At 42.3% G+C, this 72089-nt stretch overlaps 1 protein-coding gene across 1 annotated transcript; it reads right to left on the bottom strand.

Annotated features, from left to right (window-relative positions):
- Positions 1–46620: 46620 nt before the first annotated feature.
- Positions 46621–68469, bottom strand: LOC137347734 (stanniocalcin-like). The gene is made up of 4 exons (XM_068012666.1): positions 68322–68469; positions 67107–67249; positions 59770–59981; positions 46621–46959 (listed from the first exon to the last, which is right to left on the bottom strand). Exons 1-4 carry the CDS (start codon positions 68467–68469, stop codon positions 46662–46664), a joined length of 801 nt encoding a protein of 266 aa, XP_067868767.1. The 3' UTR covers positions 46621–46661.
- Between the last annotated feature and the right edge of the window lie 3620 nt (positions 68470–72089).

Raw genomic sequence — 72089 nt, 5'->3', positions numbered from 1 at the left:
TCATCAATGACCTTCCTTCAATCATAAGGCCAGATGTGGGGATGTTCATTGATGATTGCACAATGTTCATAACCATTAGCAACTCCTCAGATACTGAAGCAGCCTGTGTTCATATGCAGCAAGACCTGGACAATATCCAGGCTTGGGCTGATAAGTGGCAAGTAACATTCGCACCACTCAAGTGCCAGGCAATGATTATCTCAAACAAGAGAGAATCTAACCATCTCCCCTTGACATTCAATGGCATTATGATCGCTGAATCCCCCACTATCAACATCCTGGAGGTTACCATTGACCCGAAACTGAACTGGAGTAGCCATATAAATAACATGGCTACAACAGCAGGTCAGAGGCTAGGAATCCTGTGGCGATAACTCACCTCCTGACTCCCTAAAGCCTGTCCACCATCTACAAGGCACAAGTCAGGAGTGTGATGGAATACTCTCTGCTTGCCTGGATGGGTGCAGCTCCAACAACACTCAAGAAGCTCGACACCATCCAGTATAAAGCAGCCCACTTGATTAGCACCCCATCCACAAACATTCAATCCCTCCATCCCCGATGTACAGTGGCAGCAGTGTGTACCATTGACAAGATGCAGTTCAGAAACTCATCAAGGCTCTTTGGACAGCACCTTCCAAACCCACGACCTCTACCACCTAGAAGGACAAGAGCAGCAGATACATGGGAACACCGCCACCTGCAAGCTCCCCTCCAAGCCACACACCATCCTGACTTGGAACTATATCGCTGTTCCTTCACTGTTGCTGGGTTAAAATCCTGGAACTCCCTTCCTAACAGCCCTGTTGGTGTACCTACCCCACATGAACTGCATCGGTTCAAGAAGGCAGCCCACTACCACCTTCTCTAGGACAATTAGGGATGGGCAATAAGTGCTGTGCTAGCCAGTGATGCCCATATCCCATGAACAAATGAAAAAAAGCAACTTTTTGTCTGTTTCAGATGGGTAGGCTGCTCAACCATTCACAGTCCTGGCTGAATATTGCATCAGGTGGGCCTTGGGTATCAAAGGGGTCAAGGATGTACCTCTCCCCCAACTTTCAATTACTGGCCATCCATTTTTCAGGTACAAAATGGGGACCCATGAATTGAATTTCTCCCCCCTAGTGTTGTATGGTATTTTCAAAATTTGCCAATCTCCAAGGTATAATCTATATAATCCATTTAACTAAGTACAGTGTGAGATACTACTCAACTATGAACATTCATGTCAAAAAGAAAATTTTGGAATTGCTGATGGGGTACCAAAAATAGTACAAAATCATAACTTTTAATATTATAGTGAGCATAAAGCACCTTGGTTGAAATCTCGCTGCCTCTACCTCTCTCCTCCTTTAAGGTGCTGCTTAAAATCTACCTTTTGTCAAAAGTTTTGGTCATCTGCTTCAATATCTAATTTATTTATTTATTTAGAGATACAGCACTGAAACAGGCCCTTCGGCCCACTGGGTCTGCGCCGACCAAGAACCACCCATTTATACTAACCCTACAGTAATCCCATATTCCCTACCACCTACCTACACTAGGGGCAATTTACAATGGCCAATTTACCTATCATCTGCAAGTCTTTGGCGGTGGGAGGAAACCGACGCAGACACAGGGAGAACTTGCAAACTCCGCACAGGCAGTACCCAGAATCGAACCCGGGTCCCTGGAGCTGTGAGGCTGCGGTTCTAACCATTGTGCCACTGTACCGCCCATACATTATGTGGATCGATGTCAAATTTTGCACTTTGAAAAACATTAAACATTCTGCAACATCGGAAATTATAAAATTGCAGAGACCACAATGTTTTTACAAGCATAATACTTCCATTTTTATGTAAATGACTAAGTGCAGCCTGACTAAAAGAAGGAGACATTCAACAACGTAGACCAACAATTCAAATTTAACTTATTTTCTATTCCTGCCTGTCCACTGCATGAACAAATTTGTACAACCACAAGATGGCGCACTAAAAATAATAATATTTTTAGTAATGTCTCATCAATTGACTACAACCTGAACAACAACAAGCCTTGAACATAAGTAAAATGTCCCAAGGTGATTGGCAGGCACGCCATCAAACAAAATTTGACATCGATCCACATAATTAGATATTGAGGCCGATGACCAAAACTTTTGACAAAAGGTAGGTTTTAAACAGCACCTTAAAGGAGGAGAGAGGTAGAGGCAGAGAGATTTAGGGACAGAATTCCAGAATCTAAGATCCAGGCAGCTGAAAGCACAGTCATCAATGGTGCAGTGATTAAAATCATGGATGCGCAAGAGGTCAGAATGGAGGAGCGCAGATTCTCGAAGGCTTGTAGAGCTGGTGGAAGCTAAAGAGACAGGGAAGTGTGAGGCCATGGAGGAATTTGAAAACAAGGATGAGAATTTTAATATTGTGGTGATGCCAGTCTGTGAGTCAATGACAGCGAGCAACAGGGTTGATGTGTGAATGGGAGTTAGTGTGAGTTAGGATACAGGCAGCAGAGTTTTGGATAAGATCAAGTTTATGGACTCGATGGGTCAATGGCCTCCTTCTGTGCCATAAATGATTCTACGGAGGGTGGAAGACGGGAGATGGCCAGGAGTGCATTGGAATAGTCAAGTCTAGAGGTAACAAAGGCGTCAATGAGGATTCCAGCAGCAGATGAGTTGAGGCAGGGGCAGAGTCAGGCAATGTTACGGAGGTGGAAATCGGCAGTCTTGGTGATGGAGCTCACCTCTGTGCCGACCATCAACCACCCATTTATACTAATCCTACATTAATCCCATATTCCCTACCACATCCCCACCATTCTCCTACTACTACCTACACTAGGGGCAACTTACAATGGCCAATTTACCTACCAACCCAGAAGTCTTTGGCTGTGGGAGGAAACCGGAGCACCTGGCGGAAACCCATCCGGTCACAGGGAGAACTTGCAAACTCCACACAGGCAGTACCCAGAACCGAACCCGGGTGGCTGGAGCTGTGAGGCTGCGGCGCTAACCACTGCGCCACTTGCTGCCTTTGTTCTTCTTGGTAATAGAGGTGGTGGGTTTGGAACATGCTGTCAAAGGAGCCTTGTCGGGTTTGTGCAGTGCATCTTGTAGATAGTACATACCGCAGCCGATGGTGCAGGGAGTGAATTTTGAAGGTGGTGGATGGGCTGCTTTGGGTAGGATGGTATCGAGTTTCTTGAGTGTTGTTGGAGCTGCACTCTTCCAGGCAAGTGGAGAGTATTCAATCACACTCCTGACTTGTGCCTTGTAGATGATGGACAGGCATTGGAGAGACTAGAGGTGAGTTACTCACTGAAGAATTCCCAGCCTCTGACCTGTTCTTGTAGCCACAGCATTTATATGGTTGGTCCAGTTAAGTTTATGGTCAGTGGTAACCCCAGGATGTTGATAGTGGGGGATTCAGTGATGGTAATGCCATTAAATGTCAAGGGGAGATGGTTAGATTCTCTCTTGTTGGAGATGATCATGTCACGACTTCTGTCGTGAATGCAAGTTGCCACTTAACAGCCCAAGCCTGAATGTTGTCCAGGCCTTGCTGCATGCGGCCACAAACTGCTTCATTATCTGAAGAGTTGCAGATAGAACTGAGCACTGTGCAATCATCAGAGATCATCCCCACTTCTGACCTTGATGATGCAGCTGAGATGGTTAGACCAAGGACACTACCCTGTGGAACTCCTACAGCGACGTTGAGAAAAACATAACTATGGCTCAGAAATAACTGCAACATTACCTTTTGAACGCTTAAAGAATTTATATGGCATTCATGTATTTGTTGTTTTAACATCAACATTAACTGTTTAAGGCAAGATACTTTGCTATGCTTCCGCCCAATTTCTGGTGGATCATGTCAGGCCATGAGAAATCAGCCAGGGAGCCTGTGGCATATTCAACTTACATGGTAATGATGGAGTGAGATCAGATGTCATATTTTCCATTGTTACTGTCATAGCAATGCTGAATGCAAGACAGTGGCAGCAGGTTTCGGGGGCCCAGCTATGGTATGCAGGAGGGTATTTTTGGTCAATGGTGACCCCCAGGATGTTGATGGTGGGGGATTCAGTGATAGTTTTGCTGTTGCATGTCAAGCCTGGCGCTTGTGTCGTGTTTATGTTACTTGCCATTTATCAGTCATAAGCGTAAATGTTATTCAGGTCTTGCTGCAGGCAGGCACAGACTGCTTCATTATCTGAGGAGATGTGACCGGAACTATACTCTGTGCAATCATAAGTGAACATCCCCACTTCTGATGGTTATTAATGAAGCAACTGAAGATGGTTGGGCCTAAGTGTCTTGAGGAACTCCTGCAACAATGTCCTGGGGCTGAGATGATTGGCCTCCAACTACCAAACCATCTTCCTTTTTGCTAGGTATGACTCCTGAAAGGGAAGAGAATGGGGCGGCACAGTGGCGCAGTGGTTAGCACCGCAGCCTCACAGCTTCAGGGACCCGGGTTCGATTCTGGGTACTGCCTGTGCGGAGTTTGCAAGTTCTCCCTGTGTCTGCGTGGGTTTCCTCCGGGTGCTCCGGTTTCCTCCCACATGCCAAAGACTTGCAGGTTGATAGGTTAATTGGCCATTATAAATTGCCCCTAGTATAGGTAGGTGGTAGGGAAATATATAGGGACAGGTGGGGATATGATAGGAATATGGGATTGGTGTAGGATTAGTATAAATGGGTGGTTGATGGTCGGCACAGACTCGGTGGGCCAAAGGGCCTGTTTCAGTGCTGTATCTCTAAACTAAACTAAACTAAAAGTTTTCCCCCGATTCCCATTAACTTAACTTTTACTAGGGTTCCTTGATGCCACACTCGGTCACACGCTGCCTGGATGTCAAGGGCAGTCACTCTCACCTCACCTCTTGAATTAAGGTATTTTTTCCATATTTGAACCAAGGCTGTAGTGAGGTCTGGAGCCGAGTGGACCTGTTATAGCCAAACTGAGCATTAGTGAGTAGGTTATTGGTGAGTAAATAGTGATAGCACTGTCAACGACACCTTCCATCACTTTTCTGATGATTGAGAATAGACTGATGGGTTGGTATTGGCCAGATTGAATTTCTTCTGCGTTTTGTGGATAGGACATACCTGGGCAATTTTCCAATTTTCTGAGTAGATTTTTGTGGACAGGACATACTTCGACAATTTTCCACATTGTCGGGTAGATGCCAGTGTTGTAGCTTCACTGGAACAGCTTGTCTAAAAAGAGTGGCTAGTTCTGGAGCTTTATCACTATAACCAGGATGTTATCAGAACCCCAGAGCCTTTGCTGTATCGAGTGTAGTCAGCCGTTTTTTGAGTGGAGTGAATCGAATTAGCTGAAGATTGACATCTATGATGGTGGGAACCTTAGGAGGAGGCTGAAATGGATCATCCACTCAGCACTTCTGGCTGAAGATTGTTGCAAATGCTTTAGCCCTGTCTTTCACACTGACTTGCTGGACTCTGCTATCATTGAGGATGGGGATGTTTGTGGAGCCACCTCCTCCTCCAGTTAGTTGCTTAATTGTCCACCACTATTCATAACTGAATGTGGCAGGACTGCAGAGCATTAATCTGATCCATTGGTTATGGGATCGCTTAGCTCTTTCTATAGCATGCTGCTTCCATTATTCAACATGCACGTAGTACCTTCACCAGGTGCTGCTCCTGGCATGCTCTTCTAAACTCGTTATTGAACCAGAGTTGATCCTCAGGCTTAATAGCATGAGGGATATGCTGGATCATGAGGTTATAGATTGTGGTTGAATATAATTCTGCTGTTGATGGCCCACAGCACCTCATGGTTGCTCATTTTCGAGCTGCTGGATCTGTTCTGAATCTATCCTATTTAGCATGGTGGTCGTGCCACACAACACTAGATCAATTAATTAGTATAAAAACTAAAGCAAATGTGTTTATTCATCATATAATTGCGATCAGTGTTCAATTAGTTAATCAGTTCTAGTGGGATAAATTTTAAATTAAATAACAAGGGATAGTACGAAAAGAATCTGAATTTTTCAGTAAATTGAAATCTAAGATATATAGATAATGAGAGATAAGTAAAATAATTTAAGTGCCCAATAAAATAAAGTGATGTCAGCACAAGGGAAGCAACTGATTGGTGAATAACTGGTGAGTCTTTATTTATTTAAGTGTTAAGTTATTTTCCTTTAAGTCAGTTAATAGTCTAATAAATAAAGGTATGGCAGGGCAACTTGGCCCTGTGGAGTGCACATCCTGTTCCATGTGGGAACTCCAAGACACGTCTTATGCCCTGGACAACCACATGTGAAGTAAGTATCATCAGCTAGAGCAGCTCGAGCTCCGGGTTTTGGAGTTTGAGCAGCAGCTGGTGTCACTGTGGTGCATCTCCAAGGTTGAGAATTTGTGGATAGCAGATTTCTGGATGTGGTCACCCCACAGCTTAGGAGAGTGCAGGCAGAGGGGGAATAGGTGACTGTCAGACTGTGAAAAAGGACCAGGCAGGTAGTGCAGGAATCCTCTGTGTGCATCTTGCTCTTCAACCAGTATTCAATGCTGAATACTGGTGAGTGTGATGGTTCCTCTGGGGAGTGCAGCCAGAGCTAAGTTCACCCCACCACAGCTGACGTTGCTGACCAAGCGGGCAGAAGGAAGATTGGGAAAGCATAGTGATAGGGGATTCTATAGTTACAGGAATAGACATGTGTTTCTGTGACTGCAGTCGTAAATCCTGGATGGTATGTCTCCCTGGTGCCAGGGTCACTAAGTGGCTGCAGAGCACTTTGAGGGGGAGGGTGAATAGCCAGCAGTTGTGGCCCATATTGGTACCAACAAAGTAGGTAGAAAGAGGGATGAGGTCCTGCAGAAAGAATTTAGGGATCTAAGAAGGAGACTAGCAAGCAGGACCTCAAAAGTGGTAATCTCCAGATTACCCCCGATGTCACACGCCAGTGAGAACAGAAACAAGAGAATCGAACAAATGAATGCGAGGCTGCAGGAGGGGTGGCTATAGATTCTCGGGACATTAGGAGCGGTTTTTGAAGAAGTAAGAACTGTACAGGCCAGATAGGTTGCACCTCAACAGGGCCGGGACCAATGTCCTTCCAGGAGGATTTACACTAACTTGGCAGGGGAGTGGGAACCAGGATGTAATATTCGAAAGGAAAAAATATGCACAAATGACTGGGAGAGACAGATAGTACTAAAGTAAGAATAATAAAGCATTAGGTGGGGTCAGAGTCAGAGGGAATGCAACAAAGTGTAAATTAGGTTTACGGTGCATGTATGTGAATGCACGGAGAGTGGTAAATAAGATCGGTTAGCTGCAGGCACGGATAGATACTGGGGGACATGATGTTGTGGCAATAACGGAGACCTTGCTCAAAAAGGAGCAGGACTGGGTCTGAAATATTCCTGGATACAAGGTGTTCAGGAAGGATAGGGAAGGAAAGAAAGGAAGAGGGGTGACAGTATTGATTAAGGAAAATATTACAATGTTCTGGAGGAGTCAAAGACAGAATCTATTTGTTTGGAGTTTAGAAACAATTACACTCCTGGTAATATTCTGTAAGCCACCAACTAGTGGGAAAAATATTGAGGAACAAATTTACAAGGAAATCACAGAATGCTGCCAAAACTGTAGAGTAGCTATAATGGGGGACTTTAATTATCCTAATATAGACTGGGATAGTAATACTGTAAAGAACAGAGAAGGGGCAGAGTTTCTGAAGTGTGTTCAGCAGAATTTTCTTGATCAGTATGTTTCCAGCCAAACAAGAAAGGAGGCATTGCTGCATCGGGTTCTGAGGAATGAGGTGGGACAAGTGCATCAAGTGGCAGTAGGGAACATTTGGGGAACAGTGATCATAGTATCATAAGTTTTTTTTTATTCATTCAGGGATGTGGGAATCCCTGACTAGGCCAACATTTATTGCCCATCCCTAATTGCCCTTGAGAAGGTTGGTGGTGAGATGCCTTCTTGATCCGCTGCAGTCCATTTGGGGTAGATATACCCACAGTGCTGTTAGGAAGGGAGTTCCAGGATTTTGACCCAGCGACAGTGAAGGAACGGCGATATAGTTCCAAGTCAGGATGGTGTGTGGCTTGGAGGGGAACTTGCAGGTGGTGATGTTCCCATGCATTTGCTGCCCTTGTCCTTCTAGTTGGTAGAGGTCGCGGGTTTGGAAGGTGCTGTCTAAGGAGCCTTGGTGCATTGCTGCAGTGCATCTTGTAGATGGTACACACTGCTGCCACTGTGCGTCGGTGGTGGAGGGAGTGAATGTTTGTGGATGGGGTGCCAATCAAGCGGGCTGCTTTGTCCTGGATGGTGTCGAGCGTCTTGAGTGTTGCTGGAGCTGCACCAATCCAGGCAAGTGGAGAGTATTCCATCACACTCCTGACTTATGTCTTGTAGATGGTGGACAGGCTTTGGGGAGTCAGGAGGTGAGTTACTCGCCTCAGGATTCCTAGCCTCTGAGTAGGTCTCTACGTTTTAGGTTAGCTATGGAAAAGGACAAGGAGCAATGCAGAGGAAACATAATTAATTGGGGGAGAGCCAGTTTCAGTGGGGTGAGAATGGATCTGGCCCAGGTAAATTGGAATTAGAAATTGGCAGGCAATACTGTGATGGAACAATGGGCTGCCATTAAAGAGGAGACAGTTCGGGTACAGTCGAGTTACATTCTTACGTGGGGTAAGTTAGGACAAACAAAGTCAGAGCTCCCTGGATGATGAAAGAGATAGAGAGTAAGATGAAGCAGAAAAAGGGTGCACATGACATGCCAGTTTGATAATATAAGTGAGGACCAAGTTGAATATAGAAAGTTCAGGCGGAAAGTGAAAAAAAGTAATGAGAAGCAAAGAGAGAGTATGAGAAGAGACGAGCAGCTAATATAAAAGGAAATTCAAAAGTCTTCACTAGGCATATAAATAATAAAAGGGTAGTATGAGGAGGGGTGGGCGCAATTAGGGACCAAAAAGAGGTTAAATACATGGAGGCAGAGGACATGGCTGAGGTACTAAATGTGTACTTTGCATCTGTCTTTACCAAAGAAGAAGATACTGCCAAAGTCATAGTGAAAGAGGAGGTAGCTAAGACACTGGATGGGCTAAAATTTGATAAAGAGAAGGCTGGCTATTGATAAGTCACGAGAACCGGATGAGATGCATCTAAGGATACTGAGGAAAGTAAGGGTGGAAATTGCGGAAATACTGGCCATAATCTTCCAATCCTCCTTAAATACAGGGGTGATGCCAGAGGACGAGATAATTGCATATGATACACCCTTTTTCGAAAAAGGGTGTAAGGATAAGCCCAGCAATAACAGGCCAGTCAGTTTAAGCTCGGTGGTGGGAAAGCTTTTAGAGACGAAAATTTGCGACAAAATTAACAGTCATGTGAACAAATATTGATTACTTAAGGAAAGCCAGCATTGGTTTGTTAAAGGCAAATTGTGTTTAACTAATTTGATTGAGTTTTTTGATGAGGTAACAGAAAGGGTTGATGAGGGTAATGTGGTTGATGTGGTGTACATGGACTCCCAAAAGACATTTGATGAAGTGCCACTTAACAGTCTTGTCAGCAAATTCAAAGCCCATGGAATAAAAGGGACAATGGCAGCATGGATATAAAGTTGGCTGAGTGACAGGAAACAGAGTAGTGATGAACAGTTGTTTTCCGGACTGGAGGAAGATATACAGTGGGGTTCCCCATGGGTCAGTGCTGAGACCACTACTTTTCTTGATCTATATTAATGATTTAAATTTGGGTGTGTAGGGAACAATTTCAAAATTTGCAGATGGCACAAAGCTTGGAAGTATTGTGAACTGTGGGGAGAAAAGTGATAGACTTCAAAAGGACATAGACAGACTGATGGAATAGGCAGACATGTGGCAGGGAAACTTTAATGCAGAGAAGTATGAAGTGACATATTTTGGTAGGAAGAATGTGGAGAGTCAATATAAAGTAAAGGATACAGTTCTAAAGTGGGTGCAGGAGCAGAGGGACCCGGGGTGTACATGCATACATCATTGAAGGTGGAAGGGCAGGTTCGGAAAGTCGTTAATAAGGTATATGGGATCCTAGGCTTCATAAGTAGAGGCATAGAGTACAAAAGCAGGGAAGCTATGTGAACCTTTATAAAACGTTGGTTCGGCTTCAACTGGAACATTGTATTCAATTCTGGGCACCACACTTTAGGAAGGAGGTGAAGGCATTGGAGAGGCTACAGAAAAGATTTACCAGAATGGTTCCAGGGATGAGGGAATTCAGTTACATGGATAGATTGGGGAAGCTAGGACTGTTTTACTTAGTGAAGAGAAAGTTGAGAGGAGATTTGATGGAGAGGTTCAAAATCATGAGGGGTCTGGACAGAGTAGGTTGGGAGAAACAACAACTTTTATTTATATAGCACCTTTAAGATAATAAAACATTTCAGAGTGCTTCACAGGAGCATTATAAAACAAAATATGACACCGAGCCACATGAGGAGATATTATGACAGATGACAGAAAGCTTGGTCAAAGAGGTAGGTTTTAAGGAGTGTCTTAAAGGAGGAAAGTGAGGTAGCAAGGCAGAGAGGCGTAGGGAGGGTATTCCAGAGCTTGGGGCCTAGGTACTGAAGGTGCAGCCACCAATGGTGGAGTGATTAAAATTGGGGATGCACAAGAAGCCAGAATTAGAGGAGCACATATATCTCAGATGGTTGTGGAGCTGGGGGAGATTACAGAGATAGGGAGGGGAGAGACCATGGAGGGATTTGAAAACATGGATGAGAATTTTTAAATCAAGACTTTGCTTGACTGGGGGTCAATATAGACCAGTGAGCCCAGGGGTGATAAGAGAATAGATGCGGGTGACCAACCAGGAGTGCATTGGAATACTCAAGTCTAGAGGTAACAAAGGCATGAATGAGGTATCAGCAGCAGATGAGCTGAGACGAGGCGAAGTCAGGCAATGTTACAGAGGTGGAAATAGGCGGTCTTAGTGATGGCATGAGTTTGAGGTTGGAAGCTCATCTCCGGGTCAAATTTGACACAAAGATTGCAAACAGACTGGCTTAATCTTAGAATGTTGCCAGGGAGAGTGATGGAGTCAGTAGCTCGGGAACTCGGTATGTAGCGGGGACAGAAAACAATGGATTCAGTCTTCCCATTATTTAATTGGAGGAAATTTCTGCTCATTCAGTACTGGATGTCAGATAAGCAGTCTGATAAGTTAGCAAAAGTGGAGGAGTTTGTTCCCCTTGGTGGAAAGGTTGAGAACCAGAGGACACCGATATAAGATGAATGGCAAAAGAAGTAAAGACGACATGAGGAACAACATTTTACACAACAAGTGTTTTGGATTTGGAATGCACTGTCTGAGAGTGTGGTGGTGGCAGATTAAATTGTGGCTTTCAAAAAAGAATTGGATAATTATCTGAAGAGAAAAAATTGGCAAGGCTATGGGGAAAGTGTAGGGGATTGGGACTAACAGAGCTGCACTTGCAGATAGCTGGCATGGACACAAAGGGCTGAAGGGCCTCCTTCTGTGCTGTAACGATTCTATAATTCTATGAACACAGAAAAGGGTGTCCTCAGTGTGAATACAGGACATTGTGTTCACAAAGACTGTATGGTGGTCACTCCAATACTGCCATGGATGAATGCGTCTGCAACAGGTATATTGGTGAGAATGAAGTCATATAGGTTTTTTCCTCATGTCATTTCACGACCTGCTGCAGGCCCAGTCTGGCAGATCTGTCCTTCACAACTCAACCAGCAGTGGTGTTACTGAGCCACTCTTGGTGATGGACATTGAAGACCCTTAACCAGAATGCATTCTGTGTGCTTGCTATCATCAGTGCTTCTTCCAAGTGGCATTCAACATGAAGCAGTACTGATCAGTTAGGAGGATGGTATGTGGTAATCAGTTGGAGGTTTCCTTAATGAAGTTTCTCCTGATGTCAAGAGAATTCATGCGGTCCAAAGTCAATGTTGAGGACTTCCATCTGTCTGTATACCACTGTGCCGCCACCTCTGATGATGGAGGAGTCTGAGACATTGGCTGTAAAGTATGATGCTCTGTGGGACAGCTTTCCAAATTTTGGCACAAGACCTCAGATGTTAGTGAGGAGGACTTTGCAGGGTCAAATGGGCAGGGTGTGCCTTTGTCTTATCTGGTACCTAGGTTCGTGTGGGTGGTCCATTTGGTTTTATTCTTATTTGACTTTTTTGAAGCAGTTGGATAGAACTGAGTGGCTTGCTAGGCCATTTCAGATGGCAGTTCAGAGTCAACTACATTGCTGTGGATCTAGAGCAGGATTATCCAACATACGGCCCGTGGGCCAGGCACTGGCCCGCCAAAGGTTTCCATCCGGCCTGCAGATGAAAACTGTAGCTGGGTTGTTCCTTAACCTTGCAGGGCACCGTGACTGGAAATGGGAAATTTCCCATTGTCTTGTTCCAGATAGTTGGTTAATTTTTAAAAAAAAAATCTGAAGTCAGTTTCACAGCTGACAGCAGGAACAGCCGTTTCCCAACTTTGGACAGATTCAGGGTGTTCTAAAAGCCCACTGGAAAGCCCTAATTCTGTCCAAAGTTCAGAAACTGCTGTTTCTGCTCTGAGCGCCTGTCAGCTATGAAACTGACTTCAGATTTTTTCATAAAAACTGACCAATTATCTGCTGAGTGTTCCCACTCTCTGCAACTGTCAGAGAGAGAGAGAAAGGGGGACAGAGAGAGAGAGAAAGGGGCCTGAGAGAGAGATGGCGGGGGGGGGGGGGGGTAGGGGGGTGGGGGAAGAGAAAAGGGGAAGAGAGAGAAAGGGGGCCGGGGAGGGCAGAGAGAGAGAGAGAGAAAGGGGGACAGAAAGAGAGAGATGGACATCTATCCGGAATATTCCGCATCACTACAAGTGTGCAGGCAAACATTGACTACTTGTGCAAGCAAAAAACTGCCAGGTATCTCACTAAATCAGCGTCCAATATAGTGAAGAGAAAGTAAGTCAATAAATTAGTCTTCTCATTTAAAGCTTCTTCACAAAAATGTACATTTGTTGTTGTGATTAATAGTAAGATAAATTTTAATACCTTTATCTTTCTGAAATTATCTCACCGGCCCCCCATGTAAGACAAAATTTGTAATGTGAAAAGGTTGGACAATCCTGGTCTAGAGTCACATGTAGGCCAGCCCAGGTAAGGACAGCAGATTTTCTTCCCTAAAGGATATTAATGATTCTGATGGATTTTTAATGCCAATCCCATAGTTTAATGGTCACCTTTACTGAGATTGGATTTTATTCTCGATTTATTTAATTAATTGAATTTAAATTCCCCAGCTGCTGTGGCAGGATTTAGACTCATGTCTCCAGAGCATTAGTCTAGGCCTCCGGATTACTAGTCCACTAACATAATCACCATGCTACTGTTCTCAAAAGTGTCCAAGTGTGACAAAAATTGAGACACGAAGTGTGTGCCACAATCAAGAGTTTTATATATATAATAGAAGATTCCCAATGATGTTCCTTACAGTGAGCTAGACGACACACTCAGAATAAGTCTGTGTTTATGCCTTAATAACAGTGCCACTCTTTTATAATGACTGAATAACTCAAATTCCATTTTTGAAATATGTTATTGTGAAATATGTAATACTTTGAACTCTTTGTTTAAATCCTTATTTTGAACAATTGCACTTTGAATTACTGAGGAAAAATTGACAGCATTTGCACACCTTCTCCTCCAGAGTGTTGCTCATGTTGAGTTTGATGTACTGTTTTAGAACAATGTTATGCCATTTAATGGGACTGAATAAATCAAATACTATTTTTAATCACATTGTATTCTAGAGTTTTAATCAATGTTTTGACAATTGTTTTATGTGATTACTCTTTTTTTCAGTGAAAACTAAATTATTGTTCTTTATTTTACACATATTTTTTCATCTCTGTGTTTAATTTTTACCTCCCAGTATTTTAAAATATATATACAGCCAAGAAGGTATACAAGATTTACCAGGTGAGGATTAGGTACCTGTTATTTAGCCATAAAACGAAGGGGAGGTGTGTCAAGGGATTTAGTAGTATTGGAGCTGTGCCTGGGCTCTGGTAGCATGGATGGTGGAAGAGTCATCCTGAGATTTGGCAGCATTCGGGTAGGAATCTTGCAATTTAGCAGCATCGACTGGCTTGATAGCCCAGTTTGCAAGTTTCTAGACGATCTCTGTAATCAATGAATGTATTGTTCTGTGACTGGGAAAAAAAGGTTTTCCTTAGATAAATAAATATCTCTGCAGCATAAGTAAATATGCAGAATCCATTCCCCGTCTTTGCTCCTCTGAATGGTAAATATTTATGGATGCTAAATTCAGCTAAGAATTTTTATGTCGCTTGGAAAGTGGTTGGGATTTGACAGGGCGTGGAATCAACTAAATGGCCCGTCTTCCTGTCAATTCTAAACACGGCACGGCACGGCCAGGGTGGGCCAAAGGGCCTGTTTCTGTGCTGTACAACTTTATGACACTATGACTTCCAGAAATTTCAAACAATTACATGAGGTAAGAGTCCCAAAAATAAGTTCTTACTAGGTTGAAGTCCATCCAGATGCAGGTATATGGCATGAAGAGAGGAAAGGCACATACTAGGTTCTCCGCCTCTAATATCATCATGAGTAGGCTTCCTTCTATTACTCCAGGGTGTAATGCCATCTTTTGCCTGTTGATTGTCAAGGCAAGAAGCAGGGAACAAAATAAACACATTTCCTGGGCCCTACCTCCAGGGTTAGGGATCTGACAGACAGTTACCCTGCTCTATTTCCCTTCATTTGCCACTCACATATTGCCTGATGAAAATCCAGCCCAGTTACCAAAAGTGAATGACGCTTGATAATACATTATGCAATGCAACACAGATTTAACATACAACACCCTACGGCAGTCCAAATAGCACATTCATATTGGCAGGGTAACTTCATGCAGGGTAACTTCAGCTGGGTAAGTTATCCTGCAGCTTCAAACAACCACTGCACAATTTGTAGACTCAGCCACAGGAGCCAGAAATAGACCTTTAAATCCAGACTTATAACATCCCTGCTGTTATAAACCAATGCATCTGTCAACTGACCATGAGCAATACCATAGGATATTCACTGGTGAGTTATATCTAGTGTATCACACTTTGTTACAGATACAAAAGCGGAGAAATTCAACTCATTCCTCTGGCCTAAAATTAGAACAAAACCTCAGAATTTCACTTCATGAACTGCCTAGCCAAACTGCTGAAATTCTGCCAAACGCCATATTGACTTGAACGACTTTTAGTCATTCACTACGCCTGCCTGAAAGCAGGTGAAGCCCAATAAATCTGCTGCAAATTAGGCTCCTATGGCTGCCAAATTGAACTTTGGGAGCGCTGTACTAGTTCATTCCACCTACAAATCCTTGGTGGGAACAGTTGGGCAGGAGGCTGCCCGATATGTAAAGGAATCCTCAGTTGCATTCAGGCACATCTTTGGTTAGTTATTTTGGAATGCTTGTGGCCTTTTAGGCCTACAGCAACAACAACTTTTATATATATAGCATCTTTAAGGAAATAAAACATCCCAAGACACTTCACAGAGTCACTATAAAACAAAATATGGCACTGAGCTACAGAAGAAGACATTAGCACAGATGGCCAAAAGCTTTGTCAAAGAGGTAGGTTTTAAGGAGCATCTTAAAAGAGGAAAGGCTGTGGTAGCCACTCTAGCTTAGAAAATTTGCAGTTTTTTTGGAGCTCTAGGACAATCTCTGCCTGGATGCGCAAAGTTAAACTGCCAACGTGGATGTGCTCCTCAGTCTGCCATTGGGGCTGGACGATAAGAAGGAGTAAGAGCAAAAGTCAGAGTGCTGAGACCTACAGCTGCTGGAAAAAGCAAGTGCAGGGGGAATTGGCTAAAACCACACAAGTGCACAGGAACAGTACATCTTACCTCCAGCTAACTGAGCAGTAATGTGTCTGACTGCTCCACTTCACCAGGGGAGCTGGAACAGACTGATGTCACCAGTTGAAACAACAATTGCGGCACTGCACCGGATCACACACATTAATGCAGATGGCTCGAAAGGTGACCGTGACCCTGAATTTCTACACGCCTGGGCCATTCCAGGCTCCAACAAGTGATGTTAGTAAGACAAATTGCAGTGAATTGTTGCATGAAGCCCTTCATAGATGCATTCTTTGCTAGGCAAAATACGTACATCATTTTTCTGATGGGAGTAGCAAAGCAAGAAGATAGGGCTCTATGCTTTGCCAGGCCAACCTGTTTGCCCGAATTGCTGGGTATAATTGACTACAACTACATTGCCTTGCATGTTCCACGTCAAGAACTTGGAGCGTCCATCAAAAAGTAAGGAGTGCACTTACTCTACACTGGTGGTTGACACCGGACAGTGCACCTGCCTGGTTTGATGGCAGTTGTCATGATGCCTTTATCCTGCAGCAGTCTTCACTTTCCCCTCTCTTCCACTCAGATCATCGAATGTCAGGTTCGTTGCTTGGAGACATGGAGTATCCTCTGAGTGCATGGATCATGACATTTGTCAGGAACCTGATCACAGACTCAGAGAAGAAAATACAATCAAAGCCACAGCTCTACCAGAGCTCTGACCAGACAAACCATTAGCATTCTGAAACAGAGATTTCACTGCCTAGATAAGCTGGGGACATCCTGGAATATAGCTGAGAGTGCCTTCAGATTTATTATTGTTTACTGCATGCTCCATTACTTTGCTCTGCAAAGGGGACAACCATTTGAGCCACCTGGGAAGGAAGAAGATGAAGCACAGGAGCAGAAAAAAGAGCAAAATGGTCAGGAAGAGCAAGGACCACCAATCCTGCCAGCTACTAGAACTTTTTAACTTCTACCTGGTTGACTGTGATAATACTGGAGTTTTGGCTTGAAATCAAACGGATCACGATGAATGAGGTTGAGACTGGCTAGACCAATTCATATAAAACCTGTACACAGCCAAACAAAGGAGATCTCAGATCTTGTTCCATCAGTTTGGGCTGAATATGAATCAAGGTTTCAAGAGATGAAAAAAGGATTATAATCTGCTAGACGATGCAATTGCATGATTATTAACACTCCTGCAAAACACTTTGGGATGTTTTATTACATTAAAGGTACTATTTAAATAGTTGTTGTTGACATGCATTATCTTTCTCTTCCTTTTCAATTTTTCCCCATTCATCAAAGGGAAAGATGCAAGGGGAATGGAATTGTTCCCATTTCAGTTGTTAGTATCATGCATTCCAGGACAGGTATGCCAGAGTTAAATGTAAAGTCAAACTCCTATTCTGCCCCAATAGTGTGCTTCAATCTCAATCTCAATGAGCACCCAACTGCACGATTGTGACCTTTTCCCATTTTCGACATCAATTATTCTTAGGCCAAAGTGATATTACTAATTATTGCTGAATTAGGAACAGTTTTATGTAACACTATTAACATCATGGAACCTTAACTCCCAAAATAATTATAGAAACAGAAGAACAGGAGTTGGCCATTCATCCCTCAAGCCTACTCCACCATTCAAATAGATTATGACTGATCTGAACTTCAACTCCATTTACCCACCTTAGCTCCACATCTTTGCTTACCCTTACTCAACAAAACTCTGTTGATAAAGCTCCAGTTGTCCCAATATCCATACCCTATTGGGGGAAGTATGCCAGATTTCTACTACCTTTTGTACGAAAAAGTCCTGTGTTCCATCCTAAATGTCTTAGCTTTAATTTTAATATTGTGTCCACTCATTCCTGATTCTCCCTTCAGAAGGAATAGTGATCATGAAGCTACTGGATTGTTTTAAAAATGTGTTGGGTTCACTAATGGCCTTTAGGGAAAGAAATCTGCCACCCTTACCTGGTCTGACCTTTACATGACGCCAGACCCAGGGCAATAACTGCCCTTTGAAGTGGCCTAGCAAGCAACTCAGTTGTACCAAACTGCTACAACAAAGGACTGCAGCGGTTCAAGAAGGAGGCTCACCATAACCTTCTCAAAGGCAATTAGGGATGGTCAATAAATGCCTATCTTGCCAGTGACACCCTCATCCCATGAACAAATAAAAAAAATCTAGATTTTGTTTTCAAATCTTAGGCTCGAACTTGAGTCCTCAATTTACTAACTCAGAAGTGATAGCACTATCTATTAAGCTAAACTGACATTTAGGTAGAAGATTGAATACATCACAGACAAGTTCAAGACTGCTTTCATGAGCGATTTCTGCAAATAAAAGTCATCAATTCTTGGAATGGTCTTCCACCTAAAGTAGTCAAGGATAAATTCTGGAATCTTTTAAGAGTCCTCGGATCCTGTGATGGATTATGATGGAAGGTTGAGGTAGAGCAACTTAATGATCACTTCATAAGATCTTCGTGAACTCAACTAACCTTCCCATTAGTATGAAGCAAAATTCACTATGAATCTCCTATCATATGATGAAGTAAATAGGTGAGCTGATTTAAACAGATAAGCAATCAAACAGGCTAAGATGTTGGTGTAAATGTGCTGTGTCTAGGAGTAGAACAAGAGGTCACAGCTGCAGTTCCTCGGCTGAATTCATAGCAAGAGCTGTGGAGCACAAATGAAATGCTGATGCCTCCACTCATGAGAAAAAAGATGAAAAACAGGTTGTTTAGGCAACTTCTTGGTGCTTGATTCAGATGAAACTAGTGAAAATCTTGGAATAAGTGGCCTTCATAGTCTTTCAGCTGAGGAATGTGGTGACGTGTTGGGAACAAAACAGAATACAATCAAAACACTTTCAAAATGTAAGTGTTAAACTGAGGCCTCATCTGCCCGTGGCATTTTTTTATTTTGCTTCCTGGAATACAGGCATCACTGACAAGGCTGGCATTTATTGTCCATCCTTAGTTGCCCTTGAGAAGGTGTCAGTGGGTCTTTTTCTTATATCTCAAAGAAGAGCAAGAAAGTTTTCCTGGTTAACATTTAACATTGTTAGGGTAGAGATAGGTGTTTCCACCTGTAGTGGAGTCCAAAGCTAGGATCTATAAATATAAAGTAGTCACTGAGAATGCAATAATAAATTCAGAAGAAACTTCTTAAAGACTGCTTAAAACACTGAACTTGTTACCACATAGAACCATAGAAATTTTAAGGCACAGAAAGAGGCCACTTGGCCCATCGTGTCTGTGCCTCCAAAAAACTATTCTAATCCCACCTGCCAGCATTTGGTCCATAGCCCTGCAGCTATGGAACTTGAGGTGCATATCCAGGCTCCTTTTGAATGAGTTGAGGGTCTCTGCCTCAACTACCCTTTCAGGCAATGAGTTCCAGACCCCCATCACCCGCTGGGTGAAAAAGTTTTTCCTCATCTCCCCTCTACTTTTTCTAGCAATCATTTTAAATCTATGCGCCCTCGTCATTGACCTCTCTGCTGAAATGAATGGACCCTTCACCTCCACTCTATACAGGCCCCTCAAACTTTTGTACATTTCAATCAGATCTCCCCTTAGCATTCTCTGTTCCAAGAAGAACAAACCCAGCCTATCCAATCTTTCAGCATAGCTGCATTTTTCCAGTCCTGGCGACATCCTTGTAAATCTCATCTGTACCCTCTCTAGTGCAATTACATCCTTTCTGTAATGAGGTGACTAGAACTGCACACAGTACTCAAGTTGTGGCCTAACCAATGAGTTAAACAGTTCCAGCATAACCTCCCTGCTCTTATATTCTATACCTCGGCTAATAAAGAAAAGGATTCCATATGCCTTCTTAACTACCTCATCGACCTGTCCTGCTACCTTCAGGGATCTGTGGACATTCACTCCAAGGTCCCTCACTTCCTCCATACTTCTCAGTATTTTCCCATGAATTGTGTATTCCTTTGCCTTGTTTAACCTCCCCAAATGCATCACCTCACACTTCTCCAAGTTGAATTCCATTTGCCATTTTTCTGCCCATCTGACCAGACCACCACTATCTTCCTGCAGTCTAAAGCTATCCTCTTCGCTATCTACCATGTGGCCAATCTTTGTGTCATCTGCAAATTTCTTGATCATGCCCCCTACATTTACATCCAAATCGTTAATATGCACTACAAAAAGCAGGGGACCTAATACTGAGCCCTGCAGAATGCCACTGGAAACAGCCCTCCAGTCACTAAAACAGCTGTAAACCATTACCCTTTGTTTCCTGCCACTGAGCCAATTTTGTATCCACCTTGCTACATTTCCCTGGATCCCATGGGATTTTTTTTTAACCTGTCTGCCATGTGGGACCATGTCAAAAGCCTTGCTAAAATCCATGCAGACCACATCAACTGCACTACCCTCATTTATCTTCCTTGCTACTTCTTCAATAATTCGATCAAGTTGGTCAAACAAGATCTTCCCTTAACAAATCCATGCTGACTATCCTTGACTAACCTGTGCCTTTTTATGTGACAGTTTATCCCATCTCTCAGAATAGATTCCAATAATTTGCCCACTACTGAGGTTAGACTGACTGGCTTGTCTATCCTTCACTCCCTTTTTAAACAGAAGTACAATGTTCGCAATTCTCCAATCCTCCAGCATCACATCTGTATCCAGCGAGGACTGGAAAATGATGGTTAGACCCTCTGCTATTTCCTCTCTTGCTTCTCTTAACAACCTAGGATACACTTCATCCGGCCCTGGTAATTTATCAACTTTCAAGGATGCTAATCCCATTAATACTTCCTCTCTCCCTATGTTTATCACATCCAACACTTCACATTCTTCCTCCTTAACTACAATATCCGCATCGAAGGCAAATGCATAGATGCATTTAACGGGGATTTAATTAAATACAAAGGGTCAAAGGAATAGAATATGCTGATAGGTTGACAAGAAGGAGGGTTGCAGCAGGCTGTTCAGAGCACAAACATCAGCATGGACCAATAGGTTGAATGGATTGTTTCTGTGCTGTAAATTCTGTGACATTCTATGTCTATTGTTACAATCCCATCAGGGACTGTTAACTTTATTTTAAAAAGAGAAAGTTGAATTTCCAGTTATAACTGAAAGAATTACACCACAAGATTTCATGCTTTAAACAAAAAACGTTACTGTATAAGAGTTAAACAAAGCAAAAAACTACTAACTTAACACTATAATTTGGAAACATATACCTTAAACTTAAAATTTTAACAGAAACACATATACTTTAAACTTTAAATCTCAACAAAACACCCCCGTATGACATTTACTTCCACCCCAAGAGTTCACCTGTACGTTACAGGATCTTAACGGTTTGTTCACTTCTCCTGGGACCATGCCAAAATGTACCACAGCTCTTAGGAATTCACTTCTATTTTCCCTAATCTCTCAACTTTCTTCCGAGGTTTGAGATGTCCTGAGAATTCTCCTGTTAGCATCCACTAGGCAATCCTCCAGTTCTCTTCCAATACCTCCCAAAGCTTGAGCCTGGGCCTTACTCAAAATGGAAACACCCTGGTTCCCAATGGCCTCTTTGCTCCTCAGCCCAGCTGCTTCCAAAGCCAACTGGTTTTTCTGTGACCAACAGCCTGTCTGAAGCTAACTGCTTTCCAAAAGCCAACTCCTTGTCTGTCAGCAAGCACACAGACCAAAACATCAACAGGCACCCCTGCATCATCTATCTCGGTAGCAACATCATGCAAGTGGGATGTCCCAGATAGCAATTTAAATGAATTATTTTCAACTCCAAATCTTCTCTTTGCTCTGGGAAATCATATGAATAAATTAAACTCCTGATTGAAGTAGCTGCAGACACACCGGGCTGGATTTTGTGCTCAACTAGGCACGGGTTCCATGGCTGAGGGGGCCTGAAGATGGCTTCGGATGAGGCCTGCCACGGACCTTGGTGCCATGAGGGCCCGGCCTGATCCCTTCGGTGGCGGTGAGACTCCATGGCGGCTCCCCCGGCGTTGGACAATAGGATCTGGGAGCGGAGCGGCAGCTGGCGGACCTGCGTGGAACCTGATCTGGAGCAGCGGCTGGCGGACCTGCGTGGAACATGATCTGGAGCAGCGGCAGACTCCCTGTGTCTCTCAGCGCGCGCTGAAACTCGAAAAGAGGAAAAAAAAACTTTCAGTGACATCACGGGAATTCTGCAAGGTGATTGGTTGGGTAAGTAACAGCTGTTAGTGCATTTAAATTGCTTAAAAAAGGGGAAAGTTTAAAAAAAAAATAACCTCAAGTGATAAGGTGAGTAGTACTACTTAAATTAGTGTAATTTATTAAGGACTTTAGATTGTACTGGGTAGTGTTTGGAGTAACACGACCCCCAGTGTAATTAGTATTTTTTAAAGGGAGTAACTGAATTAATTTAAAGGTAAGTCATGGCAGGAGAGCTCGCACCCGTGGTACGCTCCTCCTGCACCATGTGGGAAATCAGGGATGCTTCCAGTGTCCCCGACAACCATGTGTGCAGGAAGTGTATCCATCTGCTGCTACTGACTAACCGCATTACGGAGCTAGAGCTATAGGTGGATTCACTGTGGTGCATCTGCAATGTTGAGGACATCGTGGGTAGCACGTTTAGAGAGGTGGTCACACTGCAGGTAATGGCAGCACAGACAGATAAGGGATGGGTGACCACCAGGCGGAATAGTAGGCGCAGGCAGGTAGTACAGGAGTCCCCTGTGGCCATCCCCCTCTCAAACAGATATACCGCTTTGGATACTGTTGTGGGGGATTACCTCCCAGGGGAAAGCAGGAACAGCCAGGTCCATGGCACCAAGGATGGCTCTGTTGCACAGCAGGGAGGAAAAAGGAGTGGAAGAGCTATAGGGGATTCTATCGTAAGGGGTAGAGATAGGTGTTTCTGTGGCCGCAAAAGTGACTCCAGGATGGTATGTTGCCTCCCTGGTGCTAGGGTCAAGGATGTCATGGAGCGGCTGCAGGACATTCTGAAGGGGGAGGGGGAGCAGCCAGAGGTCATGTTACACATTGGTACCAACGACATAGGTAGAAAAAGGGATGAGGTCCTGCAACAAAAATTTAGGGAGCTAGGTAGCAGATTAAAAAGCTGGACCTCTAAGGTTGTAATCTTTGGATTACTCCCAGTGCCACGTGCTAGTGAGTTTAGAAATAGGAGGATAGAGCAGATGAATGCGTGGCTGAGGAGATGGTGCAGGAGGGAGGGCTTTATTTTCCTGGATCACTAGGTCTGTTTCTGACAAAGGTGTACCAGTTGGACGGGTTGCACCTGAACCGGAATGGGACAAGCGTCCTTGCTGGGAGATTTGCTAGTGCTGTTGGGGTGGGCTTTAAACTAATTTGGCAGAGGGATGGGATACAGAGGGGAGGTACAATAGGGGGTAATATAGAACAGAAAGTGAGTCTGCCTGGAAGGCAGAGCAAATATAGACCTGGTAAGGCACAAGGGAAAAATGCAAGGTTGGATTGCATCTATTTCAATGCAAGGAGTCTTACTAGTAAGGCAGAAGAATTGTGGGATTATGATATTATTGCTATCACAGAGATATGGTTGATGGAGGGACAGGACTGGCAGCTCAATATTCCAGGGAATAGAACCTTCAAGCGCGACAGGGGAGGGGATAAAAGAGGAGGTGGCATTGCACTGTTGATCAAGGAGTCAATTACTGCAGTAAGGAGGGATGACATCTTAGAGGAATAAAAGCAAAATACTGCAGATGCTGGAAATCTGAAATAAAAACAAGAAATGCTGGAACCACTCAGCAGGTCTGGCAGCATCTGTGGAAAGAGAAGCAGAGTTGACGTTTCGGGTCAGTGACCCTTCTTCGGACATCTTAGAAGGTTCCTCAAATAAGGCTATTTGGGTCGAACTTAAAAACAAAAAGGGGGCAATCACTTGGCTGTGTGTGTATGACAGGTCTCCAGTCAGGAAGAGATAGAGGAGCAGATATGTAGGCAAATCTCTGAGAGTTGTAAAAATAATAGGGTAATAATAGCAGGGGATTTCAACTTCCCCAATATTAACTGGGATAGTCTTCGTGCAAAAGGCTTAAAGGGGGCGGAATTCTTAAAATGCATACAGGAGAGCTTTTTGAGCCAGTATGTAGAAAATCCTGCAAGGGAAGGGGCAGTACTGGAGCTTTTCCTAGGGAATGAAGCCAGTCAAGTTGAAGAAGTGTCAGTGGGGGAGCATTTCGGGGATAGTGACCATAACTCTGTAAGATTTAAGGTAGTTATGGAAAAGGACAAAGATGGACCAGAAATAAAGGTCAATTGGGGGAAGGCCAATTTCAATATGATAAAACAGGATCTGGCCAAAGTGGACTGGGAGCAGCTACTTGTAGGAAAGTCAACATCACATCAGTGGGAGTAATTCAAAGAGGAAATTGTGAGAGTTCAGATCCAACGGGCGGCACAGTGGCGCAGTGGTTAGCACCGTAGCCTCACAGCTCCAGTGACCCGGGTTCAATTCTGGGTACTGCCTATGTGGAGTTTGCAAGTTCTCCCTGTGTTTGCGTGGGTTTCCTCCGGGTGCTCCGGTTTCCTGCCAAAAGACTTGCAGGTTGATAGGTAAATTGGCCATTAGCAATTGCCCCTAGTGTAGGTAGGTGGTAGGGAAATATAGGGACAGGTGGGGATGTGGTAGGAATATGGGATTAGTGTAGCATTAGTATAAATGGGTGGTTGATGGTCGGCACAGACTCGGTGGGCCGAAGGGCCTGTTTCAGTGCTGTATCTCTAAACTAAACTAAACTAAACATGGACCCATTAAGGTGAAGGGTAGGACTAACAGGCCCAGGGAACCCTGGATGTCAAGGGATATAGAGGATTGGATCAGGAAAAAAAAGGAGGCTTACGGCAGATCCCAAGCACTGAAAACAGCGGAGGCACTAGAGGAGTATAGATAGTGTAGGGTGGCATTTAAAAAAGTAATTAGGAGAGCGAAGAGGGAACATGTAAAAACACTGGCAGGCAAGATAAAGGAAAATCCCAAGGCGTTTTATGAGTATATTAAGGGTAAGAGGATAACCAGGAAAAGAGTGGGGCCCATTAGGGACCAACGTGGCAATCTTTGTGTGGAGCCAGAGGACATATCTGAGGTTTTAAATGATTACTTTTCATCGGTGTTCACTATGGAGAAGGACGATGTAGGTGTAGAGATCAGGGAGGGGGATTGTGATAATCTTGAACATATTAGCATTGAAAGGGAGGAAAGATTAGCTGTTTCAGCGGGCTTAAAAGTGATAAATCCTCAGGCCCAGATGAGATGTATCCAGGCTGTTATGTGAGGTAAGGGAGGAGATAGCAGGGGCTTTGACACAAATTTTCAAATCCTCCCTGGCCACAGGAGAGGTACCAGAGGACTGGAGGACAGCGAATGTGGTACCATTATTCAAGAAGGGTAGCAGGGATAAACCAGGTAATTATAGGCCAGTGAGTCTAACATCAGTGGTTGGGAAAATACTGGAAAAAATTCTGAGGGACAGGATTAATCTCCACTTGGAGAGGCAGGGATTAATCAGGGATAGTCAGCATGGCTTTGTCAGGGGGAGATCGTGTCTAAATAACTTGACTGAATTTTTCAAGGAGGTGACTAGATGTGTAGATGAGGGTAAAGCAGTAGATGCAATATACATGGATTTCAGTAAGGCTTTTGATAAGGTCCCGCATGGGAGATTTGTTAAGAAGGTAAGAGCCTATGGGATCCAGGGCAATTTTGCAAATTGGATCCAAAATTGACTTAGTGGCAGGGGGCAGAGGTTAATGGTCGAGGGCTGTTTTTACGATTGGAAGCCTGTGACCAGTGGTGTACCATAGGGATCGATGCTGGGACCCTTGCTGTTTGTAGTGTACATTAATGATTTAGACGTGAATATAGGAGGTATGATCAGTGAGTACGCAGATGACACAAAAATTGGTGGTGTTGTAAATAGTGAGGAGGAAATCCTCAGATTACAGGGAGATATAGATGGGCTGGAAAGATGGGCGGAGCAGTGACAAATGGAATTTAATCCTGAGAAGAGGGAGCTGATGCATTTTGGGAGGACTAACAAGGCAAGGGAATATACAATGGATGGTAGCACCCTAGGAAGTACAGAAGGTCAGCAGGACCTTGGTGTATTTGTCCATAGATCACTGAAGGCAGCAGCACAGGTAGATAAGGTGGTTAGGAAGGCATATGGGATACTTGCCTTTATTAGCCAAGACATAAAATATAAGAGCAGGGAGGTTATGATGGAGCTGTATAAAACGCCAGTTAGGCCACAGCTGGAGTACTGTGTACAGTTCTGGTCACCACACTATAGGAAGGATGTGATTGCACTGGAGAGGGTGCAGAGGAGATTTGCCAGGATGTTGCCTGGGCTGGAGCATTTCAGCTACGAAGAGAGACTGAAAAGGCTAGGATTGTTTTCCTTGGAGCAGAGAAGGCTGAGGGGGGACATAATTGTGCTGTACAAGATTATAAGGGGCATTGATAGGGTAGATAGGAGGAAACTTTTTCCCTTAGTGAAGAGGTCAAGAACCAGGGGGCATAGATTTAGGGTAAGGGGCAGGGGGTTTAGAGGGGATCTGAGGAAAAAAAATTTCACCCGGAGGGTGGTTGGATTCTGGAATGCACTGCCTGAAGAGGTGGTGGAGGCAGGAACTCTCACAACATTTAAGAAGTATTTAGATGAGCACTTGAAACACCATAGCATACAAGGCTACGGGCCAAGTGCAGGAATATGGGATTAGAATAGTTAGGTGCTGGATGGCTGGCACAGACATGATGGGCCGAAGGGCCTGTTTCTGTGCTTTATAACTCTATGACTCTATGACCTCAATTAAAATATTCAAATCAATAAAATGAATACATTTAAATTGACTTACCTGTGACCTTGATGGTGGCGTGGCGGCTGGCACTCCTGCACCTTCAAATCCCCATCCGGGGGAACGCAGCACTACACTGGTGGGGAGTGGGGAGGAGGTAGGATTTTCAGTGCAGGAGGTGGGTGGACGGAGACAAATAAATGTAATGGGGGATGGTGGGAAGGGTTGACCTTTAAACTTTGGACAGTTTGGGGGGGGGTAAGGTCACATGTAAAAGGTAAGTGTTCGGGGGGGGGTGGGAAAGAGGGCAAATAGTTACTGTAATTGTTATTGGAGGGGAGGGAAAGGGGTGTCATAAATTTATTTATTTAATTTTAGGGGGTTACTTCTTTTTAAATTTAAATGTGCTGGCAGGGCTGGTTGCCCTTTAAAAATGATACCAGCGCCTGCGTACAGGCAACTGATTGCTGGCGACAGCAGCCCGCCCCCTCCACATGATTGGGTGGGGGGGTGGGGGGCAGTGGGCCACCCCAGCCACTTAAATGAGCTGCTGCGTGGGAGTTTGCAGCAGCTCTTTGGCATGCAGTCCACGCGGGCGGGCTGCCATTTTTTGGCGGCGAGCTCTTAAAATCCAGCCCACTGGCTCCATCAAGACGTTCAGAGGGGATCCCATTGTTTAGGGTCTTCATACTTCCCATTATGACATTAATAAATAAACATGAGGATTTGTAACCACCCTCGGTTTGTTTGCCAGCTTCTCAAACCAGGTGTTTTCATTTGTCTTGCATTAAAAAAAATTGAATTCCCAAATTAAAAGTTACCTCAAGAAAATTAATACAAACCGTGAACCAGGTGATTGTTACATTGTGCAATAATTTCATTATTAGCAGATAATGCAAAACTCGGACATGAAGTAAACATTGACAATATTAGTAACAAATATATACAAAATTCTGGAAATACTCAGCAGATCAGGCAGCATCTATTGAGAGAGAACAATGGAGTTACTGTTTCAGGTCTGTGACCTTTTGTCAGAACTGGAAAGCATTGATGGGAACAAGTTTTCAGCAAGTAGTGAGGCAGGGAAAATGGGACCAGTGGTTATGATCTGAAATTTTTAAACTCTATGTTGAGCCTGGAAGTCGCAACACTCCTTTCAGATGGAAAAGTGATTTACCTGTATTTCCAATTTAATATATTGTACACACTACTCATGATGTGGTTTCCTCTGCACTGAGGACAGCATATGCAGAATGGGTGATTGCTTTGCTGAACATCTTCCTTCAGTCTGCAAGTGTGACCCCAAGCTTCTGGACACTTGACACTTTAATTCTCCACCCTACTCCCGCCTCTCTGTCCTTGGCCTCCTACATTGTTCCAATGAAGCTTAACAGATGCTCGAGGAGCTGCACCTAGTTAGGCCACAGCTGGAGTACTGTATACAGTTCTGGACACCACACTACAGGAAGGATTTGATTGCACTGGAAAGGGTGCAGAGGAGATTCACCAGAATGTTGCCTGGGTTGGAGCATTTCAGCTATGAAGAGACACTGAAAAGGCTAGGGATGTTTTCCTTAGAGCAGAGAAGGCTGAGGGGAGATATGATTGAGGTATACAAAATTATGAGGGGCATTGATAGGTTAGATAGGAAAAAGCTTTTTCCCTTAGCGGAGGGGTCAATAACCAAGGGGCATAGATTTAAGGTAAGGGGCAGGGGTTTAGAGGGGATTTGAGGAAACATTTCTTCACCCAGAGGGTGGTTGGAATCTGGAACGCACTGCCTGAAGAGGTGGTGGATGCAGGAACCCTCATAACATTTAAGAAGTATTTAGATGAGCACTTGAAATGCCATAGCATACAAGGCTACGGGCCAAGTGCTGGAAAATGAGATTCGAATAGTTAGATGCTTGATGGTCGGCACAGACACGATGGGCTGAAGGGCCTGTTTCTGTGCTGTATAATTTTATGACTCTATGACTCATGTTTTGATTAAGCTCTTTACAACTCCGGACTCAACATTGAGTTCAACAATATCAGCTCAATAACCACTGCTCCTATTTTTTCAGGCAGCAGGTGCTGGTAATGATTCTGGCGTTGTCATTTACAATTCCCCTAGACTCATCTTTTGTTTCTTTGCTTATCCCATTACCACTCCTTTTTGCCTTGTATTTTCATCCCTTTTGTCATTTGAATCAACCTTGCCTACCGCCACGTCACAGATCATCACTTTTCTTCTTTCCTCCCGTTTCCCTGCCTTTATACTTGTTTAAAACCTGTTGCATCTAACATTTTTCAGTTCTGATGAAAAGTCACAGACTTAAAACATTATTTCTGTTGCGCTCTCCACAGATGCTGCCTGACTTGCTGAATATTTCCAGCATTTTCTGTTTATATTTTAGATTTCCAGCAGCCAAACTATTTTACCTTTTGTACTGGGATAGTAACAGACTTCAGGAGGAAATAGACAGGCTGGTGAAATGGACAGACACATGACAGATGAAATTTAATGCAGAGAAATGTGAAGTGATAGTATTTTGGTAGGAAGAATGAGGAGAGGCAATATGAACTACATGGCACAATTTTAAAGGTGGTGCAGGAAGAGTGGGACCTGGAGGTGTATGTACACAAATCTTTGAAGATGGCAGGACAAGTTGAAAAGGCTGTTAAAGCACATGGGATACTTGGCTTTATTAATGGAGGAATAAAGTACGAAAGCAAGAAATTTCTGTTCAACCTTTAGAAAACATTGGTTAAGCCTCAGGTGGAATATTGTGTTCAGTTCTGGGCACTACACTTTTAGGAAGGATGCCAATGCCTTAGAAAACATAAGAACGTAAGAAATAAGAGTAGGCCATTTAGCCCCTCGTGCCCACTCCACCATTTAATAAGATCATGGCTGATCTGATTGTGGCCTTTACTTCACTTTCCTGCCAGCCTCCCATAACACTTGACTCCTTTGTAGATCAAAAATCTGTCTAATTCGGCCTTGAATATAGAGTCATAGACTCTATAGAATATATTCAATGACCCAGCCTCCACTGCTGTCTGGGATAGAGAATTCCAAAGATTAACAACAATCTAAGAGAAGAAATTTGTCTTCATCTCCATATTAAAAGGGAGACCACTTTGAAACTATGCCCCCTAGTTCTAGATTCCCTGACGAAGGGAAACATCCTCTCAGCATCTACCCTGTCAAGCCCACTCACAATCTTATATGTTTCAATAAGATCACCTCTCATTCTTCTAAACTCCAATGAGTGTAGGCCCAACCTGCTCAACCTTTCCTCATAAGACAACCCCTTCATCCCAGGAATCAGCCTAGTGAACCTTCTCTGAAATGCTTCCAATGCCTGTATATCCCTCCTTAAGTAAGCAGACCAAAACTATACGCAGCACTCTAGGTGTGGTCTCACCAATACCCTGTAGTATTTGTAGCAAGACTTCCCTACTTTTATACTCCAGCCCCTTGCAATAAATGCCAACATTCTATTGGCCTTCCTAATTAGCTTGCTGTCCCTGCATGCGAAATTTTTGTGATTCATGTACAAGGATTCCCAGATACCTCTGCACCGCAGCATTCTACAGTCTCTCTCCATGTAAATAATATTCTGCTTTTCTATTCTTCCTGACTAAGTTGTCAACCTCACATTTTCCTACATTATACTCCATCTGCCAAACTTTTGCTGACTCATTTAACTTATCTATATCTCTTTGCAGACACTTTGTATCCTCCTCACAACTTGCTTTCCTACCTATCTTTGTATCGTCCACAAATTTGGCTACAATACACTCGGTCCCTTCATCCAAGTCATTTATATAGATTATAAATAGTTGAGGCCACAACACTGATCCCTGTGGCACTCCACGAGTTACAATTTGCTGACTTGAAAATGCGCTATTTATCCTGACTCTGTTTCCTGTTAGTCAGCCAATCCTCTATCCATGCTAATATATTACCAGCAACACCTTGTCTTGTGTAATAACCTTTAATTTGGCATCTTATGAATGCCTTTTGGAAATACAAATAAACTACATCTACTGGTTCCCCTTTATCCACCCTGCTTGGTACATCCTCAAAGAACTTTAATAATTTTTTCAAACACAATTTTCCTTTCATAAAACCATGTTGACTCTGCCTGATTGCGTTATGATTTTCTAAATGTCCTGTTACTACTTCCTTAATAATGGATTTTAGCATTTTCCTAATGACAGATATTAGGCAAACTGGCCTATAGTTTCCTGCTTTCTGCCACACCCACCCCGCCTGCCCCACCGCAGTTTATGATTAGGGGTATTACATTTACGGTTTTCCAATTCGCTGGGACCTTTCCAGAATCTAGGGAACTTTGGAAGATTACAACCAATTCATCCACTATCTCTGCAGCTTCTTCTTTTAAGAACCTAGGATGCAGGCTGTCAGGTCCAGGGGACTTGTCCGGTTTACTCCCATTAGTTTTCCTAGTATTTTTCTCCAGTGATTGTGAATGTTTTAAGTTCCTCCCTCCCTTTTGCCTCTTTATGTTTTGCTATTCTTGGGATGCTTTTTGTGTTTTCTACTGTGAAGAAAATACTGCTCAAAGTCTCTGCCATTTCCTTGTTTCCCATTATAATTCCCAGTCTCATCTTCTAAGGGTCCAACATTTACTTTAGCCACTCTTCCTTTTTATATATTTGTAGAAGCTTTTACTGTCTGCTTTTATATTTCTTGTTTGTTTATTCATATTCTAATTTCTCCCTTTTTTTAAGTCATCCTCTGCTGATTTCTAAAATTTTCCAAATCTTTTGGTTCACCATTAATCTTCACAGTATTGTATGCTTTTCTTTCAATTTGATACCACCCTTAACTTCCTTAGTTAGCCATGCATGGTGCATCCTTCTCAGAGTCTTACTTTCATAATGGTAGGGAAATATAGGGACAGGTGGGGATGTTTGGTAGGAATATGGGATTAGTGTAGGATTAGTATAAATGGGTGGTTGATGGTCGGCACAGACTCGGTGGGCCGAAGGGCCTGTTTCAGTGCTGTATCTCTAATCTAATCTAATCTAATCTAATCTAATCTAATGGAATATATATCTGAGAGTTATGAAATATCTCCTTAAATGTCTGCCACTGCTTCTCTACTGTCTTACCTTTTAACTTATTTTCCCAGTCCACTTTAGCTAACTCTGTCTTCATACCCTTGTAATTGCCTTTATTTATGCTTAAGACACTAGTTTCACACCTTCTCACCCTCAAACTGAGTATGAATTTCTATCACGTTATGCTCACTCTTGCCTCCAGAATCCTTTACTATGAGGCCATTTATTAACCCTGTCTCATTACACACTACCAGGTCTAAAGTAGCCTGCACTCAGTTTGGTTCCAGAATACATTGTTCTAAGAAACTGTCCCTAATACACTCTATGAATTCATCCATCAGGCTACCTTTGCCAATTTGATTAGTCCAATCCACATGAAAATTAAAATTGCCCATATAGCTTTCCTATAGCCCCCATTATTTCATGATTAATATTCTGTTCTACAGTGTAGCTACTGTTAGGGGTCTATAAACTACTCCCATCGGTAACTTCTTTCCTTTGCTATTTCTTATCTCTACCCAAACTCGTTCTACATCTTGATCTTCTGAACCAAGATAATTTCTCACTGTAGTATTGATCTCATCCTTTATTAACAGTGCTACCGCACCTCCTTTTCCTTTCTTCCTATCCTTTTGAAATGGCAAATACCATTAAAAATTTAGTTCCTAGCCTTGGTCACTTTGCACCAATGTCTCTGTAATGGTTATCATATCATACCCATTTATTTCTTGTGCTATCCATTCATCCTTCTTGTAAGGAATGTTGTGTGCATTCCAATAAAGAGCCTTTCAGTCTGTCTTTTTACCATTTTCCCCTACTGTGACCTTATTTGCATGCTTATGTTTATATGTTCTGCCCTTTCCTATCACACTCTATTTTTCATTACCTGGATCGCTACCCTGCACTATTGCTTTGTCCTTTCTCATTGACTTACTCACCTGAGCTCTCCTCCCTACTATTTAGTTTAAAGTCCTCTTTACAGCCCTAGTTATACAATTCATCAGGGCACTGGTCCCAGTACAGTTCAGGTGAAGGCCGTGCCAATGGTACAGTTCCCTCCTTCCCCATTACTGGTGCCAGTGCCCCATGAATCAAAACCCATTTATCCCACACCAATCTATGAGCCACGCATTCAACTCTCTGGTCTTATTTACCTTATGCCAATCTGCTTGTGGCTCAGGTAGTAATCCAGAGATTATTATGGCTAGAATCCCAGGTTGCTAAAGGAAGTGAGGATGGAGATAGCAGAAGGGCTTACCATAATCATCCAATCTTCCCTGGATGCGGGAGAGGTGCCAGAGAATTGGAGAGTGGCAAATGTAACACCCTTATTGAAGAAAGTGTGTAAGGACAGTTCTAGCAACAACAGGCCAGTTAGTTTAACATCAGTGGTAGGTAAGGCTTTAGAAACAACAATCAGGGAAAGAAAATCTTGGAGAGGTTTGACTTAATTAAGGATAGCCAGCATGGATTTTTAAAAGGCTGATCATGCTTGACTAATCTAATTGATTTTTTTTGATGAAGTTGTTATGACTGACTGCTCCAGTCAAAGCTCCCAATCAAAATATACGATTCTGATTGTGGTGGGAGAAATGCACTGTTAATTCAATCCCGTCCCTTCACAGATCGCCTAACATATCATTTTAAACTTTCCAAATTAAAGAAAGACCGAGCCAAATTGTACCATCTATTAACCCCCGAATGAGGCTAACCAAACCAGGTGTCTTTAAATCAACAAATTAACTGTTTAGTTAAAAAAACTAAATTCTTAAACGCTATGAAGATATAAACAACTTTTAAAATAGAAAAAAATTAGAGTCCTTGCAAATTTATAGTCCAATGTTGCTTGAATTCCTCACAGTCATCTGATGGAGAAAAAAGGTTCTTCCGCAGTAGAACAGTCCATAGTCTAACTCCAGCTGTAAGTGATGCTTCCTTCTTCAGCGATGGATTTCAACAATTAACAACTTGCAAGCACTTTCAATAGAATCAATCTGACTTGACAGTTTTTGAGGGATAAAAGATTGTCACAGACTAACTTCCCTTCCTTCAGTTTAAATTAACAGAGATCTCCGTTTTGGCTTGATTTTTTTTAGAATTTTGAGAGATAATAATTAAATAGACTAAAATTCTCTTCCTTAGGTTTCAATGGCTGAGAGCTCTTTTTTCAGGTGCTAACACCAGCTGTCTGTTTGTGTTCTCTGTTAGAATAAACTGTCTCTCATTAAAAAGCCAGTTCAAAATTGAATTGTAACAAATGTATTGCATGATGCTCAATCCAAGTGGCTGTATCCAAGGTAACAAGAATGCACCCTTTGAATCACAGTCTCCAAATGGCTGTTGCCGGGTAACCAGGATGCGTTCTTTGAAGCTGGTTGCCTCTCTCTCCATATGCTTGTGTCCAACGACTACCAAAATGCATTTTCTCTTCAACTCCTGAGGTTGGCTGGTTCTTAAAGCAGTACTGATTCTTTATAAGCCTTAAAGGCAAACCGCATTATTCCCCAGAGAAAACAAAACTACAGGACCATGACACCTCTGCCCCTAGCAGAATGAAAAGTCATTCTGGTAAAAAAAAATGCTATCACATTTTTTCTCCCCACAATTACATATATACACTTCTCTAAAAAAAATGTTTAGACTACAGCAACAAGTTCCACCAGAACATTTCAACTTTATTTTTCAAAAGGCTGTCCCAATTAACCCTTTTAAATTTCCAAACATAATCTTCCAATCGTTTTGTGTTTTCTCTCTAAGTGTCCTTATTGTCCATCCCTCAGCCAGGTGAACTGGACAGCTAGGGTTCACTATTCTCTGAGAATTTTCTTGAGTACCCCCTAATCTATGTGGCATCGCTTGACACTGGAAAACCCTGTCCGGTGTAACAGAAGCTGATTTTTTCTTACCCTGGGGTATCAAAGGAATTTGACAGGTTTCCTCCAACACATTTGTTTCTTTAAGACACATTGTGTTGCCCACTCTGTCCTTAGCGTCCTTTAAATGAGAATTTGGGTAGGAGTCCACCTTCTTTACCACAGTGACTTTTCCAGTGTCTATGCAAGTTTGAGCCGTCCCACCAGGTTTAGTCATCTTTGAATTCCAGCTGTCCTGACGAGGTTCATCTAAGCTGCCTTTCAGCATGCATTGTACCTCTGCTTCCACTTGGGCCTGTCTGTCTGGATCTAAGCAACAAGGATGTTGTTTTAAAGGAATGGCTCCCCCTATACCCACATCATGTGTGGCTAAGGTTGTACATCCTGGCTTATTCCGACAAACTTTTTGAAACGTTATGAAAACCCTGGTTAGGACTTCACACTGTTTTGCCTCTAAGTGTAAAAGCCTATGGTTTAATTTTCCTAGCCATTCTGCATTTGCTGATTGGATAGTTGGAGGTTCAATCTGAGAATTTCCTAGGCCTAGTTCTGCTTCATCCTCACTATCCTTTTCCTTCTCCACAGTCCCGATTACCTGACATAGCTGTATTGGCTTATCCTCCTCCCTGTGGTAATATGGCTTGAGCATATTAATATGACATGACCGGTTCTTCTGGCAATCAGGGGTGTCAATCAAGTAATCTACCTCACTCACTCTTTTGATCACTCTATATGGGCCACTGAACCATGCTTTCACTGGTTCTCCCTGTGATGGTAACAACACTAATACTGCATCCCCTGGTTTTATGGTAGGTTGTGGTTTTCCCACCATTTGACAGGTGTGGCATGCCTTACATAATTGTCCCACATCCTTTGTAAGACCTGGCCAGTAATAATGTTTGCTTATATGTGATTTGGTCTTCTGAATTCTCATATGTCCTGCAAAAGGAATGTCGTGCGCTAACCTTAATAATCCTGGTCGATACCATTATCTGTTCAACAACTGTCCAGTCTTCGTCGACAGGCCTGTGAGGCCGTCTCCAATTCCTCCTCAAAACCCCGTTTGCCATATAATAGCCTTCCGGGACTCCTTTCACCTCAGCCTCTGACAGAGCCATCTGTGCTATTCGGTATATCTCTGATCAGCTTGCTGTGCTGCAATGATAGACGATCTGCTAAAAATCTCATTTGGATGATCTAAAATCCCCCAAATAAGGTTTCAGATGCCTGGCTATCTATTTCTGGTGCCCCTTTTACCTCCAACAATGGATCATGTTTAGCCATTGCTCGGGTAACTACACAGGCAGGAAATATTCCTGGAGCTTGTTCCTGTAATTGTTCCATTTCCTTAATTTCACTTGGTTCCTCTGTAACTATAGGAGAAACTGATATTTTTGATCCAGCCAAATCATTTCCTAGGAGTAGATCAATTCCCTTTACTGGTAAACTGTGGACAACACCTACAGTTATTACTCCAGATATTAAGTCACTCTCTAGGCATACTTTATACAAAGGTATGGGTATACACACCCCGCCAATTCCATTTACGAAAACTTTAGCATTCACGGCGCCCTCTGGTGGAAACCGCATATCTTTTTCCAGCAAGAGAGTTTGGGTTGCTCCTGTGTCCCTGATTTTAATGATAGGTTTTCCTGCCTCACTTACAGGATATGGAATTACTCTCCCCTTTGACAAAAAATCATTATAACTCTCAGGTATTTTATTCTTAACCTCTGCACTCCCTTTAGTTTTATATGTGGTTTCACATTCACAGCTGTCATTAAAGCTATTACCTGGGTCTGCAGTACTCTCAGTCAGAGTCTTTTCCTCTGCACTAACTTTGCGTACCCCAACAAGTCCTATGGGTTTACCTCGCAATTTCTAGCACTCCGATTAAAGATGACCCATTTTGTTGCAATGATAACACTTTGGCTTGCGAACCTCACTTCTACCCTGAGCATCTTCCTTTCTGACCTGAGGAGGTGATCCTGGGGCATTCCCAGCTGTTCCTCCATGTCCCTGGCTACTTGCCTTCCTTTCACTCTCCCACTTTCTATCCTTCTTGGGTTTATGGAGGTGACGGACGAAATAGGTTGGCTTATTCACAAGCTCAAAATCATCAGCAATCATTGCTGCTGCCTAGCTTTCAAAACTTTCTCACTACTGAAGGAATGGAGTTTTTAAACTCTTGTCAGACAATTAATTCTCAAAGGTTCTCATATGTGGTTTCTATCCAATGGTCAAAATTCATTTGCTTCTGCTCTCAAATTCTAAATATGTCTGCCCAGTCAATCTCCGTAAGTTCCGAAACCTCTGATGGTAAGCTTCAGGGACTAACTCATACGCAGCGAGAATAGCCTTTTTGCCATCTCATAATCTGCAGAAGCCTCTTAAGAAAGCATGGCAAAAGCTTCATGAGCTCTGCCTACCAGCCTGCTCTGCATGAGCAATGTCCAGCTTTCTTTCAGCCATTTCATCTGTTTGGCCATTTTTTCAAAAGATATGAAAAAGGCCTTTACATCCCTTTTCGCAAACTTAAGAGCTTGTATAAATTTAAACAACTTCTCACTGGGTCCTGATCTAAATTCAGATTCTTCTTGACCCTTTTGTCTTAGTTCCATCTCTTTTAGCCTAAATTCTTTCTCTTCTCTTTCACTTTCTCTTTGAAGTTCAAGTTTTCTTAATTCTTTTTCCTGCTGAAGCTCCAGTGTATTCATTTTGAACCGAATCCTAGCCAATTCCACTGCATCACTCTCAGACCTACTATCTTCTTGTCTCTCATATTCCCTTTCTTGTTCCTTGTATTGCCCTTCATCTGTATCATCATCATCATCTTCTTTTACTAATTCCAGATGTTTGGCTATTATGTCAATCATCTCTGCTTTTTTGGCACCTTATTTCAATTCCAACCCCAATTCTGCTGCCAATTCTTTTAATTTGTTCTTTGTTAAAGTTATCAAGTCACTCAGGGAAACATTCTGCTTTCCCAAAAACTCTGCTGCAACCACTAATGCCATAACAATGGTATAGACTGTACCTTATTATACAAGAGACCTGGTTCTTTTAATTTATTTGTAATTGGTGTTAGATTTAGATCCCAACAATTGAGTTTCCAACTGATATGATCCCAGACTCGAGAGCAATTGATATGATGCCAAACGCAAGACCCCAATTTGAAATATGTTATCTCAGAAATGAGTAATTAATATGATTCCAAATGTGGCCCTCCAGATTAGTCTGATTCTGATCCCAGATGTGAACCACTGAATTAAATATTATTCAACTGTGAGCGAGCCCCCAATTAATATGTTATTCAAATCCCGGACGAGAAACACAATTAATATGTTACGACCGACCGCTCCAGTCACAGCCCCCATTCAAAATATACGATTCTGATTGTGGTGGGAGAAACGCACTGTTAATTCAATCATGTCCCTCCACAGATTGCCTAACATATCATTTAAACTTTCCAAATTAAAGAAAGATCCAGCCAAATTGTGCTATCTATTAACCCCCGAAAGAGGCTAACCAAACCAGGTGTCTTTATAGCAACAAATCAACTGTTCATTGAAAAAATTTAATTCTTAAACACTATGAAGATATAAACAACATTTAAAATAGAAAAAAAATAGAGTCCTTGCAAATTTACAGTCCAATGTTGCTTGAAGTCCTCACAGCCGTCCGATGGAGAAAAAAGGTTCTTCCACAGTAGAACAGTCCACAGTCTAACTCCAGCTGTAAGTGATGCTTCCTTCTTCAGTGATAGATTTCAACAATTAACAACTTGCAAACACTTTCAATAGAATCAATCTGACTTGACAGTTTTTGAGGGATAAAAGATTGTCACAGACTAACTTCCCTTCCTTCAGTTTAAATTATTAGAGATCTCCGTTTTGGCTTGATTTTTTTAGAATTTTGAGAGATAATAATTAAATAGACTAAAATTCTCTTCCTTAGGTTTAAATGGCTGAGAGCTCTTTTTTCAGGTGCTAACACCAGCTGTCTGTCTGTGTTCTCTGTTGGAACAAACTGTCTCCCACTAAAAAGCCAGTTCAAAATTGAATTGTAACAAATGTATCGTGTGATGTTCAATCCAAGAGGCTGCATCCAAGGTAACGAGAATGTACCCTTTGAATCACAGTCTCCGAATGGCTGTTGCCGGGTAACCAGGATGCGTTCTTTGAAGCTGGTTGCTTCCCTCTCCATATGCTTGTATCCAATGGCAACCAACATGCATTTTCTCTTTAACTCCTGAAGTTGGCTGGTTCTTAAAGCAGTACTGATCCTTTACAAGCCTTAAAGGCAAACTGTATATTCCCCAGAGGAAAAAAAAACTACAGGACCATGACAAAGTAACAGAGAAGGTTGATGAAGGGAATGTGGTGGATTTTATTTATATGGATTTTAAGAAAGTATTTGGTAAGGTACCACTCATAAAAGTCTGGTTAACAAAATTGAGGCTAATGGAATAGGAGGGTCAGTGTTCAGTTGAATAAAAGATTGGCCTAAGGACAGAAAACAGTGAGTCTTAATAAATGGTTGTTTTTCAGACTAGAGGATGGTAAACAGTGGTGTTCCCCAAGGGTCAGTGCTGGGACCACTGCTATTTTTGCTATATATAAATGACTTAGATCTTGGAATACAGAGTAGAATCTCAAAATTTGCCAATGACACCAAACTTGGAGATCTGGCAAATAGTGAGTATAATATATGAACTGCCTAAAACAGGATATAGATAGACTAGCAGAATGGGCAGAAAGGTGGCAGATGGAATTTAGTACTGACAAATGTGAGATGATGCATTTTGGCAGAAGGAATATGGAGAGGTAATATGTACCTATTGGCACAGTTCTAAAGAGTGTGCAGGAACAGAGGGACCTGGGGGTGTATATGCATCGATCATTGAAGGTGGCAGGACATATTGAGAGAGTGGTTAGTAAAGCATATGGGATCTTGGGCTTCATAAACAGAAACATTGAGTATAAAAGCAGGGAAGTTATGCTGAACCTTTATAAAGTTCTGGTTACGCCCCAACTGGAGTATTGCGGCCAGTTCTAGTCACCACACTTCAGGAAGGATGTGAAGGCTCTTAGAGGATGCAGAGAAGATTTGCTAGAATGATTCCAGAATGGGGAATTTTACTTACAAACTTAGGCTGGAAAATCTGGGGTCGTTCTCCATAGAACAAAGGAGATTTAGAGGAGATTTAATGGGAATATACACGATTATGACAGGCATAGATAAGTTAGATAAGGAGAAACTGTTCCCATTAACTGATGGTACAAGGACTAGGGAACACAGATTAAAGGTTTTGGGCAAGAGGTGCAGGGGGAATAGGAGGAAGAACTTTTTTTATGCAGTAGGTGGTAATGACCTGGAACTCACTGCCCACAAGGGTTGTGGAAGCAGAGACAATCACTAACTTCAAGAGGAAATTGGTTGGCCACTTGAGGGAAATAGAATTGCAGGACTACAGGGATCGAATGGGGGAGTGGGACTGACTGACTGAATAGCTCTGTGGAGAGCCGGAGCATGATAACTGGATCCTTCCCCTCCCACTCCAAGTCCCTCTCCAGCCCCAAGGAGATGTTCTTAACCCTGACACTGGGAAGGTAACACAGCCTTCGGGACTCACACTCTCAGCTGCAGAGAACAGTATCAATCCCCATAACTATACTGCCCCCAACTACTATTACATTCCTTTTTACTCCCCCTACTTGAATGGTCACCTGCACCACAGTGCTGTGGTCAGCTTGGTCATTCCCCCTGCAGTCCCTGCACTCGTCCATGCAAACTGCAAAAATCTTGAACCTGTTGGACAAGAGCAAGGGCTGAGGCTCCTTCATTGCTACCTTCTGGATCCCCATACCTGCCTTACTCGCAATCACACCCTCCTGTTCCTGAGAACGGACCAAATCTGAAGTACCTAGCCTTTTTGGGTGTGACTGCCTTCTGGAACAAAGTGTCCGGCTAACTTTTCCTCTCCTTGATGCATTGCAATATCTGAAACTTGGACTCCAGGCTCATTAACTCTGAGCCGAAGTTCCCTGAGATGCTGACATTTACTGCTGATGTGGTTACAGTGGATCACATTGATGTGCACCAGCTCCCACATGCTGCAACTGCAACACAGCTGGTGCAGAAGAGATTTTCTGGACTGATACCAGAGATGAGGGACTTCAGCCATGATGTTATTCTAAGGTTGGGGCCTTGGCACATTGTTGAGGCAACTTAGAAGCTTTATCTTCGTATATCTATAGGGGTGACTATTGATGTGGTCACTGGCTGCCCAAAGTATTTTATTTCTCGACACTTGTCACCTTGAGCATATAAACCAAAAAATAAGTACAGTAAAATTACTAAGTTAAATGGCAAGATGTTTCACTCCAAGCAGATAATCACCCAAATATCCTTAATACTCACAGAGTGAATTATTCAAATACCAGGAGACATGTTAAATTGGGGCAATAGGGGCTAAGGGAACTCAGGCAAAACATTTTCATCTAAAGGATGGAATAAGCTACGGATGAAGGATGAAGTAGATGGCATAAATGGATTCAAGAAACAAATTAGATAAGTTTCTGAAAGTGAAGGGATAGTAAAGAAAGCATTAGGTGATACATGCTTTTGGGAATCATGGCCTTATACTGTCCCTAAAAATTGGGTGATAAATTCTTGTCTGCATCATTTAAAATGCAATGGCACACATAAAATACTTTCATATGAAGAAGCAAGCCATCACTTTAAAGAAAACATTCATGGAATGTAGGTGTCACTGGCAAGGCCAACATTTATTGCCTTTCCTTAATTGCTCTTGAGGAGGTGGTGGTGAGCCAACTTAAATTGCTGCAGTCCATGTGGTGTAGGTACACCCACAGTGCTGTTAGGTAGGGAGTTCCAAGATTTTGACCCACAACTATGAAGGAATGCCAATGTATTTTCACGTTAGGATAGTGTGAAAATTAGAGGTGGTGATGTTCCCATTTTCCTGTTGCCTTCTGGGTGATAGAGGTCACAGATATGTGAGGTGCTGTTGAAAGAGCCTTGGCGAGTTGCTGCAGTGCATTTTGTAGATGGTACACACTGCAGGCACGGAGCACCGGTGGCGACTGCAGGAGTTATGGTGGAGGATGGGATGCAAATTAAGCAGGCTGTTTTGTCCTGGATGGTGTCGAGCTTCCCGAGTGTTGTTGGAGCTGCATTCATCCAGACAAGTGGAGAATGTCCTGAGAGTCCTGTGGCTTGTAGGTAGTTGACAGGCTTTGGGGAGTCGCTCGCTGTTGAGTACCCAGGCTCTGACTAGCTGATGCAACCATAGTATTTATCTGGCTGGTCCAATTAAGTTTCAAGTCAATGGTGACCCCAAGAATGTGAATGGGGCAGCGAGTGGGGAGTGGGGTGGCTGGGGGCGGAGGGGGGGGTGGTGGGCAGGTGGTATGTACAGGGTCAGGGAATTTGACATTGAATGTCAAGCGGAGGTGGTCAGATAGAGATGATCATTGCCTAGCATTTAAGTGGCAAATAACATTTGTACCATATAACAGCCCAAGTCTGAATGTTTTCTACATATAGAATCATAGACTGGTTACAGCACAGAAGGAAACCATTCAGCCTGTCATGTTTGTGCCAGCTCTCTACAAGAGCAACTGAGCTAGTCCCACTCCCCTGCCTTTTCCCTGTAGCACTGTAAATCTTCTCTCCGGATAATCATCCAATTCTCTTTTGAAAGCCATGATTGAATCTACCTCTACCACCCTCTCAGGCAGCGCATTCCAAATCTGAATCACTCACTGTTTAAAACTTTTTCCTTCATGTCACCTTTGGTTCTAATGTGACTTCAATTTAAAATAAATTTTGAAGTGTACCCATATGTGTACCTTCATTGAACTACAAAGCTTCTCTCGTTCTCCCTAGCACTTCATCATGATGCAATCCCTGTGGTTTCAGTGGCGATCATGCCTGGTCCCAGCTTGTGGCTGATGACATCTGGATGTAGGAGCCTGTGTAACTGCACATGGACACTTCATTAGCTGAGGAGTTGCAAATGGTACTGAACGTTGTGAAATCATCAGTGAACATCTCCATTACTGACCTTTTGATGGAAGGTCATTGATGAAGTAACTGAGGATGATTGGTCTTGAGGAACTTCTGCGGCAATGTCCTGAAGTGGAGATGATTGTGGTATTTGGAGGCCAATCATCTCCTTCATTGGGCATGACTCTAGCCAGTGGAGAGTTTCTCCCCACTCCCACTGACTTCAACTTTCCTCAGGCTCCTTATAGTCATAGTCATAGAGAGATACAGCACCAAAACAGGCCCTTCAGCCCATCAAGTCCACGCCAACCATCAACCACCCACTTATACTAATCCTACATTAATCCTATTTTTCCCTCTCATATCCCCACCTTCCCTCAATTCTCCTACCACCTATGCTAGCCAATGGCCAATTTACCTATCAACCTGCAAGTCTTTGGCATTAGTTTCAGAATTTAAAAAATCCTCCAACCAGCTTTCTTTAATAAACAACAAAACTGATCATAGAACAAGACTTATTCAAAAAAGATGCAAAGCTTATTAACACACAGATTGAAATATGAAAGTATAAATATCTACCCTTCTAAAATAACCTATTGATACTGTACTCAGTCAAATGCTGCCTTGATGTCAAGGGCAGTCACACTCAGTTCTGGAATTCAGCTCTTGTCTATGTTTGGACAAATGCTGTAACAAAGTCTGGACCAGAGTGGTCTTGGCAGAACCCAAACTGAACATCAGGGAGTAAGTGAGTAAGGTCGCTGACCTCCTTCCATCACTTTGGTGATGATTTGAGAGTAGGCTGATGGAATGGTATTTGGCTGGATTGGATTTGTGCTGCTTTTTGGACAGGACATACCTGACCAATTTTCCACTTTGTCCGGCAGATGCCATTGTTGTCGCTGTACTGGAACTGTTTTGCTAGAGGCAGGATTGCGTCTGGAGCACGAGTCTTCAATACTACAGCTGAATTTTAATTCAGGTTTGTGAAGGAGACTAATCAGAGCAGCAAAAAGGGTTTATGAACCCCATAATACAATCCCATATGCTTAAATACAGCATAGCATAGCTGTCACATTCTATAACCAAAAACTGTTCTAATACATTACTGCATTTGGCTACGAATACTTTAAATTGGAACCATTTAGATTTCAGTTTGGCTACCTTACAGATTATGTTGGCTAAGCCATTTCACTGAGGATAGGGCCTTTTATGTTTTAAAATAGTTAAAATACAGAAGTGTCAAACATGAGGAGTAACTAAGTTTAATAGAGAAAGCCAGGTTTACAAGCACTTGTAACAACTCCTGAAAATTAACTGCACTATGCTGGAATATTTTGCATACAAGATCTGTTTTTACTTTCAAGCAAGAAACATTAAATAGCTGGCATAAGCAATCAAAAACAAGCTAGCTCAACAACATTTCCCATATTTAGCATGCTACTAGCATTGACATAAAATGTCTCTGGGGAATACTGCAAGCTTCAGGTTTAGTAAATAGTGTTGCTCCTTCTTTGAGAAATTGCAACTTCTTGCAACCTCCTGGAGAAATGCTGTTATGAGCATCCAACACAATAGATGCACCCAGTGGATAGCAATGAGCCTCCTTCAGTAGACACTTGGCATAGCTCCTAGTCCTTCATCTCAAAATTGGGGCATTTGAGACTCAAACATTTAATACCAGTTGGATACTGAACATTCCTGTCCCAGACACATGTTAATTGGCATCCAGGATCAAGAAAGATGCCAAGTTGCTTGGAATCCTACACATATGATGGCTAATGGAAGCTTATAACAGCGGTAGCACTTTGTTGGAAGATCTCAGATGGACAAGGTACATGGAAAAATATGGGCAACTAAAAATGTATAATTAAAATAGTTTCTCCATTAGTTTGTGCACCTTTTAAAACCTTAATGTCTTGAGTGTTATAGTCGGTGTATTATAATCTGGACATGACTCATTCTGAAGTGCAAAATGTCAGAGGCAAATTTATTGGTTAATCAGTCAAAGATTGATCTGATTCCTTTATGGCTAAATTGGTATATTACCACCTAGTATCAATCAAAGCCAAAGAGCCAGGGAGATCATTTGTTTGATCCATTTACCTGTCCTCATTCAGGAAACTGTAATTAGCATCTGTATCCCTGGACCAGAAAAGGGCAGAAATTTGAAAATGCCAGGCTTCCCATTGCTGATTATATAATGATGCCTACTGAAAGTGCATATTTGTGGGCATTAAGATCACACTGCTCTGATTCCTATCCATAACCCATTGGCTTGCCAACACAGGCACACAAAGAATAGTAACTTGACCAATTCAAGTGGCCAGAGTAGCCAGTATTTGTTGAAACAGGTAAAAGTAAATGAATGAAATAATTCCTAAACAAAAAACTAATGCGATGGACCAGAATTTCAAAGTCAGACACTCAATTACTCAGATTGGAATAAGTGAATTCAGGTCTTGTAGGTGAAGAACAGCAGGTTTGATGCCCACACTTAGAGACCATATGATTTGTTCATTAATTGAAACTAGTTCAGTTTCAACAATTAGCTGTATATGTATTGAACATCTAAAAAAGGCTCCCTATAGGAAGTGGTTCAGCTCTGCATGCACAGGCTAAAATATTACATTTTAACTATTGGAGGGCCATCAAGTTTTATATGCAAGTGAGCTGGGAGACATGCATCCAGTCCCAATGGCCTTTGATCACATTAACACAAAGCCAATGAAACACTATAATTAGCTGCAATTGACGTTTACTACATGCAAGCAGGCATGTTGAATTTTAGCCACACCATCCTTAGTTAGTTTGGATACTGGCCAACAAGGAGGTAATGACTTGCAGAAGCCAATGACTTTCAGAACAAAAATCATGCGACACAGATATATATGGACAATAGGCTACAAGTGTGGAAAGAATACAAATTTAATCCTTGTACATTATCAGGAAGATGCCAAACTGAGACCAAACACTTAAATACAAACCAGGCCATTTTTTTCATACCTCCTAGCAGTTAGGGGGAAAAAAGAGCATCAAGAGAAGGTAGTAAGCCACTACCACGTGGCTCAAGACAACAGCAAGGAAGAAAAAGGAAGCATCTATTTGTATGAAGCAAGGTGCTAATCCTATGGAAAATTTTCTTTATATTAAGAAGGAACCCAAGTTGATTACCAGCCCCTAACTTGGCTGAAAGAATGGCCCTAAAACTTAATATAATTACTATGGCAAAATCCTAGCAAATACTTGAATGTTCATGCAAATGTCCCCTCCCCATTTCTCTACCTCTAAAACAAAGAGATGGAAATAGTATTTAGGGGTTTGTTTTGACCACTATTAGGAAATAGAAAGCAGTAAACTGGTAAACAAACTCAATGGAGGCTATAAATCTCAGTGTACAGAATGTAACTGGATTGCCATATGAAACTGGCTGTAACAAGGAAAAAAACAGATTTAATTAATTAGGTTTAATGGATAAAAAAAGGTGCATAAGCAAAAATCCATTGTACAGTTATTTACATATTTTCCAGCTCCATATACATAAGTTGATTTGTACTGAACGAAAACCATTAGATATCTACAGACAGATTTTTTACAGTAAGCACATGAACTTGACAGTACAGTGAAACATCATTTTTAAATTCCTCTCTCATTCCAAGGAAGATTGATACTTTTCAGTAAATAATTAAGAATTAGGTGTTACTTAATGATACAGGAGTGTTTTGATCATCCAGTTGTGAAATTGCCTTTAAATCACTGTGCATTGTACTTTATCGTTTCCTTTTTAAAAGGTTGAACTTTCTAGTATTAAAACTATATTGTATAGTTCAGCAATGATTAATGCCTGATGTGGGGAAAACAGGAAAAAGGTGCTATTATACACTGATGTTTCAACAAGCTACTAGTAGGCACCAAACTGTACATTTAGCTGGTAAATACAGAAATCCATGCACAATTATGGAAATCTATATCTAGGCTTTGCAGTTTTCTGGTTCCAATATTCATCTCTAGATGTAATGTCTAGTCCAATGCTTCTTCCTTTTCTACTGACCTTCTGGGGTTTCACAGTAGATCCTGGTGTTGGATTTTCACCAACTAATGTCTCTTTATCTGCTATGCTGCAGGAATCATCTTGCATCATGCGCCTCAAAATACTAAGCTTTGAACCAAATCGAGATTGTAAACTTCTTCTTATGGTATCCGCAATATCAGTATCACAGTCAAATAAGACCTTTACAAATTCCAAGTATGGCCTGTTTAAAAAAAAAGAGCCACAGTTGTACATTAATGTGTAATCTGATTTTCTTTGAAGAAAAGAAGTTAAATTGTATGTTCACAAAATACAATTATCTATTGAAACATATAGTGCAGTGGTTCTTAATTTGAGTTTGACCCTACCAAAATATTCAGTCTTTTACATTAGTAGATATAATGGTCTGAATTTTGGTCTTTGCTGATGCTGGGAACAGAGGCAGATGGGGCCTGAAAATTATGAGGCTGGCTGGTATGCTGGCTTCCCAGCCTGTTCCCCTGAGTTTGAGGTCTGGAATGGCTGCTGTTCTGACAAGGTGAGCAGGCAATTAAGGCTCATTAAGGGGAAACTACCAGTCATGGATGAGCTGGACATACAGCCAACCAAATCGGAACTCAGTGATGCCATTGATTCCCTAGCCAGCGGAAAAGCCCCTGGGAAGGACAGCATTACCCCTGAAATAATCAAGAGTGCCAAGCCTGCTATACTCTCAGCACTACATGAACTGCTATGCCTGTGCTGGGACGAGGGAGCAGTACCCCAGGACATGCGCGATGCCAACATCATCACCCTCTATAAAAACAAAGGTGACCGCGGTGACTGCAACAACTACCGTGGAATCTCCCTGCTCAGCATAGTGGGGAAAGTCTTTGCTCGAGTCGCTCTGAACAGGCTCCAGAAGCTGGCCGAGCGCGTCTACCCTGAGGCACAGTGTGGCTTTCGTGCAGAGAGATCGACTATCGACATGCTGTTCTCCCTTCGTCAGATACAGGAGAAATGCCGTGAACAACAGATGCCCCTCTACATTGCTTTCATTGATCTCACCAAAGCCTTTGACCTCGTCAGCAGACGTGGTCTCTTCAGACTACTAGAAAAGATCGGATGTCCACCAAAGCTACTAAGTATCATCACCTCATTCCATGACAATATGAAAGGCACAATTCAACATGGTGGCTCCTCATCAGAGCCCTTTCCTATCCTGAGTGGTGTGAAACAGGGCTGTGTTCTCGCACCCACACTTTTTGGGATTTTCTTCTCCCTGCTGCTTTCACATGCGTTCAAATCCTCTGAAGAAGGAATTTTCCTCCACACAAGATCAGGGGGCAGGTTGTTCAACCTTGCCCGTCTAAGAGCGAAGTCCAAAGTACGGAAAGTCCTCATCAGAGAACTCCTCTTTGCTGACGATGCTGCTTTAACATCTCACACTGAAGAATGCCTGCAGAGTCTCATCGACAGGTTTGCGTCTGCCTGCAATGAATTTGGCCTAACCATCAGCCTCAAGAAAACGAACATCATGGGGCAGGATGTCAGAAATGCTCCATCCATCAATATTGGCGACCACGCTCTGGAAGTGGTTCAAGAGTTCACCTACCTAGGTTCAACTATCACCAGTAACCTGTCTCTAGATGCAGAAATCAACAAGCGCATGGGTAAGGCTTCCACTGCTATGTCCAGACTGGCCAAGAGAGTGTGGGAAAATGGCGCACTGACACGGAACACAAAAGTCCGAGTGTATCAGGCCTGTGTCCTCAGTACCTTGCTCTACGGCAGCGAGGCCTGGACAACGTATGCCAGCCAAGAGCGACGTCTCAATTCATTCCATCTTCGCTGCCTTCGGAGAATACTTGGCATCAGGTGGCAGGACTATATCTCCAACACAGAAGTCCTTGAAGCGGCCAACACCCCCAGCTTATACACACTACTGAGTCAGCGGCGCTTGAGATGGCTTGGCCATGTGAGCCGCATGGAAGATGGCAGGATCCCCAAAGACACATTGTACAGCGAGCTCGCCACTGGTATCAGACCCACCGGCCGTCCATGTCTCCGTTATAAAGACGTCTGCAAACGCGACATGAAATCGTGTGACATTGATCACAAGTCGTGGGAGTCAGTTGCCAGCATTCGCCAGAGCTGGCGGGCAGCCATAAAGACAGGGCTAAATTGTGGCGAGTCGAAGAGACTTAGTAGTTGGCAGGAAAAAAGACAGAGGCGCAAGGGGAGAGCCAACTGTGCAACAGCCCCAACAAACAAATTTCTCTGCAGCACCTGTGGAAGAGCCTGTCACTCCAGAATTGGCCTTTATAGCCACTCCAGGCGCTGCTTCACAAACCACTGACCACCTCCAGGCATGTATCCATTGTCTCTCGAGATAAGGAGGCCCAAAAGAAAAGAAGGGGAAACACAAGGGAAAACACTGAAGAATAGCAAAAAAATCAAGGAGGCAAAAGGGAACGTAAAACAATCACGATCACTCGAGAAAAAAAGTACTAGGAAAATTAATGGGACTAAACTTAACAAGTTCCCTGGACCGAATGGCCTGCAACCTAGGGTCTTAAAAGAAGTGGCTGCAGAGATGGTGGAAGCATTGGTTGTTAGCTTCCAAAATTCTAGATTCTGGAAAGGTTCCAGCAGTTTTAAAATTGCAGATGAAACATGCTTATTCAAGAAAGGGGTGGGGAGGAACAGAAAACAGGAAACTATAAGCCAGTTAGCCTATCATCTGGCATTGGGAAAATGCTAGAATCCTTTATTAAGGAAGTAGTAGCAAGACATTTAGAAAATCATAATGCAATCAGGAAGTGTCAACAGGGTTTTGTGGAAGGGAAATTGTGTTTGACAAATTTATTAGAGTTCTTTTAGGATGTAACAAGCAGGCTTGATAAAGGGGAACCAGTAGATGTAGTGTTTTTGGATTTCCAAAAGGCATTCGATAAGGTGTCACATAAGAGGTTACTACACAAGATAAGAGCTCATGGTGTTACTGGTAATATATTAGTATGCATAGAGGACTGGCTAACTAACAGGAAACAGAGTTGGGATAAATGGGGCAATTTCAGGTTGGCAAACTGTAACTAGTGGAGTGCCACAGGGATCAGTGCTGGGGGCTCAACAATTTATAATCTAGATTAGTGACTTGGATGAAGGGACCAAGTGTATTATAGCCAAATTTGTGGACAATGTAAAGATAGGTAAGAAAGCAAGTTGTGTGGAGGACACAAAGTGTCTGCAAAGAGATATAGATAGGTTAAGTGAGTGGGCAAAAATTTGACAGATTATAATGTAGGAAAATATGAGGTTGTCCACTTTGGAGGTAAGAATAGAAAAGCAGATTATTTACATGGAGAGATATTGCAGAATGCTGTGGCACTGAGGTATATGGAAGTCCTTGTACATGAATCACAAAAGGTTACCATGCAGGTACAGCAAGTAATTAGGAAGGCAAATGGAATATTAGCATTTATTGCATGGGGGATGGAGTATATAAGTAGAAAAGTCTCGCTACAACTGTGCAGGGCATTGGTGAGACCGCACCTAGAGTACTGAGTATAGTTTTGATCTGCTTACTTAAGGAGGGATATATTTGCATTGGAAGCAGTTCAGAGAAGGTTCCCTAGGCTGATTATTAAGAAGCTATTATTAAAGAGTTATAGCAGGGCATTTAGAAAATAACAAGGTAATCAGGCAGAGTCAATATGGTTTTGTGAAAGGGAAATCATGTTGAACAAATTTATTAGAATTCTTTGAGTTACATGTGCTGTGGATAAAGGGGAACTGGTGGACGTATTGTACTTAGATTTACAGCAGGCATTTGATAAGGTTCCACATCGAGGGTTATTGCAGAAAATAAAAGCTCATGGTGTAGGGGGTAACATATTGGCATAGATAGAAGATTGGTTAGTTAATAGGAAACAAAGAGTAGGCATAAATGGGTCATTTTCTGGTTGGCAAGATGTAACAAGTGGTGTGTCAGAAGGATCTGTGCTGGGGTCTCAACATTTTACAATTTATATAAATGACTTAGGTGAAGGGACTGAAGGTATGGTTGCTAAATTTGCTGATGACACAAAGATAGGTAGGAAAGTAAGTTGTGAAGAGGACATAAGGAGGCTACAAAGTGATATAGATAGGTTAAGTGAGTGGGCAAAGACCTGGCAAATGGAGTATAATGTGAGAAAGTGTGAAATTGTCCAATTTGGCAGGGAGAATAAAAAAGAAGCATATTATCTAAATGGTGAGAGAGATTGCAGTGATCTGAGATGCAGAAGGATCTGAGTGTCCTAGTGCATGAATCGCAATAGGTTAGTATGCAGGTACAGCACGTAATTAGGAAAGCTAATAGAATGTTATTGTTTATCGCGAGGGGAATTGAATACAAAAGTAGGGAGGTTATGCTTCAGCTATACAGGGCATTGGTGAGACCAAATCTGGAGGACTGTGTACAGTACTGGTCTCCTTATTTAAGGAAGGATGTAAATGCATTGGAGGCAGTACAGAGAAGGTTTACTAGACTAATACCTGGAATGGGCAGGCTGTCTTATGAGGAAAGATTGGACAGGCTAGGCTTGTATCTGCTGGAATCTAGAAGAGTAAGAAATGGCTTGATTGAAACATATAAGATCCTGAGGAGTCTTGACAGGGTGGATGTGGAAAGAATTTTCCCTTGTGGGAGAATCTAAAACTAGGGGTCATTGTTTAAAAATAAGGGGTCACCCATTTAAGGCAGAGATGAGGAGAAATGTTTTCTCTCAGAGGGTCGTGGGTCTTTGGAATTCTCTTCCTCAAAAGGTGGTGGAAGCAGAGTCTTTGAATATTTTTAAGACAGAGGTAGATACATTCTTGAAAGCAAGGGGGTGGAAGGTTATCGGGGGTAGATGGAAATGTGGAGTAATCAGTTCGGCCTTGAACTTATTGAATGGTGGAGCAGGCTCAAAGGGCCGAGTGCCCTACTCCTGCTCCTAATTCGTATGTTTGTATGTTTGATCGTATGATTCCTGGGATGAAGGGGTTGTCTTTTGAGCAAGTTGGGCCTATACGCATTGGAATTTAGAAGAATGAGAAGCGATCTTATTGAAACATATAAGATTGTGAGGGGGTTTGTCAGGGTAGATGATGAGAGGATGATTCCCTTCGTGGGGAATCTAGAACTAGGGGGCACAGTTTCAAAATAAGGGGTCTCCCTTTTAAGATGGTGACGAGGAGGAATTCTTCTCTCAGAGGGTTGTTAATCTGTGGGATTCTCTTCCACAGAGAGCTTACAAACATGCAAATTAGGAGCAGGAGTAGGCCACTCGGCCCCTCGAGCCTGTTCCGCCATTCAAGAAGATCATGGCTGATCTGATTGTAAACTCAACTCCACATTCGCGCCCACCCCCGATAACCTTTCATCCCCTTGCTTATCAAGAATCTATCTACCTCTGCCTTAAAAATATTCAAAGACTTTGTTTCCACCGCCTTTTGAAGAAGAGAGTTCCAAAGACTCACGACCCTCTGAGAGAAGTAATTTCTCCTCATCTCTTAAATGGGTGGCCCCTTATTTTTACACAGTGACCCCTAGTTCTAGATTCTCCCACAAGGGGAAACATTCTTTCCACATCCACCCTGTCAAGACCCCTCAGGATCTTATCCGTTTCAATCAAGTCGCCCCTCACTCTTCTAAATTCCAGCGGATACAAGCCTAGCCTGTCTAACCTTTCCTTGTAAGACAACCCACCCATTCCAGGTATTAGCCTAGTAAACTTTCTCTGAACTGCATACTAAACTTTTGCAATTCATGCACTATTCCACCCAGATCCTTCTGCATCTCAGAGCTCTGCAATCTCTCACCATTTAGATAATATCCTTCATTTTTATTCTTCCTGCCAAAATGGGCAATTTCACATTTTACCACATTATACTCCATTTGCCAGGTCTGTGCCCACTCAATTAACCTGTCTATATCCCTTTGTAACTTTGTCCTCTTCATAACTTAGCAGTGTATGCTGGGTCATTGAATATATTCAAGGCTGAGTGAGGCTGATATTTGATCATAAGGCAGTCAAGGATAATGAGGGGCAGGCTGAAAAGTGGAGTCAAGGCCACAATCAGATCAGCCATGATCTTGTTAAATGTTGGCGCAGGCTCGAGGGGCCAAATGGCCATCTCCTGTTCCTATTTCTTATGTTCTTATGTTATATATACACCACAGGCCTTAATCCAACAGCACCATTCACCTATTCAGATTAGGTCATTAAAAATTAATTACTTTCCATCCTCAGTTACAAGTTACACTGCTGTTTATTGTGAAAACATCTGACTAAGAGGTGGAATAATCTATTAATTTTGTATACTTTGGCTACCATCGACTTAAAGACCATTAAGTGTAAACTAGTATTTCATTCCTGTGCTTTCAAACACGCTGAAAGCAAGATAACCTGTTTTTTTCTTTCCCTTAAGGAACTAGAATTTAAAGCCAAAGTGGGCTTTCCTGCACATACCAGTTTAAAGATTGGTTGTTACTGAGCCAATGATCCAAACCAAAGACTATAAGGCGCGCCAAAATATTTTACTAGTCCGCTAAGAAAACCACAAACATTCAAGAATCTGACTAACTTTAGTCACAGTATCTACAGAGAAAATGTAATGATAAAGACAATCACAAGTTTTTGTGCTGTAGTTTAGACTATGACAAGTTTATTGTACAGCAATTAAGCTGCAAAGTACAGGACCGCAATCATGTAATGTAAGGAATTGGAAAATTATTTCAAGAAAATTTAAAACCATAATTTGGTGAAATTACAACATACCATTGGCAAGATAGCCAATTCAAATGGTGAGGGTGTAATAAGCTTCTACAATAGAATCTCTTTACTACTGCCATGATGTTAGCAAGAATGTTCAGACTCTAATTTTTGTAATGCTCCTTCTAGTGTGCAACCTTGTGTCTTAACCCCAATCTTGGTAAGAGCGACCTTCAGTAATTAGTGGCGGATTTCTGTGCCTGCCATCCTTACTTGCTAATTTCTACCACATTATGGGTAGTTTAGCCTTATAGAATTTCTTGTGTCCCACCCAAAATCTGCGACCCAGTCAACACCCCACAGATTTAATTTTCACAATGGAAAATTGACAGTCAACACAGGTTATTTTCAGCAATCATTCTGGGCTAATTTGAAGTGAAAGGACAATTTGTTTTTTCTTCATTTAGTTTTGTACACTTAAACCTATTTTGAATGAAGTGGAGAATGAAGGCTAATATACGAAGGTTAAGCATGGAGAAAACCACAATGTACTGCTCTTTCACTTCTGGTGCTACTTCAAATTCAGCCCAAACTGCAAATGGGTGCTGGCTACTTTACTCTAAAGATGGCTGGTACAGCAAATACAAAAATCCACATTAGTGCAAGGTTTGCTCCTCCTAAGATTGTTGTACACTAGAGAACTAATTCTGCTTTGAATCATACTATACTTGACCTGAAAAGCTGAACAATGGCATTGGGTGAGGAATGGGAGGAGAGAATAGAGCAAGCACCAGCATTCTTCACCATTGAACAGTACACGAATTCACAAAAATAATTACACATCACACTTGTAAAATTCTGCAACATCTTTAAATTTGCTGCAATATTTTTGTCATAAACAGATTCTTCTTCCTCTATTTACTTCAGAGAGAATTTCAAATTGGCTGTGCATCAATATAATTGATATATATAGTAAATGTAATTCATAATTTATTACTTGAAGTTACTGGCAAAGAATCTACAACATAAAATAATGGATTCTAGCTGAAATACAAGTTTGCTGCCCCAGAATAAGCTAGTGTAATATGAGCATTGTAATAACAAAGCAGAGTAGCTGAATATCATGGAAATGTGCAATATTGGGGACTGGAACCCTTCCTGGAATTGGCAGTAATTATTCATCTCCTATGGCAGAGTTAATCCATCCATGACAAATGGTACATGCCTCATTACTTTAAAATTATTCCACATTTGAGGTTTAGCAATGTATCTAGCCAAGATTCATGCCACTTGCCAAGATTCACTGCAAGTACAAGCTCAGAAAGAAGGACCGTCATTTAAGGAGCACTATTAACATTTCAGATGGAGCCCTGATTTACTGTTTAATCCTGTTAAAAACAAAGTCACTTTGCTGAAAAGTGAATCATACAATAGACAGAATTAAGCAATTTAGATAAAAATAGCAATGGAGGGTTTTTGCTCAAAGAAACATTCAAAGTGAACAGAATTCAAATTACCAATAGACTGCAATTGAAAGCTCAAAATGCCAAGCGTTCTTCAAAAATTGGAATGCTAACCATAGAACAATGGGTTGATATAGAATGTACATTAGCTTTTCATATGTTAACAATCAAATAAACTGCAGTACTGCCAACATGAAGTCTTTGAGGCTCAAATTCAGTGTTAAGCTGAATTCATTAGTTCATAAAACTCAAATATTGTCATTTCAAATCTGAGCATTTACAAGCTTTTTTCCTTTTGTAGTCAGCACTGCTTTACAGTATCTGCCCCTCAGCCTGCCTGGAAACCTAAAAAGCTGTTTGTCTTCAAAATGAGGCAAGTCTCAGGAGTAACTTTTGCTTTGCCTTTTTAAAAAAAAAATGCCAAACGACTAATTCTGATTTTTTTTTCCTCCAGAAATTTCCCCCCACCTCTACTTGTGTTTTTCCCCACCTCACCATCACCCACCCCCCACCCCCCAGCCCCCAGCCCCCAGTGGCATTTAGGGTTCCCAACTCTTGCACATGATTAGGCATGCTTTTTAAAAATGCTGAATGAGTGCTGGGTGTTACTCTGTAGTTTGATGCTGCAGAGTATAAACAGGTAACAGCTGTCCTATACCGATATTGTATAATTTCAATACATCACCTTCATCCATCCCTTTCTCCCCTTCCACCCATGGCATCAATTGAAACAAACACAATTTCAACCAATTTAGGAAAAAAGTCTAAGCAAATCCTCTTTGACCCCAAAACTTGATCAAATCCCAGGAGACCACAGCAACTGGATAACACAATCCCAATGAACCACCTGTTGCAGATATGCTGGCCACTGATAAACTTGTCCAGCTCCCTTTTGAATGGGAGTCCACATTCACTGGATGCGCTGGTAACTTGTTCTAAGGTTGACAACTCTAAAGAGAGGTAGCCTCCAGCATGTAAACTAGTTCTGTTTATGTAACTTAATGCTGTGTCTTAGTCTATCTGATGTGATGAGCCTATTCATCAATCTAGTGGCCCTCCTCTAAAACTTTTCCAAGTCCCATCACCTACCATATGAAGAAGCCCAACCTAGATGAGAAAAAAGTATTGTTTAAGACTTTTAACAGTGTATAATGTATTGTTGTGACAGTTTTGTCAATGTGTAGAAAGTTGTATTCAAATTACCTCTCCCCTGATGTTAGAAATCTGAAATAAACAGAAAATGCAGGTAATGCTCAGATCAGGTAGTATCTATGGAGAGAAATAGTTAACATCTCAACAGTGTGGCCATTAGTCAGAACTGGAAAATGTTATTTCAGTAGCAGAGACAGGAGAAGGGAAAGAACAAAAGGGAAGACAGGAGTGATTTAATGACAAAGGGATGAAAGTGCAAGCCAAAATGGGGCAAAAAGGAAGAGCTGTAAATGGCAACAGCAGAATCATTGTCAGCACCTACTGTCACAGAGAGCAGTGCTTATGATCTGAATTTTTTTTCCATGGGATATGAGTGTCACCTTGCTCATACCTAATTGCCCTTGAGAAGGTGGTGGTACGCTGCCTTCTTGAACCGCTGCAGTCCATCTGGTGTAGGTACACCCACAGTGCTGTTAGGAAGGGAGTTGTAGGTTTTTGACCCAGTGACAGTGAAGGAATGGTGATACAGATCTAAGTCAGGATGATTTGTGACTTGGAGAGGAACTTGCAGGTGGTGGTGTTCCCATGCGCCTGCTGCCCTTGTCCTTGTAGGTGTTAGATGTTACGGGTTTGGAAGGTGCTGTCAAAGGAGAATTGGTGAGTTGCTGCAGTGCATCTTGTAATGGTACACACTGCTGCCACTGGAAGGAGTGAATGAAGTGTTGATCAAGTAGGTTGCTTTGTCTTGGATGAAGTCAAGTTTTTTGAGTGTTGTTGGAGCTGCACTCATCCAGGCGTGGAGCATTTTCCATCACACTCCTAACTTGTAGATGGTGGATAGGCTTTGGGGAGTCAGATGGTGAGTTACTCACTGCAGAATTCCCAGCCTCTGACCTGCTCTTGCTGCAGTATTTATATGGCTGGTCCATTTCAGTTTCTGGTCAATGGTAACCCCCCAGGATGTTGATGATGGAGGATTCAGCAATGGTGATGCTGTTGAATGTCGAGAGGAGATGGTTAGATTCTCTTTTTTGGAGATGGTCAAATATTAAGCTGCTGTCTAGTCCAGAAAGCTTTAAAGTGCCTAATTGAAATACGAGGTGCCATTCCGAACTATATTGGAATAGTAGACTGAGGACAGAAAGATCAGAGTGGAAATGAGGCAAAGAATTACAATGGCAAGTGACTGGAAGCTTAGGGTCATGCTTGCAGACTGAACAGGGGTGTTCAGCAAAGTGATCACCCAATTTGCATTTGGTCTCCCCAACGTAGGGGACTACATCATGAGCAGCGAATACAGTATATTAAATTGAAAGTAATGTAAATTGCTGTTTTACCAGAGTGGTGAGTCTTCTGGACTTCAGTTTAACAATTGCAGATCATAACCATTGCTCCTATTTCTTTTGATAGAACATGCAGGTCATGATTCCGCTGTTGCATTTAGACCTCCTCTAGATCCATAGAGGCATAGATCTTTTGTTTGTTTACTTATTCTATTAATCTCTATCTGCCTTGCACTTTCATCCCTTTTCATTTAATAACTCTTGCCTTCCACCCTTTATGAACATCCCTCCCCTTTCCCAAAGCCTGTTGCCTCAAACATCTCAGTTCTAGAAAAGTCAGAGACCTGCAACATTAACTGTTTCTTTCTCCACAGATGGTACCTGACTTGCTATGTATTTCCGGCATTTTGTTTATATTTACATAAGAACTAGGAGCAGGAGTAGGCAATTCAGCCCCTCGAGCTGAATTCAATACGATCATGGCTGATTCATCTCGGCCTCAACTCCACTTTCCTGCGCGTTCTCCATAACCCTTCAACCCATTACTAATTAAACATTTGTCTATCTCCTCCTTAAATCTACTCAATGTCCCGGCATCCACTGCACTCTGGGGTAGTGAATTCCACAGACTCACGACCCTTTGAGAGAAGTAATTTCTCCTCATCGCTTTTTAAATCTGCTACCCCTTATCCTAAAACTATGACCTCTCGTTCTACATTGCCTCACCAGAGGAAACATCCTCTCTATGTCTACTTTGTCAATCCTGTTAATCATCTTATATACCTCAATTAGATCTCCTCTCATTCTTCCAAACTCTAAAGAGTAAAGGCCTAAAGTGCTCAATCTCTCTTCATAAGACAAACCCCTCATCTCTGGTTAGAAAAAAAAGCTTTATAGTTGCACAGTTAATGATTTTTGTATAAAAGTGTGGTATCATCTAATTTTACAATCTTTATTGTCATCAACAACATTGAGATTACATTTCCTAGTTCCCAATTCATGAAGGCCACTATTAAAATAACATTGCATATCAAACTTTCTCTAGATAGTACAGGATACTAGTGCCAGCCACGAGTAATAATCCAACTTTTTGCATGCAGTATTATTTGTCTTCTAGGATGGAGAGGTATACTTTTGCTGGGCTTTGTTCTTCACTTAAAAAGGGCAAGCTGGCCTTTAATACAATTTCAACAGTTAATTAAAAAGCTATGTGCACTGACTTAGTAAGCAGATTCTTTGGAGGAGTTTCCCATTTCTACATGTTAAAATGTCATGGACAAATACAGAGAATACTCAAAGAGACTAATAGAATGCTGGCCTTTATATCTAGGAGGACTAGACGACAAGAGGGGCAGAGGTCATACTACATCTATACAAAGCCATGGTTAGACTACACCTTAGGAAGGATATATTGGCCTCGCAGGGAGTGCTGTGTAAGTTTACAAGAATTATTCCTGGACTTCAAGGGTTAAATTACAAGGAGCAATGAAACAACCAGGGTTGTACTCACAGGGAACTGAGGGTAGAGTGACACTATTTCTAATAGATTGGAGTATAAGACTGGGGTACATAATCTAAAAAATTAAGAGGCAGATCTTTCAGGAGTGAAGTTAGAAGCACTTCTATATGCACAAGGGTGGTAGAAGTTGGAACTCTTCCACAAATGGCATTTGGTCCTGAGTCAATTGTTAATTTTAGATCTGAGATTGTTATCCAAAGTTATTAACGAGTATGGGGCAAAGGCAGATAGTTAGTTCACGGGTCAGCCACAATCTCTGAGTGGCAGAAAAGGCTCTAGGGGCTAAATGACTTACTCCTTTTCCAGCTTAACTGAGAATAGAGTGGTCAGTGTAAACCACTTTAGAGGAAAAAAATTCAGTGGTTGAATACTTTTAGTGAAGCCTTCTTTCTACCAGTATCTGAAATTTCAATTTGAATGAGAACTGCAGCCTGTACACTTTTCCATTTTCTACTCTTGCCAATGCTTTCAGATAGTATGCCTGACTAGTAAACCGTTTCCTGAAAATATAAAATAAGCCTGTCAAAACCAATTGTGAAAAACACTGGCAAAAAAACTCAACATGAAATACTGTCAAATAAAGGGCTCATGTCATGCAAGCAATTTGAAAAATGCCAGATGAAAAAGTAACTGCAAGACAATCCAGTGTAATCTTACATAATCCAAGAAGCAAGAATATGTGTCTGTGTCCTGGTGATGTTCACAGTTTTATTCCAGTTCTGAAGAAGGGTCACTGACCCGAAACGTTAACTCTGCTTCTCTCTCCACAGATGCTGCCAGACCTGCTGAGTATTTCCAGCATTTCTTGTTTTTATTTACAGTTTTATTGCCTACTTGTCCATAGTATGTGCAACAAAAGTTTAAAGACCCAAGTCAGACAACTCAATATATACTTACCCATTTAATAGCATATTGTGTAGATCAATTATTTCTGAAAAAGCATTAACATTGTCATTTGCTACAACACAAATGTCATACTTCTGGTAACAAGCCACCTGCAGTTCAGAAAGGATCTCCTGTATTGCAAGACATTTTCGAATACTGCAGCTGAATCTGGATTTAATCCCAATAGCATTACACTTAAGGAAATCTTTAATAAATTGTTTTCCCTGGAAGAGGACAGAGAGAAACAAGAGAGATTAAACAAGTGCACCAGATCAAAAAGAAATAAATTTATACATTTTCATGGTTTCATGACAGTTACCTCTTCACAGGTAGGAGTTTCTGCTAGATTGTGCTCTTGCTTCAGTGTAATTCAGCCAAAAGCAGCTAAACCAGCACAAGAGGGGAATTTCAAGTGCAAATTACATTTCTGCAATCTTTGCACTGATTTAAAAGCAGTGACAGAAGTTGGCTTTGCCCACAGAAGAGGTCAGGCTCCAGACTGAATTAACCACCATTGCTAGTTTGATTCTAAATTAAGCTGCATTTTTGGTGCAAGGACATTAATAGGCACCTTTTAAAAATTAATAAGCTGACTAGTGTACACCAGAAACCTTAACTCTGCTTCTCTCTCCACAGATGCTGCCAGACCTGCTGAGTATTTCTAGCACTTTTTGTTTTTGTTTCAAATTTCTAGCATCTGCAGTATTTTGCTTTTATTTTAGATCTGTGCCTTTCATCAGAGTCATTTGTACAGCACCTTTAACACATTAGAAGAGGTCCCCAAGCATTTCATAGGAGCATTAACAACATTGACGCTGAACCACACAGAGCTATTAGGGCAGATGACCAAAAGCTTGGTCAAAGAGGTAGGTTTGAAGGGGAGTCTTAAAGAGGAGGAGGGTACAAAGAAGTTGAGAGACTGAATTTGAGTTCAAGGCCTAGGCAACTGAAGGCACAACCACCAATGGTGCAATGATTAAAACTGGGGGATGTACAAGAGGCCAGATTGGAGAAGAGCAGAGATTGCGAAGAATTGTAGAAAGTCGGTGATGGGGAGAGGAGGGCAGTTGGGGGAAGGGGAAAGCCCATGGAAAAATTTGAAAACATGAGCATTTTAAAATGTTGGTGTTGCTGGACTGGGATCCAATGTAGGTCAGTGATGGGTGAACAAGATTTTGTGTAAGTTAGGATACGGACAGCAGAGTTTTGGATGAGCTCAAGTTTATGTGGATTAGGTTAGAAGATGGAGGACAGCCAGGAGAGCTTTGCAATAGTCCTGTCTCAAGGAAGAAGGCGTGGATGATGGTTTCATTATCAGCAGCAGATAATCTGAGGCAGAATTGGAGTTGGGCAATATTATGGAGATGAAAATAGTCAGTCTTGGCAGAGCAGATGTGGTTGGTAGTTCATTTCAGTCAAATACAACATCTAGATTGAAAACTATCTGATTCAACCTCAGACTGTAACCAGGGAGAGGGATGGAGATGGTGCCTAGGGAATGGTGTCTGAGGTAGAGGCCTGCTTTAGGCCTGGAAAAAGAACCCGACTGAACCACAGCGGTCCCGAGCCCGACCAGGCCTGAATCCCTCTGATTTTGCCCCGAGCCCGACCCGATCCGACCCCGCCACTACTCGACCCGACCCAAACCCGACCCGACCATCCCTTCACTTACCTTCCTGACACCGAACCTGCAAGAAGCTGCAGCTCATACGCGATGACATCATAGTGACGCCATTCACTCACTGCGCAGACTCAGTTTCATCCCAGACTCCCAGCTCAGGTAAATTTTTTAATTTCAATACTTACCAGCAGAGCACTTACCGTGTGTGTCCGGCCCGACCCGACCCGACCCGACTTGACCTGGACTCGGCCCGACCAGACCCAAGCCCGAAAGCTGACTCCGAAAGATGGGCCCGACCCGACCCGAACCCGACACATGTCGTTGGGTCCCGTCGGGTTCGGGTCGGGTAGCAGGCTTCTAGTCTGAGGCAGGGACCAAAGACAATTGCTTCAGTCTTCCCAACATTTAGTTGAAGGGAATTTCTACTCATCCAGTACTGCATGTCAGACAAACAGTGTGACAAATGTCTCCATATTCTAATTTACCCTAGCCAAGAAAGCATTCATGTATTCAGATCTTTCACTTCACCACCCCTCTGCTGACTTAAAAACCTATGACATTGATCTCTTCTTTCCACACCCCAAACTTTTGCTTGCTCATTGTTCATCTTTGCTCCTTGTAAAGATGTTTTAACGAGTGCTTTATAAATGCAAGACACTAATTTTTTCCAAAAGTGATGAAAACTTGGAAAAGTTACACAAAAACATAGAATTAACCTAGCCAAAATTACTGCCTCCATTGTAAATACTAGGAAATGCAAATAATTGAATAATTTAAAAATAAACCTATTGAACATGTGCATTAGAGAGCTATACTAGCTTTCATATGATGACTAACAGCAGCTCATGCTGGGAACGGGTATTTTACAATTCTGTATGCATTGCAGTAAGCTATACCAAACAATACATGCAAAAAAGCACATCAAAAAGCTGGATTCTTCAACTGAAATTTAATTCAAGATGTGGATTATTCCTTTAGTTCATATTAACATCTATTTAAAATGTTCAATGTTAAAAATATTGGTTGTGATGGCACTGTGTCAAACAGTGTTGCAGCTGGACCTCCTCACTCCTGTTGAAGCAGAGATAAATCCATATAAACAAGCTTCAAGAGGCAGTTAATAGCCATAAAGTTTATGTAACAGTGATTTACATCAGGTACACAATTACAATAATCTAATGAGGACAAGCTAGACAAGGATTATAAAAATTTACAAGATAGTAGGAAACTTCATTGCTTTTCAGTTATTGGAGAAAGGTTGAGGAAACACATTCTAAAAGAAGAATCCTTTTGCACAGATAACAAGGAGAAAAAGATAGTCCTGCAATTTTTGATCTACCTTCATATGCAAGAATTGCTGAGATTTCTGAGGTGCTACAAAGTGCTTACTCAAACTGTATTAAGTACATCTATCTGTTGGCATGATGCTGGATTTAAACACAAGAAAATGACCGACCAGTGAGTCTTTTCCTGTCTAGCTAACCTGTCCCATATTACAAAGTTCCAAAACTGGAACATTAATGTTGTTTCTCTCTCCACAGATGCTGCCTGTTTTGCTGAGGATTTCCAGCATCTGCAGTATTTTGCCTTTGTGTCAAAATCAAGTCTGTTTTGTTTGGTGGGCATTTGAGGTTTCATACACAAGACTCAGTTTTCTTCCTTCAAGTAAGAGGAAAAAAGATCAATCTCTGAAGTTAATCCATAGGAGGGATGTAGGAATAAATAAAAGACTTCCTTGGGAGGAAATATTATACTCTAATCTGACCCCTACTAGCAGGGAAATTAAAAAAAAGTCAATTATAGCAAAGGTATACCCTCCAATGCCCCAGTGGGGAAACCCACCACCTGATTCAAGGCTAAGCCACAGAGAAGGTGGACTTTCAATCTTCAGTCCATGGAGAAAATTCCTCCAGGTTCACACTCCCAATTGTTATCTTGTAATATCTCCTGAAAAATTCAGATTTTAGGACAGAACAGGATTAGGGTCACCTGCAATACCCTCCTTTTCAAATATCCCATCAACACATTGTCTTAACTTGAACTAGCATTTTCACAAATATCCATTAGGGAATTTGAAGCACTTTCCAGAAACACAGGATTATATTTATGCAATCAGTCACTAGTTTAGTTTAGGCTCATGTTTTTACTTGGGAAAATTGTGCTTACAGGAAAAACGCTCATTACACTTATTGGAACCTTTAACATTGAAGTGCACAAGTGCTTATTTTTCTGTTTTAGACACAGAACTCATTTAACAGTCTACACATGACCAACTGAGAATACTTCAGAACTTTACCCATTAACAAAGAATATTCCCATTGACCAGAAGGTGGACTATCAGCACATGCCATGCATTTGAAATTAGCATGGCCATTGAAACCACTGCTGCAGTTTTCTTCTTCCCTGCTCCCGCGCCATTACCTCTGATTTCCCTCAAAAAGCTATCCTTGGTCCCTTCCTATTTCTCATCTACATGCTGCCCCTTGGCGACATCATCCAAAAGCAGTGTTAGTTTTCAAATGTACACGCAGGACACCCAGCTCTACCTCACCACCTCTCTCAACTGCTCCACTTTTGCTAAATTATCAGACTGCTTACCCGACATCCAGTACTGGATGAGCAGAAATTTCCTCCACTAAAATACTGGCATGACTGAAGACATTGTTTTTGGTCCCCACTACAAGCTCCATTCTCTAGCTACTGACTCCATCCCTTTCCCTGGCACCAGTCTGAGACTAAACCAATCTGTTCGTAACTTGTGTCATATTTTGACTCTGAGATGAGCTTCCGACCACGTATTCGCTTTGTGCCCTTGTCTTTAAGACTCTTGCTACGGCCAGGTGAGGAGGGGTCACAAGGCTCCCTCTTGTCCTTCCTCTTATTTGACCACAACCGAGTTTATTCCTTTTTAAACAGTGGATGTGCTTACCACTTCAGTGAGTGTTTACCTTTTACCTTTGTGGTGGCCATAAAAGAGCCAATCGGACAGGTTTTCTTGAGTTTAAACAAGAAAGAGGTGAGACTATACTAACAATCTAAACCCAATCTAAATAAAATAATAAAATACTAATGTTCATGCACACACTCACATGAGAATCACATACACAATTAGATTAGAGTGCTGAGGGGTATATTGTGGTTGGATTAGAGTGCAGAACAAATAAAAATTGATACACAGTCTGTGGGGTTGGATGATTCCGTTATCTTCCAGTTGATGTTGTGTTCTTGAAGTCTTTGGCTGGTAAATGTACAGTTTGTGCCTGGCCCAACTGGTTCAGGCTTTTCTTGTAGGCAGAATTGTAGGTGGCTTTCTTCCCCTGGTGTCTTTGTCTTGGATCCAGCAACCAGCAGCTCGGCTTCACAATGAGTTTTCCCGAGAGAGAGTGAGAGCGCGTTCCTGGCTTCTGCATAGAATAAGTCACTGGCTTGACTGTCCTTGTCCAAGGGAAACTCCCAGCTTTCACAGAGATGGACAATCACATGAATGCCTCTGTGTACTCTCTGGAACCTTCTAATGAGATTCAAGGTTGGGAGTTTCCATCTCCTCAGGCCTCAGGATACCAATCTTTACACTTGGAGGGGTTTGCTGTTTCAAAGTCAATGTGTCAGGATGGCCTTGAATGCCGTGTTAATGAAGCAATCTTTGGTAATTCAACCACTTACAGCAAGCCATTGTTTTGGGTCCAGGATCATCAGACGTGTCACCTCTTGGAGGCCTTGGAATGTGAAAAGGTGGTGGAATTTTATTCTTGTAAAATGAGAGCCATCCAACCACTGAAAAGTCTGTGACGATCCCGCTACCGCCTGGCCTGGGGATCTGGACCGCGTTTTACGGTCCCTAGGCCCTTAACTGGTCTGAGGCAGCTCTTCCACCTCATTGAGGCAGGAAGTCCCGCCTAATGGAGCTGCTGGCCAATCAGTGGGCCGGCAGCTCTTCGTCCCATCAGTGCCACCAGGAGCGGTCGCCACTGCTGGGACTGCAACCCAGCTTCGGGAAGAAGAGGAAGGATGGCCCCGGGTAAAGGTAAGATTTTGAACCTCGCCGGGGGTGATCGGTCAGGCATTGAGGCAAGGATGGTCGATTGGGGGGATGGAGGGGAACGTGTTGGCTGTTTGGGGTGGTTGAGGCAAAGTGGGCCGCCCTCCATCGGGCACAGGGTGCCTGATCAGGAGGGCTTCCCCAAGGCTGTCAGAAAGCCACCTCCTTTTAACAGGCGTCTTTTCTCAGGCCTAAGCTGCCAGTCTGCCAACGGATAAATTCCCGCGGTGGCGGGCGGAAGTCCTTAGGTGGCCGTTAACAGGCCACTGAAGGGCCTTGATTGGCCTGGGATGGGTGGGCCACTTTTCGCCTCCGCCGCCCTATGTAAAATGGCAGCGGAACCGGGAGCGGGTTGGGAAGGGACCCCCCTGAGCCTCCCAATCCATTTTTAATTTACGTCCCCCCCCACCACCATCTCACTCTTTGGGGGTGGGGGGGGGGCGTAAAATTCTGGCCGGTGTTTCAGATGCGAATTGTGGTGGCCATCTTCGCTGCCAGGTTTTTTTTAGAAGTTAACTGTCGGATTTTTTCCATTAAAATTTTAATGTAGGTTTCCAACCGATGAATTAAAATTGCTCATTTGGCATATTGTATTTTCTTGACACTCTCCTTGAAACCTATCTCTTTGACCAAGCTTTTGGTCATCTGACCTGATGGCTGGGATTTTACCCTTGGCGGACGGGAGCCGTCCACTGACTGAAAAGTCGGTGGCAAACCCACTTCCGCCTGGCCTGGGGATCCGACCCATATTTTGCGGGCCCCAGGCTTTAATTGGTCTGAGGCAGGACTTCCACCCACTTGAGGTAGGAAGTCCCACCTAATAGAGCTGCCGGCCAATCAGCAGGCCAGCAGCTCTCTGTCCCAGCAGCACCACCGGAAGTGGTGGTGACTGCTGGGACCGCAGCCCAGCTTCGTGAGGAAGATGTCGGGGAACACCGGAATGCAGGTACGTTTTTGTTGTCTCTCCGTGGTGATCGGTTGGGCCCCGACGAGGCAAGAGTATTTGATTGGGGGGACGGGGGGCATGTTGGGTGTTGTGTTGGGGCAGGGGAGACGGCCCAATCATGAGGCCGCCCCCCCCCGCCACCAGGATGTCAGAGTGCCGCCTCCTTTTAACAGATGGCTTTTCTTGGGCCTGGCCACCCGACTAGCCAAGTGTAAAATCCCCGTTATGTGGCCACTTAAGGGCCTTGATTGGCCTGGGGCGGGCAGGCCGTTTTTAGCTGCTGCCACCCTGCATAAAGTGGCGGCAGAGGTGGGAGCAGGTTGGGAAGGCCCCCCGAGCCTCCTGCTCCATTTTACCCCCCCCTCCCCCACAACCACACCCGCGGGGGGCGGGTGTAAAATTCCGGCCTATATCTCTATGTGACTGGTGTCATTTTGCTTTATAATGCTTCTGTGAAGCGCCTTGGGACGTTTTATTACATTAAAGGTGCTATATAAATACAAGTTGTTGTTGCTGCTCCATCAATCCAAATACAGGAACAAGCACTCAAGAATCAGCTGGCTGTAGCACACCTCCTAAAAAACCCAAATCCAAACAAATGGGTATAATTTAGTTACACCTGATCCAGTCCCTACAGTTGGAGATACTAAAATAGGGAATTTTAAATCATGTTGCCTGCTTTAAGCAAACTTTCACAACTTTAAAATTTGAACAGAAGTTTTTTAAAAAAAGATATCTATTACCTGTGTGTTAAAACTTCCTGCGTTCTGGAGAAGGAGTCTGCAGATATCAAACAGGTTATCGAGTTCACAGGTGCTGTTTTCCAAACATTCAAAAACATCACATCCCACATCTGGAGCATTATGCAAACAGTTATTAATTTCAACTGTTGAAAATAGAAAGAAACATACAATGGTTTCCTAATTATTCACTATATTTGAGCAGCAAAAATGGTCTATGAGCAATTCTCAAGATGGCAAGATGACAAAAAGGTATAAGTACAAGAAAAGCTCAAGCAATTTATACAATGACTTGAACTGCAGAGATATTATCGCTATGTTACCTTTTATTCCAGAATTTTCTTCATTACTACATACAAACATTTGAATTTGTATCTTCCATGATATGGTCGGGGAGGAGAGATACACACAGTATTACAAACTCCAAGATATCTAGTTATACATACCTAGACAGTCATTTTGGTGGGTCACACAAATAGGAAGCATTTGCACTTTAGAACTGTGCATACGAAAGCACGTAAATATAGTAAAAGCAAAATACAGAGGATACTGGAAATCTGAAACAAAAAACAGAAAATGCTGGAAATACTCAGCAGGTCTGGCAGCATCTGTGGAGAGAGAAGCAGAGTTAATATTTGAGGTCTGTGACCTTTCATCAGAACTGATCACAGGCCTGAAATGTTAACTCTGCTTCTCTCGCCTGACCTCCTGAGTATTTCCAGCACTTTCTGTTTTGATTTCATGTAAATACAGTAATAAAATATACAGAACTAATTTTATGCCACAAACGAGTGATACTGATCATGTCGATTCAACCTCAAATCAGATTAGATCCATCATGCGGGTATAGGAATGTCATTACCACGCCATTAGATGCAACACAGTCTCCGGTCATACATTTCATGTTAAAATGGGATTGAGTACAGAGTTTTTTTTTAAGTGAAGGAAGCGCTTTGTGATCAAAGCAATAGCCACATGGTGCTGAGAGCTAGATAGTAAAATGAAAGGCGAGCCGAGGTGGAAAGGACTTAAGAGGAGACGGGACAAGTCAATTAGGCTTTCCCAACACTGGGGAAATAACACAAAATTGGTAGAGCTGATTGTCTAACCCACCTTTTAGTCCTCTCTCCCTCCTGTCCCACGTTCTCCAACATCCTCAGCTTTCTCCAACCCCCTAGACCCTGTCTCCTAACCCCTCCCCGATCTCCAGGAGCTCACCTGCACTCTGCGCGTACCCTCGCACCTTCTCCTGTGCAGCGCTGCTGCTGGAATCTCTCTCCCCGAGCGGCTCATTCACATCCGAAAGCTGCCCAGCAACGACAGGGAATCGGAGAAGTAAGAGCAGCACCGACAGACAACCCTCCATCTCCACGGCGATGCTAGCAACCTCTGAACGCCTTGAAGCGCCGGCAGGTTAAGATTAAGATTTTTTTTCAATCACGTGAGGAAAGGTGGTGGTGGTGGGGGGCGGACTTGAAATAGAGCGAGGAAGAGAAAGCAATCAGCACTGGAGACACAGACTAAATCTCACACAGGAGCTGCAAAAAGCTTAGACTGCTTTATACTTAAAAAAAAACCTCAGTGTCATCAAAGGAACAATTACACTTGCAAATACTCCTCAGCAATTTTATCCCTTTTTTAAATGATCCCTAAGGAGGACAGTCGGGACACAACTAATTAACAGCCAAATCAACATAAAATGAAAACCTATTAGATGAATATTTGCTCCATCGACTCCAGTCCCTACGCTGCCCACTCAGAAATGTTATGAGGTGTAACAGCTATGTGGTGTATTTTGTTTCCTCTTTGGTCTGCTCTCGAATTTAATTGAGACCTTTTAGCTTCACTGCGTGTGTCTAAACAACAGCCTGTCTTTATATGTACACCTAGCTCATACTTTACTCACACATTTTGAATGAAACTGTAAAAATTAAGATTTTGGGACGGAACTTGGAGTCAAGCAGTCCCCAGATCCACGACCCATTCCTTTCTCTTGAATATTTCCTCCTTAGTTTTATACCTTGACTGTTATCCTCACTTTGGAAAGTCTGAATATACAAGCTGGACAATCTAATGATCATGTTCAGCTAATTAATAACAAATCTCAACCACAAAATAGTGCGTTAAAATAAAATAATCTTCGGGCAGACGAGTGACCAAGACCGCACTGGGTTATATGCACTATTTTGGCAATTCTTTGGGTGTGAAACTCTTTAGGATGTTCCGAGGATAGGCTGAGGTGCGATAGAAATGGATGTACTTTCTTCTTTATTAACACCAGCGTTCATTAGTGAGATAGAAACTTTCCCACTATCTATATGTTAAAAAATCTTGTGCACAGCATCTTGCCCACAAGCGTTACCTTCTGTCACACCTTATGTTAAGATTCATCATACAAATTTACAATGTAAATAATTACAGTGGGATTCTGTATACAAATATTTAAACAATATACAATATGTAAACATTTTGCCCTCTTGATTTGTTGCGTCAATGGAATCATTCAAAATTTTCAACTGCCATTTTTCAACAAATATTTTTAATATTCAATGTTGTTTTTTTAAACAAATATACTTTTTCACCGCATTATTTAATTTATGAATTATTTTTGTCTCTTTTAATACATTCATTAAAGTTTCTATTTGAAGGCTTCTGCCGCTCCCCAAAGCCATGGTTTCAATTTGATATTTTTGCCTGAGCTCGAGGCAGCTCCTGCAGTTTTGAGCATATGCAGAGAGCACAATTTTCCAGAATATGTTAGAGTATTTAGGCTAGCCAAATGATAGACTTCTTCTCTCTTAGTCTCTAACAAAACCTGTTTGGCTGGTTTCTAGAGAACACATTTCAAAAAGTTTTGTTATGGACAGGTGGGGAATGGTATGGGTGACTTCCACTTCTCACCTCTCAACTGACTGCATATAGTTTTTGTTAAAAATAGTGTTTTAGTCCCTAAATGTTTTAAGGGTCAAATAAACAAATAAATGACAGGTTTTCTCATAGGTTAAAAAGAAAGATAGCTATTTATTAAACAATGCCTGAAAATGTTTGCAATCTATCCCAGGTACCCACATGCACATACACAAGAAAAGATAGAGATTAGAGGATTGCAGGCCTGATGTTCCTTTCTTTGGTTCACTGAGGTACTGCAGATTGCTTTAAGATTCAATCAAAGTCGATGGACAATCTTGTTAAAATTTCTCAGATGGGGAGTTTTCAAGGTACCCTTTGAGCCTTTGCCTCTGTGGTTTACAGGCAGGGTCTTAGTCTTGGCTGGGGAGGATGTCTCAGCTTCCTTGCTGGCTGGCTGTCTCTCTCTCTCTCTCTCTCAGAGAAATGTCCTTTTTAAGAAAAACCCTTATCAGGCTGGGTTTCCGTCAGGTGACCATAGATGCCATCCCAGGTATGTCTTTGAACGTGGGGCCATTGTTGCACAATGGGGTTGGAATGTGGCTTATCTTGATAAAGTGGTGTTATTTCTCACCCATTATATTGATTTTGCATCCAGAGTCACTCTGTCTGTGAAGGTCTTTGTCAGCCCAATTCTTGAAGATAGGAGCCATTGAGCATTGAATGGCCTGTTTAACATTTTAATGTGTCTTCCCCAGACTTAGTCCAGAAGTGATGATACGTTTAGTCTCCCACAGTCATGATGTATATTTGCAGTACAGGAGAGGTCACCTGACCTCTTACTCCATCTTGTCTGCAGCAAAATGTATCAATTTTTTGGAGTTTAGTTCACCAGTTCATTTTTACAGTTCATAATTGCTCCAGTTCACTTTAGTTCATCACTGCTTTTTTCGTGAGCGTGACCCCTCCCATCAAAAGAGGAAAATTGAAATTCCTTGTGCCTTTTTTGTTGTTTGTTGTAAGAACACATGATTGTACACAGCTACACTCATTCATCACAGCCATTCCATAGGTTTACTGTCACTAGTCTTTCACAGTTTTCTGGTAGTACAGTGTTTTAATTCTGGATAGTGTGTCTGCGGTGACATTGTTTTTCCCAGCTAGATGTGTGATTTTTGAGTTAAATGGCTGGAGGAGTAAGTTCCATCTGAACAGCCTAGCACTGTTAATTTTGAATTTTTCGAAGAAGATTAGTGGTTAGTGGTCAGTATATATCAGAATTTCCCTGTGTCTGTTATTAACAGAAACTTCAAAATATTGAAGGGCTAACAGAAGTCCTGTTCTATTGTTGAATGATTGCATTGGTGTTTATTTAGTTGTTTTGAAAAATTGCTAATTGGCCTCTCGAGGCCTGAGTCATTTTCGTGGAGTAAGCCTGCTCCTACTCCAACATTGCTGGCATCAACAGCCACCTTAAAGAATCTATGAAATTTGGGACTGACAGTATGGGGTCATTTGTTAAAATCATGTTCAACTTTTCAAAAGTTATCTGGCACCCCTCTGACCACACTACCTTTACATTTTTCTTTAATAATCAGTTAAGGGGGCAGCTAGGATACTGAAGTTGGAGACAAATTTTCTGTAGAAACCACAGATCCCCAGGAATCACATTATTTTTCTCTTGGTCTTGGGAATGGGGAAATCTACCGGGGTTTGTACTTATGCTTCCCTTGGCAATACCCAACCTTGGCCTACAATGTGTTCTAAATAGATTACTTTTGCCTTAGCAATCTCACTTTTAGTTAAATTGGCCTCTAGGTTAGTGTTCTGTAGATTCTTAAATAGTGTTCTTAAATGGTTTAGGTGGTCTTCCCAGGTGTCACTATAGACCAACAGGCCATCCAGGTAGACGATACAGTTGTTTAAACCACCCACCACCAGACTCATCAGTCTCTGAAATGTTGCTGGGGCGTTCTTTAAATCAAATGGCATGACTTTACATTGAAATAAGCCATTGGAGGGTTAGAAAAGCTGAGAATTCATTTGCTTGGGTGGTCATGGGGACTTGTCAGCATCCTTTTACGAAATCAATTTTGCTAATGTGGGTGGAGTTTCCTTCCTTGGTCAATGAAGTCTTCA

Source organism: Heterodontus francisci, chromosome 1 (genome assembly GCF_036365525.1).
Source record: "Heterodontus francisci isolate sHetFra1 chromosome 1, sHetFra1.hap1, whole genome shotgun sequence".
Classification (NCBI taxonomy): domain Eukaryota; kingdom Metazoa; phylum Chordata; class Chondrichthyes; order Heterodontiformes; family Heterodontidae; genus Heterodontus; species Heterodontus francisci.
The sequence above is the reverse complement of the archived record's forward strand: the minus strand, read 5'-3'. Positions and strand labels throughout refer to the sequence as shown.

Coding starts and splice junctions, on each gene's coding strand:
- LOC137347734 (XM_068012666.1), bottom strand. CDS start 68,469: ATGGAGGGTTGTCTGTCGGTGCTGCTCTTACTTCTCCGATTCCCTGTC. Junction 59,982..67,106: donor CAGGAAGTTTTAACACACAG/GTAATAGATATC, acceptor GTCCTCTTCCAG/GGAAAACAATTTATTAAAGA. Junction 46,960..59,769: donor CACAATATGCTATTAAATGG/GTAAGTATATAT, acceptor TTTTTTAAACAG/GCCATACTTGGAATTTGTAA.